The 72,089-nt window shown below is 35.6% G+C and overlaps 1 protein-coding gene across 1 annotated transcript; it reads right to left on the bottom strand.

Moving 5' to 3' along the window:
- Positions 1–23,350: 23,350 nt before the first annotated feature.
- Positions 23,351–71,576, bottom strand: C12H14orf39 (chromosome 12 C14orf39 homolog). The gene is made up of 18 exons (XM_061158364.1): positions 71,528–71,576; positions 71,373–71,429; positions 70,218–70,344; positions 61,532–61,621; positions 53,756–53,943; positions 53,588–53,630; positions 51,738–51,858; positions 50,685–50,776; positions 50,156–50,289; positions 49,298–49,374; positions 43,072–43,157; positions 42,927–42,985; positions 39,814–39,875; positions 38,602–38,774; positions 37,216–37,221; positions 36,789–36,927; positions 32,828–32,885; positions 23,351–23,550 (listed from the first exon to the last, which is right to left on the bottom strand). Exons 1-18 carry the CDS (start codon positions 71,574–71,576, stop codon positions 23,351–23,353), a joined length of 1,761 nt encoding a protein of 586 aa, XP_061014347.1.
- Positions 71,577–72,089: the final 513 nt, after the last annotated feature.

Below are 72,089 nucleotides of genomic sequence, written 5' to 3'. Positions count from 1 at the left end.
TAACTCTATTTGAAACCCTGGAAAAAATTTCTAAGCCTTCAGCATTCTCTTGTCAAAGTAATCATCATGACTAACAAGAAGCAATAAATGACAAACTAAGAATACAAATAGTGGTTTTACATTATGTCAGTACTTAAAATTGATCTAGCCACTCTGCTTATTCTTTGATCTTAATTCTAAAGTATTTATCATGAAACATTAATATCATTTCCTTTAAGAACTAAAGCAAAATATATATAAAGTCCTATGAAATTCCAAATAGTTGGATTGGTCCTGGTTTTACAATTAGGAAGAAACTGATCATGAAGCATGTTCAGTTATGTAAATTAAAGAATTGTTTCTCTTGTACAGACTTTTTTTTTTTTTTTTTGGTATTCCTCCTTATTCTTTAAACCAAAGGATACTCAGCTATGTTTATGGACAGGTGAAAATTTTTAAGAAGTAAAGTAACACTAGTGTATATCAAGAGAACTAGCATATTGGGGGTAAAGTTTTCTAACCCTTGTTCTTTCAGGCCACCTGTGCCTTCCAGAAATATCTTTTCTCCTAATATAAAGAAAAGACTTGTTGCATAATCACAGTTTTTGTTTTTATCTGGGGTAGAAGAGGCTGCTTCATTAATCAATAAAAAATATAATGACAATGTCTGGGGTTTATTTCCCCAGGTTTTATGGACCAATAAATTTTGGTTGTTTTCAAAAATAATTTTAATCATTTAATCTAAACAAAAATGTATGGAGCATTATGTAAAAAGTCCTGTCCTGGAGATAGCAGGTAACAAGACAGACTTCATCCATCACTTTTTGGAACCTATAGTCTAGTGGCACATATTGACCAAATATTGAACATTATATAGTTATATAAAGTATATAATTCTTTATATAATTAAAATTGATGTTATATAAAGGATGTATGCAAGATATTATGAGAGGTATCCTAATAGTTTATAGAAAGGAGAGAAAGCATCATCGAGGAGGAGACATGAATCAATGAGAATACTAGTAAGAAAGTATGTTGTTCTAATCAGATGTGAAGCCAAACCTATGGTTTATTTTGTTTTTAAGTTAGTGTGACTTGGGTGTCTGTTGCTTACATCTGAGAATTCCAAGATGCTGTTTAAAAACCAAATAAGATGTAAAATCAGTTTTGTTCAAGATACTTAGAGAAAAGGCCATAGCTATTAGAGTTTAGGTTGCTATTCTAAGTTAATTTCAGATTGCAATTAATTTCTCTCAGGTAATTTGTTTCAAGTTCATTTCCTAAAGAAAATGTAATAATTCAATGGTGATATATGTCAGAGCTACACATTTTTTTTGCTTAAAAAACAAAACAGAAAAAGTGAAAAAGTATACTTAAGATATAGCTAATTATCCATTGACATAAATACTTCAATTTTAAGTATTTATAAATAGCTTTAAAGAACACCTAAGAATACTTTTCAAATTATCATCTTCATGTACAGTTATCAAATGTATATACTACATGCTACAAAGCAATTTAGTAAACATTTATAAATCATAATCAACCTTAAAGGAAATCAACCCTGAAAATTCACTGGAATGACTGATGGTGAAGCTCCAATACTTCGGCCACCTGATGTGAAGAGTCAACTCATTGTAAAAAACTCTGATGCTAGGAAAGACTGAGTGCAGGAGGAAAAGGGGGCAACAGAGGATGAGATGGTTGGATGGCATCACCAACTCAGTGAACGTGTGTGTGTGTGTGTTAAGTTGCTTCAGGCAAGTCCGACTCTTTGCAACCCTATAGACTGTAGCTTGCCAGGCTTCTATGTCCATGGGGTCCTCCCGGCAAGAATACAGAAGTGGATTGCCAGGCCCTCCTCTTGAGGATCTTCTCAACCCAAGGATCGAATCTGTGCCTCTTATGTCTCATGCATTGGCTGGTAGAGATGAGTTTGAGCAAACTCCAGAAGATAGTGAAGGACAGGGAAGTCTAGCATTCTGCAGTCCACGGGTTGCAAGGAGTCAAACACAACTTAGCAACTGAACAACAACAGATCATTTATTAAGAACCAGGCCTTAGGGCTATACAGATTAAAGACCAAGTCCTGCTCTCAAGGAGCTCATATCTAGGATTATGAAAAAAGTTCTCAGGAAAAATTAAATTCTATAAAACAGTAGTGCTAGACACTGGTGATTGACTGCATACTGGCAGAGTTAGCTTACGACATTCGCCTTTCTTCAACAAATATTTATTGAGCACCTACAAGGGATACAAACCATGCTAGATTATATCTGAGGTAGCAGTGGCAAGCAAATTAGATATAGTCAAGTGAGGGAAATAGGAAGCACTCAAGAATTACAAAAATAATTAAAGCATTACTGTGTTTAGGGATCCTTAGATACCTAGAGCATAATCCTTGTCCTTGTGGAACTCAAGTCCTAAATTTACAAATAGATAAGTGATAAGTGAATATTTTATTAGTTAATGTAATAGTATGAACAAAGTATTTTTGGAGCATACAAGCTTAGATATGCTTACTGAAATTAGAGAATGTTTTGCAGAGATGTCTTTGAGCTCAGCTGTAGAGAATAAGTAGGAGTAAATAGCACGCGTTCATGCTAAATTGCTTCACTCACGCCTGACTCTTTGCGACCCCATGGACTGTAGCCTGCCAGGCTCCTCTGTCCATGGGATTCTCCAGGCAACAATACTGGAGTGGTTGCCATGTCCTCCTCCAGGGGATCTTCCTGACCCTGGGATTGAACCCACATCTCCTGAGGCTCCTGCATTGCAGGTGGATGCTTTACTGCTGAGTCAGCGTGGAAGTCCAAGTAGCATACAGGTGCTATTTTAATCAATGGAACAAATAAAATTTCCCCCATAAATTTCTGATCACAAAGAAGATGATATACACTATTGTATTGATTTTGTTTTTGTAGGCATGGAATATTAATTACATTTCTGTTTTAAGCTATCTCTTAGTAAATGACTTGTGTAATGTTGAAATAAAAAAACATTTGTATTACAGTCTTAACTATGCTTTTAATATCATGTTGGTTTTGTATATGAATAAACTCAGGTTCTTAAAAGGTGCTACTATAGCTGTGGAGGATTATTTTTTGTTTCTACTCGGATAAAATACACTACTCTTTTCCCTCTCTTCTCTTCCTCTCATTCACCAAACTCTGGCCAGACTGAGTTCCACCTCCTAGAAATGCCAAGTTGCTACCTCAGGTCCTGTGCCCTATAAGCCATTACCTAGACCATTTAAAGTATATATGCAAGTTTGTGTACTGGCTATCACTCCCACTCAGTAGACCATAACAAACATTTCTTGAATTAAATATTATTAGGTTTGCCACATTTTCACTATTGAAACCCTTTTATTTTCAACCCAGCAAGTACAGAGATTAAGAAAGAGACAAGTTCAAAAGATGTAGGCTATTATTAATTATAAAAAGTCAACATACAATTCAAATATTTTAAAATTAGAATTATTTATGAAGGGCAAAAGAATAAATGAGATTAGGTAGTAAATATTTTAATGTCACCCTTTTATTATGTGTTAGAGGACAGAATTATCACTTCCTTGGCAGGAAAAGCATGCATGACTTTTGCAAGTTGTTATTTTTCACATCCACTTGGACCAGGTTATAACTGAACTAATATGAATACTTGCCTTACTATTAGACAGACTCTAAAAGTCAATTTAAAATATCTTTTGTCTCTATCATTTTATGTGTTTAGCATTTCTTAATACATGTTTTTAAAACCTGAACATCAAATTTTCTTATCACATTTTGCATGAAAATCTCTTTTCTTCTACATCTAAACAAATTAGACCACCATTCTTCAAGCACTTACCATGAGCTAAGCACCAAGCCAAATACTTTAATATTCCTAACTCTATTTGAGTAGGATCATCAGCCCCATTTTAAAAATGAGGAAACTGAAGCAAACATGACAAATGATTGCTCAGAGTCACACTTTGGCATGAATCTTTCAGTGTTTAAATCCAAAGAGGAACTCCAGGGTCCACAATCTCAGCCATAATTCAATACTCCATCCATAATTCCTCTACTATACTCTCTGTGATTCATCAATCTGGAGCTACAAATACATCGTGAGAAAACACTTTGTAAAACACACCCCCCAAAAAAATCTTAAAACATGAACTGATACTTTGGCAAAATAACCTTCTAAAAAGTAGTTTAAAGTTCTAAAAAGAGTATCATATTCATATTAAATCAAAAAGGTACACTATTAAATAATGTTTTAAGAGACAAATTCTCAGAAGGATATTAACATCAGTATACAAAGTGATGTATCTAGAAGAACTGCTGAGCTGCAAACAACCTGGGTGTGAGTCAGAGAATATTAGGACAGGCCTGTCCACCAGGGATATAGATTTGATTGCATGTGACTTGTGTCAGCTTTGGAGAAATCAAGAGTAAAATATAAAAGCAAGGCAATGGGAATGTTTCTAAATGAGCCATTCAGCCTCTAAGGCAAGTTGTATGGCAGCAGTTGAAATTCAAAGAGAAAACATCAAAATGCAAGCCAGGTTTATACATTGCTTGTTCATTCATTCCTTCAAATATCAGAAAAAATTTTAAAACAGTAATAATACCACTTGAAAATTATTAACAATCTCTTCTCAGCTAGCAGTTATTAAAGCTCTAGTCAGTGACCTATTTAGATTCCTAAAATTATAGTACCTATTCATTCACGATAAAATTTCCATTACCCCCAAAGGATTATATAATCCTGCAATCAGTAAGATAAGAGAAAGCTTAAAGTTGTGTCTGTGTGCACACACACATGTATATGTTGTTTAAATTTTCTATTGATTTTTTAAGACATTTTTAGAGCACTTTTAGGTTCATGGCAAAACTGAGCAGAAGGCAAAAAGATTTTCATACACTCCTTACCCCAACACATGCATGACCTTTCCCATTATCAACATCCACCACTACAGTGGTACATTTATTTTAATCAATGAACCTACATTGATACACCTTTATCACCCAAAGTCCATAGCTTAGATTAGGGTTCACTTTTTGTGTGCACATTCTACTTGTTTGAGCAAAGTCATAATGGCATGTACCCATCATTATACTATCATACAGAGTCTTTTCACTGTCCTAAAAATCCTGTGCTCTGCCTATTCATCCTTCCCTGCCTCCCGACCCACAGAACCACTAATATTACTATCTCCACAGTTTTGCCTTGCCCAGAATGTATTATAGTTGGAATTGTATAGTACCTAGTCTTTTCAGACTTACTTCTTTCACTTAGTAACATGCATTTAAGTTTCCTCCATATCTTTTCATAGCTTTTTAACACTGAGTGATCTTCCATTGTCCTGATACACCACAATTTACTTATCCATTCACCTACTCCTTAAAGGACATCTTGGTTGCTTCCAAGTTTTGGCAATTACAAATAACCCAAGAACAGGTTTTTGTGTGGACAGAATTTGTACCTTCTTGGGTAACTACCAAGAAACACTACTGCAGGATCATATGCGTATGCTCAGCTTTATAAGAAACTGCTAAACTATCTTCCAAAATGGCTATCTCAGTTGGCATTCCCACCACAGTGAATAAGAGCTCCTGTTGCTCCACATCTTGGTCAGTTGTCAGTGTTCTGGTTTTGGCAATTTTGATAGGTGTACTGTGACATCAGGTTGTTTTAACTTGCATTGCTCTGATGACATACATTGTGGAGCATCTTTTCAATGCTTATTTGCCAGCTGTACATCTTCTTGGTGAGGCGTCTGTTCAGATACGTGGCCCATTTTTCAACTGAGTGGTTTGTTCTCTTTTTGTGCAGTTTTAAGAGTTCTTTGTATGTTTTGGATAATAATATATCTTTCACAAATATTTTCTTGCAGTTTGTGGCTTGTCTTATTCTCTTGACAGTGTCTTTTGCAAAGAAGGAAGTTTTGACTTTAATGAAGTTCAGCATATTAATTATTTCTTTCATGGATTTCTTTCATGTCTTCAGTATTGCATCTAAAAGGTCATCATCAAGAAATGGAGAAGATGGCAGAACAGGAAAGCCCTGAATACACCTGCTTCCACAAGTACAGGAAAATTACAATTACTTACAGAGAAATTATCGATAAAACAACCTGACAACTAACAGAAAAGATTTTCCACAACTAAAGATAAAAGAAGGAACCACATGATAAATGAAACTAAGTTAGATCTTTGAAAAGATAAACAAAATTGATAAAACTTTAGCAAGATTCATCAAATAAAGAGAGAGCCCAAATAAAACAAAAAATTAAAGAGAGGTTACAAACAACACCACAGAAATTCAAAGAATCATAGGCGATTACTATAAATAATTAAAAGCCAATAAAATAGACAACCAAGATGAAATGGTTAAGTTCCTAGAAATGTACAATTTTCTAAGACTAAGTCAGGAAAAAATAGAAAATATAAACAGACAAATTACCAGCAATGAAACTGAATCAATAATCAAAAATTCCCACAAAAGATCCAGGACCAGACAGCTTCAAAGGTAAATTTTACCAAACAGTAAAAGGATAGTTACCACCTATCCTTCTCATGCAATTTAAAAAAACTGAAGAGGAAGGAACTTATTCTACAAGGCCAGCATCAAACTGACACCAAATCAGACAGAGACACCACAAAAAAAGAAAACTGCAGGCAAACATTACTTATGAACATGGATACAAAATTCCTCACAAAATATTAGCAAATTAAATTAAATAATACATTAAAAGATTATATGCCATGATGAAGGATTTATCCCCAAAATCATATAATCATCTCAGTACATACAGAAAAAAATTTTAATCAGAATTCAACATCTATTTACGATTTTAAAAAACTCTAACAAAGTGGGTATACAGGGAATCATATCTCAACATTAAAGCCATATATGACAAGCTTACAGCCAACATCACATTCAATGGTAAAAAGCTGAAAGCATTTCCTCTAAGATCAGAGACAAAACAAAGATGTCCCCTTTCACCACTTTTATTCAACATAACATTGGAAGTTCTAGCCACAGAATCAGACAAGAAAAATAGGGATGAAAATTGGAAAAGAAGAAGTAAAGCTGTTATTATGTGAGATGACATGATACCATACATAGAAAATCCTAAATACACCACCAAAAAACTAAAAGAACTCATCAAAGAAGTCAGTAAAGTTGAAGGATACAAAATTAATATGTAAAAATCTGTTGCTCAATAGCACCAAAATCATTTCTATACACTAACAACAAACTATCAGAAAGAGAAATTAAGAAAATAATTCTATTTGCAATTGCATGAGAAAGAACAAAAAGTCTAGGAACAGGTCTAACCAAAGTGGTAAAAGACCTATACTCAAAAATTATAAGATACCGATGAAGGAAACTAAAGATAAAGATAGAAAGATACACTGTGCTCATGGATTGGAAGAAACAATACTGTAATGACCATACTTTCCAAGGCAATCCACAAATTCAGTGCAACATCTATAAAAATTCCACTGGCGAGGGAGGAGCCAAGATGGCGGAGGAGTAGGACGGGGAGACCACTTTCTCTCCTACAAATTCATCAAAAGAATAACTGAACGCAGAACAAACTTCACAAAACAACTTCTGATCGCTAGCTGAGGTCATCAGGCGCCCAGAAAAGCAGCCCATTGTCTTCGAAAGGAGGTAGGACAAAATATAAAGATAAAAAGTGAGACAAAAGAGCTAAGGACAGAGATCCGTCCCGGGAAGTCTTAGGCGGCATTGCTTGGGGTAGGGTCCGGGCCTGAGTGCCCTGAGGACAATCGGAGGGAGCTTCTGTGAGTTGCCAACTTGAACTGTGGGAGACCAAAAGAGAGAGAGAAAATTAACCGGCCGGAACACACTGCCGGCCGTTCGCAGAACAAAGGGACCGAGAAAGTCCAGAGAAGAGCTCGCAGGCTACCGGACCGACCCAGCCCCGCCGGAGGCAGGAGGCAGGGGGGAGGGGAAGGTCGCGGCGAGACACAGGGCGCAGGCACCAGACCGGCGCGGGCGGGGACTGGGGCTGGGGACGCGGAGGGCAGAAGGCGCGCGCACCCGACTGGCGCCAGCGGAAACTGAGACTGGGTCCGCGGAAGGAAGTGGGCGCGCCACACCTGGGGAGAGTGCGCCCACCGAGCCCCTGGCTGCCTGGACCGCTCTGACGGGGAAGGCACTGAGAGCAGGCGCAGCTTTTCCCTCCGTGCTTTTGTGGAACACCCGAGGGCTGGAACCTCTCGCAGCTCGGGGCGCGCTCCATATAGAACAGCCGGGAGCCTGAGCAGCGTAGACGGAGAAAACAGCGTCAGCCCCTCCCGGCAGCGCCAGCCCCGCACCGCAGCGCCAGCCCCGCCCCGCAGAGCGACGGAACTAGCTACCTAAATAAGAGTCCACCTCCGCCCGCCTGTGTCAGGGCGGAAATGAGGCTCTGAAGAGACCGGCAAACAGAAGCCAAATAAACAAAGGGAACCCCTTCAGAAGGGACTGGCGCAACAGATTAAAATCCCCGTAGAAAACACGGACTACACCGGAAGGGCCCTATAGATATCGAGAAGTGTAAGCTGGAACGAGGAGCTATCTGAAACTGAGCCGAACCCACACTGACCGCAACAGCTCCAGAGAAATTCCTAGATATATTTTTACTTTTTTTTTTCCTAAGTAAGGAAGGAGAAAAAAAAAAATTTTTTTTTCTTTTTTTATTTTTTATTTTTTCTCTTTTATTTTCCTTTAAAATTCCCTATTACTCCCCCATTATTCCTTCACTTTCATTTTCATAGATTTTTATGATTTTTTTTAATTAGGGAAAAAAAAATTTTTTTTCTTACTTTTTTTTTCTTTTTTTCTTCTTTTTTTTTTCTTTCCTTTTTCTCTTCTTTTTTCTATTTTTCTTTTTCTCTTATTTTAAAGTCCTCTAGTACTCCTCTACTACTCCTTAATTTTCATTTTCAATACACTATAACCTTACAAAAAAAAAAAAAAAAGGAAGAGAAGCCCTATCTTTAAACCAAAGATTATTCTCTCCCAATCTTGACTCTCTGTTTTCTACCTCAGGACACCTCTATTTCCTCCTTTCCCCTTCTCTTCCCAATCCAATTCTGTGAATCTTTGTAGGTGTCTGAGATACGGAGAACACTCTGGGAACAGACAGCTGCGTAGATCTGTCTCTCTCCTCTTGAGTCCCCCTTTTTCTCCTCCTGCTCATCTCTATCTCCCTCCTCCCTTTTCTCCTCTTCATGTAACTCTGTGAACCTCTCTGGGTGTCCCTAACGGGGGAGAATCTTTTTGCCATTAACCTAGAAGTTTTATTATCAGTGCTGTATAGTTGGAGAAGTCCTGAGACTACAGGAAGAATAAAACTGAAATCCAGAGGCAAGAAACTTAAGCCCAAACCCTAAGAACACCAGAAAACTCCTGACTACATGGAACTTTAAGTAATAAGTGACCGTCCAAAAGGCTCCATACCTACACTGAAACCAACCACCACCCAAGAGCCAATAAGTTTTAGAACAAGACATACCACACAAATTCTCCAGCAACGCAGGAACATAGCCCTGAATGTCAACATACAGGCTGCCCAAGGTCACACCTAACACACAGACCCATCTCAAAACTCATTACTGGGGACTCCATTGCTCTCCAAAGAGAAGAAGTCAAGTTCCACGCACCAGAACACTGGTGCTTTCCCTAACCAGGAAACCTTGACAAGCCAATCGTCTAACCCCACCCACTGGATAAATCCTCCACAATAAAAAGGAACCACAGACCTCCAGAATACAGAAAGCCCACTCCAGACACAGCAATCTAAACAAGATGAAAAGGCAGAGAAATACCCTACAGGTAAAGGAACATGAAAAATGCCCACCAAGTCAAACAAAAGAGGAGGAGATAGGGAATCTACCTGAAAAAGAATTTAGAATAATGATAATAAAAATGATCCAAAATCTTGAAAACAAAATGGAGTTACAGATAAATAGCCTGGAGACAAAGATTGAAAAGATCCAAGAAATGTTTAATAAAGACCTAGAAGAAATAAAAAAGAGTCAATTAAAAATGAACAATGCAATGAATGAGATCAAAAACACTTTGGAGGGAACCAAGAGTAGAATAACGGAGGCAGAAGATAGGATAAGTGAGGTAGAAGATAAAATAGTGGAAATAAATGAAGCAGAGAGGAAAAAAGAAAAAAGGATCAAAAGAAATGAGGACAACCTCAGGGACCTCTGGGACAATGTGAAACGCCCCAACATTCGAATCATAGGAGTCCCAGAAGAAGAAGACCAAAAGAAAGGCCATGAGAAAATACTCGAGGAGATAATAGCTGAAAACTTCCCTAAAATGGGGAAGGAAATAGCCACCCAAGTCCAAGAAACCCAGAGAGTCCCAAACAGGATAAACCCAAGGCGAAACACCCCAAGACACATATTAATCAAATTAACAAAGATCAAACACAAAGAACAAATCTTAAAAGCAGCAAGGGAGAAACAACAAATAACACACAAAGGGATTCCCATAAGGATAACAGCTGATCTATCAATAGAAACCCTCCAGGCCAGAAGGGAATGGCAGGACGTTCTGAAAGTAATGAAAGAGAATAACCCACAACCTAGATTACTGTATCCAGCAAGGATCTCATTCAGATATGAAGGAGAATTCAAAAACTTTACAGATAAGCAAAAGCTGAGAGAATTCAGCACCACCAAACCAGCTCTTCAACAAATGCTAAAGGATCTTCTCTAGACAGGAAATGCAGAAAGGTTGTATAAACGTGAACCCAAAACAACAAAGTAAATGGCAACGGGACCACACCTATCAATAATTACCTTAAATGTAAATGGGTTGAATGCCCCAACCAAAAGACAAAGATTGGCTGAATGGATACAAAAACAAGACCCCTATATATGCTGTCTACAAGAGACCCACCTCAAAACAAGAAACACATACAGACTAAAAGTGAAGGGCTGGAAAAAAATATTTCATGCAAATGGAGACCAAAAGAAAGCAGGAGTCGCAATACTCATATCAGATAAAATAGACTTTCAAATGAAGGCTGTGAAAAGAGACAAAGAAGGACACTACATAATGATCAAAGGATCAATCCAAGAAGAAGATATAACAATTATAAATATATATGCACCCAACATAGGAGCACCACAATATATACGGCAAACACTAACGAGTATGAAAGAGGAAATTAATAGCAACACAATAATAGTGGGAGACTTTAATACCCCACTCACAACTATGGATAGATCAACTAAACAGAAAATTAACAAGGAAATACAAACCTTAAATGACACAATGGACCAGCTAGACCTAATTGATATCTATAGGACATTTCACCCCAAAACAATCAACTTCACCTTTTTCTCAAGTGCACACGGAACCTTCTCCAGAATAGATCACATCCTGGGCCATAAATCTAGTCTTGGAAAATTCAAAAAAATTGAAATCATTCCAGTCATCTTTTCTGACCACAGTGCAGTAAGATTAGATCTCAATTACAGGAAAAAAATGGTTAAAAGTTCAAACACATGGAGGCTAAATAACACGCTTCTGAATAACCAACAAATCATAGAAGAAATAAAAAAAGAAATCAAAATATGTATAGAAACGAATGAAAATGAAAACACAACAACCCAAAACCTATGGGACACTGTAAAAGCAGTGCTAAGGGGAAGGTTCATAGCATTACAGGCTTACATCAAGAAACAAGAAAAAAACCAAATAAATAACCTAACTCTACACCTAAAGCAATTAGAGAAGGAAGAAATGAAGAACCCCAGGGTTAGCAGAAGGAAAGAAATCTTAAAAATTAAGGCAGAAATAAATGCAATAGAAACTAAAGAGACCATAGCAAAAATCAACAAAGCTAAAAGCTGGTTTTTTGAAAAAATAAACAAAATTGACAAACCATTAGCAAGACTCATTAAGAAACAAAGAGAGAAGAACCAAATTAGCAAAATTAGAAATGAAAATGGAGAGATCACAACAGACAACACTGAAATACAAAGGATCATAAGAGACTACTACCAGCAGCTCTATGCCAATAAAATGGACAACTTCGATGAAATGGACAAATTCTTAGAAAAGTATAACTTTCCAAAACTGAACCAGGAAGAAATAGAAGATCTTAACAGACCCATCACAGGCAAGGAAATCGAAACTGTAATCAAAAATCTTCCAGCAAACAAAAGCCCAGGACCAGATGGCTTCACAGCTGAATTCTACCAAAAATTTAGAGAAGAGCTAACACCTACCTTACTCAAACTCTTCCAGAAAATTGCAGAAGAAGGTAAACTTCCAAACTCATTCTATGAGGCCACCATCACCCTAATTCCAAAACCAGACAAAGATGCCACAAAAAAAGAAAACTACAGGCCAATATCACTGATGAACATAGATGCAAAAATCCTTAACAAAATTCTAGCAAACAGAATCCAACAACATATTAAAAAAATCATACACCACGACCAAGTGGGCTTTATCCCAGGAATGCAAGGATTCTTCAATATCCGCAAATCAATCAATGTAATACACCACATTAACAAATTGAAAGATAAAAACCATATGATTATCTCAGTAGATGCAGAGAAAGCCTTTGACAAAATTCAACACTCATTTATGATTAAAACTCTCCAGAAAGCAGGAATAGAAGGAACATACCTCAACATAATAAAAGCTATATATGACAAACCCACAGCAAGCATCACCCTCAATGGTGAAAAATTGAAAGCATTTCCCCTGAAATCAGGAACAAGACAAGGATGCCCACTCTCACCACTGCTATTCAACATAGTGTTGGAAGTTTTGGCCACAGCAATCAGAGCAGAAAAAGAAGTAAAAGGAATCCAGATAGGAAAAGAAGAAGTGAAACTCACTGTTTGCAGATGACATGATCCTCTACATAGAAAACCCTAAAGACTCTTCCAGAAAATTACTAGAGCTAATCAATGAATATAGTAAAGTTGCAGGATATAAAATTAACACACAGAAATCCCTTGCATTCCTATATACTAACAATGAAAAAACAGAAAGAGAAATTAAGGAAACAATACCATTCACCATTGCAACAAAAAGAATAAGATACTTAGGAGTATATCTACCTAAAGAAACAAAAGACCTATACATAGAAAACTATAAAACACTGATGAAAGAAATCAAAGAGGACACAAACAGATGGAGAAACATACCGTGTTCATGGATTGGAAGAATCAATATTGTCAAAATGGCTATTCTACCCAAAGCAGTCTATAGATTCAATGCAATCCCTATCAAGCTACCAATGGTATTTTTCACAGAACTAGAACAAATAATTTCACAATTTGTATGGAAATACAAAAAACCTCGAATAGCCAAAGTAATCTTGAGAAAGAAGAATGGAACTGGAGGAATCAACCTGCCTGACTTCAGACTATACTACAAAGCCACAGTCATCAAGACAGTATGCTACTGGCACAAAGACAGAAATATAGATCAATGGAACAGAATAGAAAGCCCAGAGATAAATCCACGAACCTATGGACACCTTATCTTCGACAAAGGAGGCAAGGATATACAATGGAAAAAAGACAACCTCTTTAACAAGTGGTGCTGGGAAAACTGGTCAACCACTTGTAAAAGAATGAAACTAGAACACTTTCTAACACCATACACAAAAATAAACTCAAAATGGATTAAAGATCTAAATGTAAGACCAGAAACTATAAAACTCCTAGAGGAGAACATAGGCAAAACACTCTCCGACATTAATCACAGCAAGATCCTCTATGACACACCTCCCAGAATATTGGAAATAAAAGCAAAACTAAACAAATGGGACCTAATGAAACTTAAAATCTTTTGCACAACAAAGGAAACTATAAGTAAGGTGAAAAGACAGCCCTCAGATTGGGAGAAAATAATAGCAAATGAAGAAACAGACAAAGGATTAATCTCAAAAATATACAAGCAACTCCTGAAGCTCAATTCCAGAAAAATAAATGACCCAATCAAAAAATGGGCCAAAGAACTAAACAGACATTTCTCCAAAGAAGACATACAGATGGCTAACAAACACATGAAAAGATGCTCAACATCACTCATTATTAGAGAAATGCAAATCAAAACCACAATGAGGTACCATTACACGCCAGTCAGGATGGCTGCTATCCAAAAGTCTACAAGCAATAAATGCTGGAGAGGGTGTGGAGAAAAGGGAACCCTCTTACACTGTTGGTGGGAATGCAAACTAGTACAGCCGCTATGGAAAACAGTGTGGAGGTTTCTTAAAAAACTGGAAATAGAACTGCCATATGACCCAGCAATCCCACTTCTGGGCATACACACTGAGGAAACCAGATCTGAAAGAGACACGTGCACCCCAATGTTCATCGCAGCACTGTTTATAATAGCCAGGACATGGAAGCAACCTAGATGCCCATCAGCAGATGAATGGATAAGGAAGCTGTGGTACATATACACCATGGAATATTACTCAGCCATTAAAAAGAATTCATTTGAACCAGTCCTAATGAGATGGATGAAGCTGGAGCCCCTTATACAGAGTGAAGTAAGCCAGAAAGATAAAGAACATTACAGCATACTAACACATATATATGGAATTTAGAAAGATGGTAACGATAACCCTATATGCAAAACAGAAAAAGAGACACAGAAATACAGAACAGACTTTTGAACTCTCTGGGAGAAGGCGAGGGTGGGATGTTTTGAGAGGAATCGGGTGGAGAGGGAGGTGGGAGCGGGGATTGGGATGGGGAAGACGTGTAAATCCATGGCTGATTCATATCAATGTATGACAAAACCCACTGAAATGTTGTGAAGTAGTTAGCCTCCAACTAATAAAAAAATTAAAAAAAAAAAAAATTCCACTGGCATTTTTCACAGAACTAGAATAAATAATTTCAAAATTTGCATGGAAACACAAAAGACTCCAAATAGCCAAAATAATCTTGAGAAGGAACAAAGGTATAGGTGTCATGTTCCCTGTTTCAAACTATACTACACAGTTGCAGTAATAATGACAATTCAATACTGGAACAAAAATGGTCACATAAATCAATGGAACTTAATAGAGAGGCCAGGAATAAACCGATACTGGTCAAATTAATCTACAACAAAGGAGGCAAGAAGATACAATAGGAGAAAATATAGCCTCTTCAACAAATGGTGTTGGGAAGACAGGACAGCTACATGTAAAAGAATCAGCTTAGACGTTACATCATACACAAAAATAAACTTATAATGAATTAAAGACTTAAATTTGAGACCTGAAACCATAAAACTTCCAGAAAAAAAAAACACTGGCAGTACTCTCTTTGATACTAGACTTAGAAATACTTAGGATCTCTCAGGCAAGAGAAACAAAAGCAAAAATAAACAAATGGAACTACTAAAAAACTTTGCACAATGAAGAAAACCGTCAACAAAGCAAAAAGGCAACCTACAAAATTGATATTTGCAATGATACATCAGGAAGCTTCCACAAGCTTCTTATCCTCATCCATTGGAGGATAGACAGAATGAAAATCACAATCACAGAAAACTAACCAAACTGATCACATGGGTCACAGCCTTGTCTAACTCAGTGAAACTATGAGCCATGCCATGTAGAGCCACTGAAGATGGACTGGTCATGGTAGAGAGTTCTGACAAAACGGGGCCCACTGGAGAAGGGAAAGGCAAACCACTTTAGCATTCTTGCCTTGAGAACACCATGAACACTATAAGAAGGCAAAAAGATATGACACTGAAAGTGAATTCCCCAGGTTGGTAGGTGCCCAATATGCTACTGGAGAAGAATGGGGATATAGCTCCAGAAAGAAGAGGCTGCGACAAAGCAAAAACAATGCCCAGTTGTGGATGTGACTGGTGATGGAAGAAAAGTTGAAAGCTGTAAAGAACAACATTGCAAAGGAACCTGGATGTTAGGTCCATGAATCAAGGTAAATTGGGAGTAGTCAAACAGGAGAAAGCAAGAGTGAACATCGACATTTTAGAAATCAGTGAATTAAAATGGACCGGAATGGGAAAATTTAATTCAGATGACCATTACATCTACTACTATGGGCAAGAATCCAATAGAATAAATGGAGTAGCCCTCATGGTCAACAGAAGAGTCCAAAGTGCTGTACTTGGGTGCAGTCTCAAAAATGACAGAATGATCTCTGTTCATTTCCAAGGCAAACCATTCAGTATCACAGTAATCCAAGTCTATGCCCCAACCACTAATGCCGAAGAACTGAAGTTGAACAGTTCTATGATGACTTACAAGACCTTCTAGAACTAACATTTAAAAAAGATGTCCTTTTCATCATACAGGACTGGAATGCAAAAGTAGGAAGTCAAGAGATACCTGCAGTAACAGGCAAGTTTGGCCTTGGAGTACAAAATAAAGCAGAGCAAAGGCTAATAGAGTTTTGCCGAGAGAACACACTGGTCATAGCAAACACCCTCTTCGAACAACATAAGAAACGACTCCATACATGAACATCACCAGACGGTCAATACTAAAATCAGATTGATTATATTCCTTGTGGCTGAAGACGGAGAAGCTCTATACAGTTAGCAAAAACAAGATGGGGAGCTGACTGTGGCTCAGATGATGAACTTCTTATTGCCAAATTCAGACTTGATTTGAAGAAAATAGGGAAAATCACTAGACCATTTAGGTATGACCTAAATTGAATCTGTTATGATTATACAGTGGAAGTGACAAATAGATTCAAGGAATTAGATCTGATAGATAGAGTGCCTGAAAAACTATGGACAGAGGTTCATAATATTGTACAGGAGGCCATGATCAAAATCATCCCCAAGAAAAAGAAATGCAAAAAGGCAAAATAGTTGTCCAAGGAGGCTTTACAAATAGCTGAGAAAAGAAGAGAAGTGAAAGGCAAATGAGAAAGGAAAAGATATATCCATCTGAATGCAGAGTTCCAGAGAATAGCAAGGAGACATAAGAAAGCTTTCCTAAGTGATCAATGCAAAGAAATAGAGGAAAACGATAGAATGGGAAAGACCAGAGATCTCTTCAAGAAAATTATGATACCAAGGGAACATTTCAAGCAAAGATGGGCACAATAAAGAACAGAAACAGTATGGACCTAACAGAAGCAGAAAATATTAAGAAGAGGTGGCAAGAATACACAGAACTATACAAAAAAGATCTTCGTGACCCAGATAACCACGATGGTGTGATCACTCACCTAGAGTCAGACATCTTGGAGTGTGAAGTCAAATGGGCCTTAGAAAGCATCACTACAAATGAAGCTAGTGGAGGTAATGGAATTCCAGCTGGGTTATTCCAAGTCCTAAAAGATAATGCTGTGAATGTGCTGCACTTAATATGCCAGCAAATTTGGAAAAGTCAGCAGTGCCCATAAGACTGGACAAGATGTTTTCATTTCAATCCCAAAGTAAGGCAATGCCAAAGAATGTTCAAACTACTGCATAATTGCGCCATTTGGATGCTAACAAAGTAACGTAGAAATTCTCCAAGTTAGGCTTCAACAGTATGTGAACCGAGAACTTCCAGATGTTCAAGTGAGATTTAGGAAAGACAGAGGAGCCAGAGATCAACTGACAACATTCTTTGGAAAATGGAAAAAATAAGAGAATTCCAGAAAAACATCTATTTCTGCTTCATTGACTATGTTAAAGCCTTTGACTGTGTGGTTCACAACAAACTGTGGAAAATTCTTCAAGAAATGGGAATACCAAACCACCTTACCTGCCTCTTGAGAAATTTGTATGCAGGTCAAGAAGCAACATTTAAAACTGGCCATGGAACGACAGACTGGTTCCAAATTGGGAAACGAAAACTGTATACTGTCACTCTGCTTATATAACTTTTAAGCAGATTACATCATGCGAAATGCTAGGCTGAATGAAGCACAAGCTGGAATCAAGATTGCCAGGGGAGATATCAATAACCTCATATATGCAGATGACACCACCCATTATGGCAGAAAACAAAGAGGAACTACAGAACCTCTTGATGAAAGTGAAAGAGGAGAGTGAAAAAAATTGGCTTAAAATGCAACATTCATAAAACTAAGACCATGGCATCTGGTCCCATCACTTCATGGCAAATAGATGGGGAAACAATGGAAACAGTGACAGATTTTATTTTCTTGGGCTCCAAAATCACTGCAGGTGGTGCCTGCAGCCATGAAATTAAAAGACACTTGCTCCTTTTAAGAAAAGCTATGAGCAACCTGAGTTGAGTTAGTCTCACAGTCATGTCCAACTCTTTGCAATCCCATGGACTGTAGTTCCCTGTCCATGGGATTCCCCAGGCGAGAATACTGGAGTGGGTTGCCATTTCCTTTTCTAGGAGATCTTCCTGTTTCAGGAACTGAACTTGGGTCTCCTGCATTACAGGCAGATTCTTTACCTGAGCTACCAGGGAAGCCCAACCTAGACAGCATATTAAAAGACAGAGACATTATTCTATGGACAAAGGTCTGTCTGGTCAAAGCTATGGCTTTTCCAGTAGTCATGTATGGATGTGAGAGTTGGACCATAAAGAAAGTTGAGTGCCGAAGAATTGATGCTTTTAAACTGCGGTGTTGGAGAAGACTCTTGAGAGTCCCTTGGGCTGTAAGGAGATTAAACCAGTCAGTTCTAAAGGAAATCAACACTGAATATTCATTGGAAGGACTGATGCTGAAGCTCCAATACTTTAGCCACCTGATGCAATGAAGTGACTTATTGGAAAAGACCCTGATGCTGGGAAAGATTGAAGGCTGGAGGATAATGGGATGACAGAGGATGAGATGGTTGGATGGCATCACCAACTTGATGGACAAGATTTGAGCAAGCTCCAGGAATTGGTGATGGACAGGGAAGCCTGGCGTGCTGCAGTCCATGGGATCACAAAGAGTCAGACACAACGGAGCAATTGAACTGAACTGAACAGAATGATACATCTGATCTGGGGTTAGTATCAAATATATATAAAGAACTCATACATCTCAATATTAAAAAAATCCAATTTAAAAATGGACAGAGGATATTTTTCCCCCAAGGAAGATATAAAGATCATCAAGAAACACATGAAAATATGCTCAGTATCATTAAAGTCATCACAGAAAGGCAAATCAAAACCACAAATAGACATCATGTTACACACTTTGCAATGGGTATTATCAGAAAGACAAGAAATAACAAGTGTTGGCAAGGCTGTGGAGAGAAAGGAACTCTTGTGTATTTTTGGTGAAACTGCACATTGGTATAGCCTCCATGGAGAACAATAAGGAGGTTACTGAAAAGATTGAAATAGAACTACCATATGATCCAGCAATTCCACCTTTAGGTATACATCCAAAGGTAATGAAAACACCCTAATACTCACTGCAGCACTGTTTGTAATAGATAAGATATGGAAGCAACCTAAAGTATCACTGATAAACAGATAAGATGTGGAACACACAATGTTCCCTTGTGTGTGTGTGTGTGTGTGTGTGTGTGTGTGTATATATATATATGCATATATATATACAATGGAACATAACTCCAGAGAATTAAATCTTGCCCTTTGCAACAACATGAGTGAACCTAGGGGGCAATATGTTAAGTGAAAGAAGTCAGACATAGAATGACAATACTGTATGATTTCACTTGTATATGCAATCTAAAAAACAAAATACAGAAACAGATACAGATAAAGAAAACAAACTGATGATTGCCAGAAAGGAGAATGAGTGGGCAAAATGGGTGAAGGGGATCAAAGGGTACAAATTTACAGTTATAAAATAAATCACAGAGATGAGATATAATGAACAACATAGGAATATAGTTAATAATACTGTAATAACTTTGTATGATGAGTAGCAGTTACTAGACTTATGGTGATCAATTCATAATGTACATAGACACCAAAACTATGTTGTATACCTGAAATGCATATAATATTGTAGGTCAATTATACTTCAATTTTTTAAAAAAAGAAATTTGAGTTTTAAAAATTAATAAAAGAGAAAAATAAAGATGTTCCTAGACATAAAAGACCTCAGAAGGTTTACTATTCAAGAATCATCTTGGGAAACACTCTTGGAAGACATACCTGAGCATAAAAATAAATGTACCCAGGAATATACTATGAAATATGGTGAGTAAAGGAGAATACATGTCATCAAGTCCTAAAATTTGCTATTATATAAACAAAGAAGCAAAACAAAAACCACATAATATGGGACTAATTACTTCTCAGTATCTAGTTTCCTCTTCTTTCTTAGTAATAAAACCCCAGGTAATGTGCTCACCTAAAAGCACACATTTCTCAACTTCATTCTGACCAAAGAGAAAAAAGCCACAATATCATATGGGACTATTAGAGGGAGTATGTGCAGAGACTGAATTTGTTACAACACTGCTTCTGTTTTATGTTTTGGATTTTTATGGCCACCAGGCATGTGAGATCTTCGTTTCTGACCAGGGACTGAACTCTCACCCCTTGCACTGGAAGACAAAGTCTTAACAACTGGACTGCCAGGGAAGATCCAGTCATAGTTTTTACTAGCCTTTTCTTAGCAATTAAGAGCAAAGATAACGATGATCTGAACAACACCAAAACACCCTGACCTAACTAATAAGACTACTACCTTACACCCAACAACTGCCAAATATACACTTTTTTCAAATACACAATTTGTTTACAAAGAAACTATATGATGGCTCAGATGATAAAGAATCCACCTGCAATGCAGGAGACATGAGTTTGATCCCTGGGTTGGGGAGATCCCCTGGAGGAGAGCATGGCAACACACTCCATTATTCTTGCCTGGAGAATCCCCATGGATAGAGGAGCCTGGCAGGCTACAGTCCATGGGGTTGCAAAGAGTTGGACAGTCTGAGCGACTAAGCACATATACATGGGGCTACAGAAGACTCATATTTAAAAGAATAGAAATCAAATGTTAAATAATCCCAATGCAATCATATTGTCAGTAAAATATTTACATAACTTTAAATATTTTGAAATTAAACAATGCACTTCTAAATAATTCATAGGTCAAAGAAATTGAAAGATATATTTAACAAATAGTTTGTGAAAATGATTATATTACCCACAGCAATCTACAGATTCGATGCAATCCCTATCAAATTACCAATGGCATTTTTCACAAAACCAAAAAAAAATTTTACAATTTGTATATACTTACTCTTTAATTTCCTCCACACAATTTGTGATTGCATTTTTGTTTTGCTCATGTTGTTTCCCTTACATAGAAAGTCCTCACTGCCTCCTTAACAAATTCATATCAATCCTATAAGCCCAACAAGCATTTAATGAAATCGTACTAAACACTAGCAACTAAAATTAGGCAATAAAAAATGTAAAACTAAAAATAGGTAACCTTCTAAGAAATAATTTTATAATCTACATACCTTTAAAATCCTAATTCACATCCTCTTCAATGAATTCTTCCCAGGCTTTCCAGTCCATGATGACAGAATTACAAAAGAAAGGTTTCTTGAGCCCTTAATCTCTTCCCTTGCAGAGACCAAGTTATAAGCTATAGAATGTGATTATTAACTATTTTATTTTAATATGCTATACTGATTCCTATACTTTGTCTCCTCAACTAAATTTTAAGTTCCTTAAGTATAAAGACTTGGGAACTTCCCTGGCAGTCCAGTGGTTAAGAATCTGCTTTCCAATGCAGGGACACAGTTCAATCCCTGGTCAGGGAACTACGATCCCACATACAGCCGGGAGACAGCCTGTGCACTCTGGAGCCCGAGCAGCACAACTGGAGTGAAATACAAGAGCTGCAACAAAGATCCCACATGCTCAACTAAGCCAAATAAATAAATATTTTAAAAAATTTAAATACTATATCTTCAGAAATTTTATGTTCTCAAAATGTCACACACAGTGTGGATTCTTTAAAAACATTTCTTTTACCTTTATATGGTAAATCTAACCATACTTGCTTGCTAGACATTTCTCTATTTAAGAGTAAAAATAAACCATGCCATCAGTGTGTTGCTCAAAGCTAAAACCAGTTTTGAACCTCTTACTAAGTAACAAGCCAGTTATATTTTTATCCTTTCTCATATATAGTTAGTGTCTTTATTATGTCAAAACCACCAATTAATTAAATCATACACAATAAAATTAATAGTTGATATAAAAAGAAAAATTCTAGCTTTTTAACTGAAATTTTCACCATTCAACCAGCTGTTGAAGATTTTTAAAGCAGTCCAAAGTTTCCTTAAATTCTTTCTACCCTTAGTAATACCATCCTTTTGACTTCTAAAAAGTTTGGGAAGGTTTAGTTACTACAATTGTGATATACATCGACATCCTGAAAAAGCAAGATTGATTTTCACCCAAAATTTGGTTTGGATATTGAGACTGATGACACCACACACTCCAAAAAGGTATGACAAGGCTTATCACTTACAGAATAACATTTTCTGAGGAGAACAGACTCAATCTGAAAACCTAGTCTGAAAATGGCAGAGAAAGGAGATACTAGCTTTGGGTTTTTACAGCAGTTAGGGATAGGCCATGACAAAAGTTCCTATACATGGTTTTGAATATTCCATTGATACCAAAGGAGGAAACTCCTGGGCTTTCTTACCAGCTTGACCAGATGTGGGGCAGGAGGGGAAGAAAACAGGTGAGGCTCATAATCTTTCAGCAGTCACAGATCAAATTATGAAGTCAGACTCTTTATTACTTCAATTAATTTTTAAAAGCATAGGTACAAAGATATTGAGTAATTTTATTTATACAATTTCATCAAAATTCAATTATCTTCACTTAAGCTATATAAATGATTGATAAGCAAATACTATGAATACATAAAAACATAAAGGTGAATTTTTTGTTGAAGACAGCCATCAAAGTTTTAAATGTTCTTCAAAAAGGTTTAAGCAAAAATAAATGTTAACAGTATCACCATTAATGCAGCCATCCAAATTTCATAAATTACTCCATTCACATTTAATTTTCTTCTATTAAAGATACTGTCTTAGAATAATAAGTAGTATTTAAATTTTTGTTGTATTATAAAAAATAACATTTTATTCAATATCAATAGTATAAATTATTCAAGATCTTTATAAAGTATCACTCTCTTTACTGTAGCAGTGAAGCATAGGTTCTCAAGGAACATAGCTTGCAAAATCGAAACCAAAATAAATAATGATAGCTAATGCTGCAAATAAAAATAAATGTAGATGACACAGGCTTAATTTCCTTCAATGTTAAATCAATATAATCAAATAATGTTACTATGGTAACCCATTATTTCTTTAATCAACAAAAAAAAGTGGTCTTCATAGTTTAATAACATAAATTTATGCCCTAGATAATTGCAGAGCAGTAAAATAATTCAATAAATCAGTAACTAGTTCAAAAAAAAGTAAATTGTGTGGTATTTTGTGAGGAAGATGAAAACCCTTTTACAGAAGAAAGTGCTGAGTTTTGATCCTGTTCAAATGAAAACGGAAAACTAAAATCATCTCTTCCAGCTCCAAATGTATGAGTTGAAGAGTCTGATGGAAAAGAAAAAGTAAAAGCATCTTCTCTTTCTGGTTTCCCAAATAAGTTTCCTGAGGAAGATAAATATTACAATGTCATGCAATTTATGTTACATAACTTGTACAACCTACCAAATTACAGGATACAGCATACAATAAATAGGGTAACATTAAATCAGATATTATAGTTTTCCTCTTATGTGCAAAGCTTAGTCTTTTGTACTATGGAAGGTTAAACAGTTTCAAACTTAAACCCTACTTTGATGTAATTTAAATTCAAGTATATAAAGAGTGTTGTGTTAGTCACTCAGTTGTGTCCAACTCTTTGTGACACCATGTACTGTAGCCCGCCAGGTTCCTCTGTCCCTGGGATTCTCCAGGCAAGAATACTGGAGTGGGTTGCCATTTCCTTCTCTAGAGGAATCTTCCCAATCCAAGGATTGAACTTGGGTCTCCTGCATTGAATTCTTTCCCATCTAAGCCACCATGAAAGCTAGTGTATAAGGTAGAAAAAGGAATAAAAAAATCTCAGATGGAGAGAATAGCACAGAGGAACAGAAACAGATGTGCATAAGAAATATGAGGGAAGCAAATTAATTCAACTTATCAGAAGCATTGAGAAATAACAGAGAGTTATTAAAATGGAATTAACAAAGATGAGCTTGGAAATCAATGAATTCATTGATTCATTGGAAATGAATTCATTTCCAACTAAAGAATCTGTACTTTATTTGGTAGATAAGATGAACTCATTAAAAGTCTTCAAGCAAAGATATGACAAGATTTGAACTGCTTTGTAAGAATTTCTCAAGAGATAATAAGAAAGACTGGAATAGGAAAATGTTTAGAAATGGCGCTACTCAGGGAAGAGATGATAAATGATACCTAAAATCATAGAAAAAGAATGGAGAAAGATCTAGTGATCTGAAACATACTATATAAGTTAGGTTTATTCAGCTATTATTTATTGAGTAACTACAATATACTTTTCATGGCATTGTTCAAGGAAATTGACAGAACAATGAAAAGAGTTTTATAGTTTAAAAAGGAACTTTTGAAATCAACTTCATATTCAATCACATTCATAAAGAATTATTTGGTTAATGATTACAAGAACTGCCATTAAAGAAAAATATTGTTTTTCATTCATTATATTAAGACTATAATTGTAAAATAAATTTTCAATATCTTAATTATAATTTTAATTCAGTTCAGTTCAGTCGCTCAGTCATGTCCGACTCTTGGCGACCCCATGAATCGCAGCATGCCAGGCTTCCCTGTCCATCACCAACTCCCGGAGTTTACTCAAACTCGTGTCCATCGAGTCAGTGATGCCACCTAGCCATCTCATCCTGAAGCTGAAGCTGAAACTCCACTACTTTGGCCACCTCATGCGACGAGTTGACTCATTGGAAAAGACCCTGATGCTGGGAGGGATTGGGGCCAGGAGGAGAAGGGGATGACAGAGGATGAGATGGCTGGATGGCATCACCGACTCGATGGACATGAGTTTGAGTAAACTCCGGGAGTTGGTGATGGACAGGGAAGCCTGGTGTGCTGCGATTCATGGGGTCGCCAAGAGTCGGACACGACTGAGCGACTGAACTGAACTGAACTGAATGGAAAGTCAATTCCAACTGCTGCCCATCTTGTCGATCTGGGAAGTTTTCATAAACTAAGTAACTCAGTCTTCAGATAATATCTTCTTTACTTACTGTTAGACAACCAGGGCCCCAAGTTTTATAGTTTAGAGAATATTCTTCATCTCGTTCCTTTTAGGAAGACATTTTTTTTGGAATGGAATGTCAAAGGGGAAAATAAAAGGTTTTATGGAAGAGTCTTGGTCTTGAAAAGATTGTTAGAAAGAGATGGAAGTTGAGGATTTCAGGAAGAAAAAGCAGGTAAGAAAGTGTGGGCAAACTAGGGATGCAGTGAGTTCTTCAGTATAGCCAAAGCACAAATTATTTTAATAGGAGAAAAGGCTTAGGAGCTAGGTTAGAAAAATGGGAGCACAATTTGCTACTCTAGGGGATACATTAAAGGTATTTAACCAGGGCAATGAGATGGTCAATACTGTGCGTAAGGAAGAGTAACTGGGGTATGATCTCTAAGTAAGTTAAAAGGATAAAAAGACCAATTACAATGTTACTGAAATAGCCCAAGTGAATGATAATAAGACTCTTAAATTTAATTATTTCCATATAATGAAAATAGGAAAGAAAAGTATTTCAGAGAGAAAACTGACACAACTTGATGACTTGTTGAATGTAGTCACAGGCACAGAAAAAAGTTACAATTATGACTGATGTTCTGAGTCTTAGCAACTAGAAAATGGAGATACCATCAGGTACATCAGAAAGAGAACCAGTTTGATTTCAGATATGCTGTTTTAAATGTCAACAGATATCTTAGATATAAAGAGATATCAATTATATAATTACAAATAAAGTCCTATCAGATAACTTCACTTGTGAATTTTACCAAATACTTAAAGAAGAATTAATATCAATCTTTCTCAAGCTCTTCAAAAAAAAAAATCAAAGAAGATGGAACATTTCAAACACATTTTACGAGGCTAGCTTACCTTCATACTGAAGCCAGAAAAGGATACTACCATAAAAAAAACTACAGACTAATACCTCTGATGAATATAGATGCAAAGATTCTCACCAAAATACTTGCAAACCAAATTAAGCATCATGTTAAAAGGATCACTCATAATGCTCAAGAGGGATTTATTCCTAGGATGCAAGGATGGTTTGATGTATACAAATCAATCATTGTGATATATCACATTAATAGAATGAAAGAAAAAAATCAAATGATCATCTCAGTAGTTGCAGAGATAACATTTGACAAATTCAACCCTTTCATGGTAAAATTCTTAAAACAGGTATAGAAGAAATGCATCTTAACATAATAAACATAACAAAGGCCATTATACAATAAATCCACTGCTAACATCATACACAATAATAAAAGATTGAAAGCTTTTCCTCTACAATCAGGAACAAGACAAGGGTGTTTACTCTCAACACTCCCATTCAACACAGTATTGAGAGTCCTTGTCAGAGCATTCAGGCAAGAAAAAGAAATAAAGGCCTCGAAACTGGAAATGAAGAGGCAAAACTGTCTCTATTTGCAGATGACATGATTTTATATATATATAAAATTCTAGAGGCTCCACAAAAAACTGTTATATCTAATCAATAAATTCAATAAAGTTGCAATTTACATCAAAACAGTTAAATACTTAGGAATAAACTTAACCAAAGAGGTAAAAAACATCTACTCTGAAAACTGTAAGACACTGGTAAAAAAAAATTAAAGACAAAAATAAATGGAAAGGTATCCTGTGTTCATGGATTGGAAGAAGTAACATTGTTAATTGAAATGCCAATACACCAAAATCTATCTATAAATTTAGTGTGCTCTCTATCAAGATTCTAATTACTGTTTTTACAGAAGTAGAAAAAAAATTATAAATTTAACATGGAACCACAAAAGAAAAGCCAAAGTAATCCTGAGAAAGAATAAGGAGGGAGGAATCGCACTCCTGATTTCAAGCTATACTACAGAGCTATAGAAATCAAAACAGAATGGTACTGGCATATAAAAACAGATAAATAGATCAATGGAACAGAACTGAGAGCCCAGAAATAAACCCAAGCATATAAAACTAATATTTGATAAAGGAGCCAAGAATACTCAGTGGAGAAAAGATAGCCTCTTCAATAAACAGTGCTGGGAAAATAGGATATTCATATGAAAAGGAATGAAAGTACACCACTTATACTACTCACAAATATTAACTCAAAACAGAGTAAAGACTCAAAATTTAAAAATGGATACCATGAAACTCCTAGAAGAAAACAAGAAAAAAGGTCCCTGAATTTGAGTCTTGGCAATAATATTTTACACCTAAAAGCACAAGCAAAAGAAAAAACTTCTGCACAACAAAAGAAATAATCAACAATGTCAAGAGACAACTTACAAAATGGTAAAATATATTTGTAAATTATATAGCCAATAAAGGGTTAACATCCAAAATATATAAAGAATTCATACAACTCAACAGCAAACAAACAAATAATTCAATTAAAAATGGACAAACAGTCTGAATGGGTATTTTTCCAAAGAAGATATACAAATGGCCAGCAAGAACATCAAAAGATGTTCAATGTCACTAGTTACTAGGGAAATGTAAGTTAAAAATGCAATGAAATATCATCTCATACCTGTTAGAATGGCCAAGAAATAACAAATGTTGGTGAGGATGTACAGAAAAGGGAACCCTTGTGCACTGTTGTTGGGTTTATATACTGCTAAAGCTACTATGGAAAATAGTATGGAAGTTCCTAAAAAAAAAATTAAAACTAGAACTACTATATGATCCAGCAATTCTACTTCTGGGAATATATCCAAAAGAAACAAAGCACTAACTTGGAAAAATTTCTGCACCCCCATGTTCATAGCAGCATTATTTACAATAGCCAGGACATGGAAATAACCTAAATGTACACTGATGAATGAATGGATAAAGAAATCGTCAGATATCTAAAAATGCATATAGACATGTGAATATTATTCAGCCATAAAAAAGGAAAAAATCCTGTCATTTACAACAACATGGATGGACCTTGAGGGCATTATGCTAAGTGAAATAAGTCAGACACTATATAGTTTCATTTATAAGTGGAATCTAAAAAATTGGAAAAGAAAACCAGACTCACAGAAAAAGAGATCAGATTAATGGTTACCAGAGGTGAAGATGTCAAAAAGTACAAACTTCCAGTTATAAGATAAATAAGTACTAGGGATAGAATGACATGATGCCATAGTTAACATTGTTGTGCTATATATATGAAAATTTTTAAGGTATTAAATCCTAAAAGTTCTCATGGTGAAGAAAAAAATTTTATTTTTATTGTATCTAATTTGATGATGGATGCTAACTAAACTTACTGTGGGATACCATTTCACAATATACATACATCAAATCATTATGTCACACATCTTAAATTTTTATTTAAGTGGTGTATGACAATTTTATCTCAATAAAACTTGGGAGGCTAAAAAAGTAAGATATGGGAGTTTAAGAGAATTGGGAGAAGTCAGGAGGGAAGATATGAATTTGGTCATCACCTGTATTAAAATATTTGAAAATGCTAAAGTGAATGAGTGTCAAATGAATGAAAGAGTCAAAGGGGAGAATGTAAACAGATTTAATATTTTAGATAGTAGGCATTTAAAGCATGTCTACAATTGGTAGATTCATTCTGGTCTTTTGGTATTTAATAACCATTTATGACAATTCCAAAACATATGTCTCACCCCACTGAATTTCAGATTCAAATATAAAATTTCCCATTTACTTTCACTTAATATCTACTATAGACTTTTCAATGACAACACTTCTAAAATTAAACTCCTGTCAATCTCAAGGGCTTCCCTAGTGGCTCAGACAGTAAAGAGTCTGCCTGCAATGCGGGAGACCCAGGTTTGATCCCTAGGTTGGGAAGATACCCTGGAGAAGGAAATGGCAACCCACTCCAGTATTCTTACCTGGAGAATTCCATGGATGGAGGAGCCTGGCGGGCTATAGGGTCACCATGGGGTCGCAAAGAGTTGGACATGACTGAGTGGCTAACACTGTATAAGACACTGGCAATCTCAAATTAACTTTTATAGCCTTCCATATTTCAATAGATGTTAATTCTATTCTTACAATTACTCATATCAAAATCTTGACATCATCCATCTTCCTCTTAATCTTTACATCCAGTCCATAAGCAAATCCTTAACAACTCTTATCTTCAGAAAACTATATAACTAAAATCTCTTTAACTATGTAACTAAACTAAAACTAAAAACTAAATAACTATAAAATTTTAATAACTAAAATCTGTCCTCTTCTCTCCACTTCCACTGACTTCAACCTCACCATTATCAGTTCTCACCTGTATTATTTCAATAGCTTCCTAATAAATCTCCCTGATTTCCCTCACACTTCCATAAGGTCTGTTTCTCCATAAAGTAGCCAAGCAATACTTTAAGACCTAATTAAACTTAAAAGCTTTTGCACAATGAAGGAAACTATAAGCAAGGTGAAAAGACAGCCTTCAGAATGGGAGAAAATAATAGCAAATGAAGCAACTGACCAAGAATTAATCTCAAAAATATACAAGCAACTCCTGCAGCTCTATTCCAGAAAAATAAGCGACCCAATTAAAAAATGGGACAAAGAACTAAACAGACATTTCTCCAAAGAAGATACAGGTGGCTAACAAACACATGAAAAGATGCTCAACATCACTCAATATCAGAGAAATGCAAATCAAAACCACAATGAGGTACCATCTCACGCCAGTCAGAATGGTTGCTATCAAAAAGTCTACAAACAATAAATGCTGGAGAAAGCACGGAGAAAAAGGAACCCTCTTACACTGTTGGTGGGAATGCAAACTAGTATAGCCACTATGGAGAAGAGTGTGGAGATTCCTTAAAAAACTGGAAATAGAACTGCCATATGGCCCAGCAATCCCACTGCTGGGCTTACACACCGAAGAAACCAGAACTGAAAGCAACACGTGTACCCCACTGTTCATTGCAGCACTGTTTACAATAACCAGGACATGGAAGCAACCTAGATGTCCATCAGTAGACAAATGGATAAGAAAGCTGTGGTACATATACCCAATGGAATATCACTCAGCTATTAAAAAGAATCATTTGAATCAGCTCTAATGAGGTGGATGAAACTGGAGCCTATTATACAGAGCGAAGTAAGTCAGAAAGAAAAACACCAATACAGTATATTAACGCATATATATGGAATTTAGAAAGATGGTAACGATGACCCTATATGCGAGACAGCAAAAGAGACACAGATGTAAAGAACAGTCTTTTGGACTCTGAGGGAGAAGGCGAGGGTGGGATGACTTGAGAGAACAGTATTGAAACATGTATATTATCATATGTGAAATAGATCACCAGTCCAGGTTCAATGCATGAGACAGGGTGCTCAGGGCTGGTACACTGGGATGACCCTGAGGGATGGGATGGGGAAGAAGGTGGGAGGAGGGTCAGGATGAGGAACACATGTACATCCATGGCTGATTCATGTGAATGTATGGCAAAAACCACCACAATATTGTAATTAGCCTCCAATTTAAAAAAAAAACCTGTCAGATCATTTCAGTCCTTGCTGAAAACTCTTTAATAGCTTCCCATCTCAAACAGAAACCCTGCCCCTGAAAGTCCTTAAATGGTTTAAGGGTCTAGTATGGTGTGTTCTCCCTCCAACTTCTCTGATTCAATTTCCTACTGGTTTTTCCTTCTTTATTTTATCCTAATCATATCAATTTAGCTGCTGTTCAATGAATATGCTGAGCACAGTCCTATCTCAAGGTCTCTGCACCCTGTGCCTAGAACCTGCACCTCTTTCAGGTCTCTGCTCAAATGCTACCTTTTAGTGATGCCCTCTCTGATTCTCTCATAACACAGCAACTATTTTCCCAATCCAAATTCTCCCTATTTCCCTTACTCTGCTTAACTTTTCTTCGAAATACTTATCGCTACAAGTGATTAGATTTAACATCAAGCCCATGCTTATCCAGGCCCACCTGGAAGAATGACTTTGGAGTCTGACTCCTCATAGCACTGTTTTGTTAGAAAATACAGAATTATGGTAAATGTAGAATGATATGTCTGCCTAGTCTACTGGGTGGGACGATACCTTAATTAGAGGAACTGTGAGCTGATACAAAGTCTTTGGGCCTCATGACTAGAATGGTATTAAAAGACTGGTGGGAAACTGAGCCTGCTGCTTTTGTGTGTCAAGATGACTTACCCGTGCCATTCCTCTTATTCATAGTGGCTTTACATGTCCCTTGTGGATATGGTAGCAAAAGAAAGTTTATTATTATTTTGGTAGCTAGTGAGTCTCTCAATGAGACAAAGGTGCTGTACATGCTGTTATCACCTATACCATATCTTTCTATAAAACTAATTAAACCTAAGACTAAAATTTGTGACACATGAGTCTGGCTGCCAATTCAAACCCAAATCAACTCTTTTTAGGGCATTACCTGGCATATAATGGTTGTCTATTTTCAACTTCTCCCACTAGAACATAAATAAACCCTGTGAGAACTTTGCATTTTTGTCCACTATTCTAACATTACAACCAGAAGTAGTATCTGACATCAAGTATGCTGCTGTGCTGTGCTTAGTCACTCAGTCATGTCCAGCTCCTTGTGACCCCATGGACTGTAGCCCTCCAGGCTCCTTTGTCCATGGGAATTCTCCAGGCAAGAATACTGGAATGGGTTGCCATGCCCTCTTCCAGGGATATCAACTATACTATATATGTAATATACATATATATTTATATGTTGAATAAATGAATTAATAAAGAGATAAAAGAAGAAAAAAATTCAATAAAAAGTAAGCCCCAGCAAGATAAGAAGAAATCCAAGGACTTCCCTGGCAATCCAGTGGTTAAGACTCTGTCTTCTAATGCAGGGAACTCAGGTTTGATCTCTGCTGGGGGAACTAAGGTCCCACATGCCTCAGGCTATTGCCAAAAATGTTTTTAAAAAGAAGAAATACAGAAACTCCAGAAGGAAGACAAGAATATTCAACTATATTAAATTTTGTGAAGAGACTGAATATGATAATAAATATAAAATACTCATAATGTTTGATAATTGGTAGGTCATTAACACCAAATAATGTAAGTTGGACCATAAAGAAAGCTGAGGACCAAAGAATTGATGCTTTTGTATGTCGTGTTGGAGAAGACACTTGAGAGGCCCCTGGACTGCAAGGAGATCAACCCAGTCACTCCTAAAGGAAATCAACGCTGAATATTCATTGAAAGGACTGATGCTGAAGCTGAAGCTCCAATACTTTGGCCACCTGATTCGAAGAACTGACTCACTGGAGAAGACCCTGGTGCTGGGAGATTGAAGGCAGGAGAAGAAGGGGACGACAGAGGATGAGATGGTTGGATGGCAACACCAACTCGATGGACATGAGTTTGAGCAAGCTCTGGGAGTTGATGGACAGGGAAGCCTGGCGTGCTGCAGTCCATGGGGTCGCAAAGAGTCGGACACAACTGAGCGACTGAGCTAACTGAACTGATGTCATTAATAATATTGGAAAAAGCAAGTTTTGGTAGAGTGAGAGAAGTGAGAGAAGATAAATGGCTAAAAATAATAATTAGTGAGTGGTGCAGAAGTACCAGTAATTTTTAAAGAATATTAACTAAGTGCCTAAGAAAATCAGAGACAAGCTAAACACAAATGGTGAAAGTTTTATACACAGCCAACTTCAAATCACTTACCAATTTCTTGTTGTGATGAGAGAGGATTTAAATTTCCTGAAGAATAACGTTCACTAACCTGAAAAATAATTTCCATTAAATATTACTCATGAAATCAGTAGAACAGTAAGTATAGCATTTACATTAGACTCCAAAGCCTAGTTCTTCTAATAAGCACAATTAGAGTAGACAAAATGGCAACATTCTATATAGAATATGATTACAATTAAAAAGAGATCTATCTTTAAAACTATCATTGAGGTATTAAAATAAGGCTTATTGATTTGACTCTGGAAATATATAAAATATTAATAGGCAATACATATTGTACCAATGATAGTTCCTACTTTGGAATATTAATATAACCTAAAATTCTAATTAACTTTGTTTTATTCTAAAGGCCTTTTACAAACCAGGTTCTATTGTATAACAAAATAATACAGTTTGATAGCTTCATGTCAGTTCAAATAAACTTTTGCTGCCAAAAGAATCTGTTTTCTTTATAAAATGGGCTTTTCAAAAGCTATGATCATTAAATATAGTTTTCTGTTCTCTTTTTCCCCCTCTTAACATTACATTATGAGCATTTTTCCATGTAACTATTCTTCTAAAACTTTATTCCTTTTAAGGCATTTTAATATTCCTCTATATGGACATAACATATAGTTTCAAACATTCTTCTGTTTAAACATTTAGATTGCTTCTATTTCTTTGTCTAATATAAATCACACTTGAATAAAAATTATTATGCACAGATTTATATACTTTGACAATTAATAAGGATAGTTGTTTTTCCCAGAGATTTTTTTAAGTCACTTGAACTTCTTTGTCAGTGAATTAGCTATTCACCAAATGGACTTTGTCCATATCTCTAATGAGGCAGTAATTTTCTTGCTGGTACATATAAGATGTTTACATAACAAAGATCTTAATTCTTTGTCATATTATCACAAATATTTTATATCACATTATTGCTTTGCCTTTAAAACTTTTTGACATATAAAAATTTTCTTATGTAACCAAACCAAAACCATTTTTATTTTCTTTTGCCTCTTCTTCCACTGTTTCATGCTTAGAGAATCCTTCTTCTTCCTAAGATCTGGTAAATACTCACCTATGTTTCTTCTGAAATATTTTATAGTTAACATTTTAAAATTTAATGTGTCTATAGCATCTTGGAGAAGGAAATGGCAACCCACTCCAGTCTTCTTGCCTGGAGAATCCCATGGACAGAGGAGCCTTGGGGGCTACAGTCCATGGGGTCGCCAAGAGTTGGACACGACTGAGCAACTAGAATCTACTTTTGCACATGTACAACAAATGCCCAATTTATCCCTCCTATTTTGTGGCCCTATTCATCCACAATCTAAATTCTTTTGTTTCAAGACACTGTCCATGCCAAGGATCAATCAATCAATCCTTGTACCATTATCACACTATTTTGATTGCTTGAAGGTTTATAGGATATTTTAATATGTAGAAACTGAATTTCCCCTTACCAGTCTTCTATTTCAGAATACTGTCTTATCATTAAAATAAGTAGGAGCTATAATAATATCCTCTCTTTCATTCCTTATATAGGTAAATTGTCTAATCTTTTTCTTTATCAATCTAGTAAGTTTATAAATATAGTTTGTTTCAAAGAACCAACTTTAGCTTTGCTAATATTCTCTATTGTTTGTTTTCTATTTCAGTGACTTATCTTTCTTATTTTTAATTGTACTTACTTTGAGTCTACCTTCTTTTTTTAGCTTTTCAAGGTAGAACTTTAGGTCACTGATGACAAACCTTTCTTCTTTTCTATTAATTATTTAGTTATTTTGTTCTGGTTTTGGAAGGAACCCACAGATTTTTATATGCTGAATGTTCATAATTCATTTAAAAATCTTTTCTAATTTATTCTTTGATCCATGGCATAAATATTCAGGAATTTCCTAATATCTTATTGATTTCCAATTTAATTTCACTGAGATCAGAGAAAATATTCTACATGATTTCTATCCTTTTCAATTTATTAAGAACCATTTAATAGCCCAGAATATGATCTATCTATCTTGGTGAATGTACCATCACCACTTGAAAAGAATAAATATGTTGCAGTTGTTGGATGTGGAGTTTTACAACTGTCAATGAGGTCAAGGGGGTTGATGGGGTTGTTTGGATTTTATGTAAGATATTTCTTGGTTGTGTTGTCTATTTCTATCAATTGCTGAGAAGGGGGTGTTAAAAATCTCTAAACTTGTTTTCGTCTGTTTCTTTAATTCTGTCAGTTTTTGTTTCTACATACACATGGAGAGGAAAAGACCAACTAATTACCTGAAAATTTTTTCACACTGAGAATATGTGAAGCTTGTTTAGAACTATAAAGCCAAACTAATATTTAAACTGCCTTTAACTGCACTTCAAATCACTGCATACTGAGATTCTGTTTTTACAAATAGAATCAATGTGAGACACTTGAAGTTAAAAGCATAAAGACAATGGGGGAACTTTTTTAAACTATTAATACTCAGAATCTTTTAAAAACCACCTCTGCAAGTGGTGGTGGAAAAGTTGGACAGCTGCATAAATCAACAAACTTAGAACACACCTTCACATCATATACAAAAATAAACTCAAAATGACTTAAAGACTTAAATATAAAACAAAACATCATAAAATTCCCAGAAGAGGACACAGGCAAAACAGTCTCTGACATAAATTGCACCTATGTTTTCTTGTCTCCCAAGGCAAAGGAAATAAAAACAAAAATAAACAAATGGGAGCTAGTCAAACTTATAAGCTTTTGCACAGCAAAGAAAACCATAAACAAAATGAAAAGACAACCTACATACTGGAAGAAAATCCGTGCAAATGATAAAACCAACAAGGCTTAATTTCTAAAACATACAGCTCATATAGCTCAACAACAAAAAAACAAACAACCCAACCAAAAAAATGGGCAGAAGACCTAAACAGACATTTTTCCTAAGAAGACACACAGTTGGCCAACAGGCACATGCAAAAAGGTGCTTAATATTATTAATTATTAGGGAAATGCAAATCAAAACTATAATGAGAAATTATCTCCCACCAGTTAGAAGGGTCATCATTAAAAAAGTCTACAAATAACAAATGCTAGAGAGGCTGTGGAGAAAAGGGAACCTCTTATACTGTTGGTGGGACTGTAAACTGATGTAGCCACAATGGAAAACTGTACAAAGGTTTCACAAAAAAACTAAAAATAAAGTTGCCATACAAACTAGCAATCTCACTCCTGGGCATATACCCAGACAAAAGTGTAATTCAAAAAGATACATATACCCCTGTGTTCATAGTAACACAACCTACAATAGTCAAGACATGAAAATAGCCTAAATTTCCACTCACAGATGAATGGGTAAAGGTGTGTTATATATTATATATACAATGGAATATTACTCAGCCATTAAAAAGAATGAAATGATGCCATTTGCAGCAACGTGGATGGACTTAGAGATTATCATACTAAACGAAGTAAGTCAGAAAGAGAAATATAAATACCATATGATATCACTTACATGTGGGATCTAAAAATACAATATAAATCAATGTATCTACAAAATTATAGAGAACAGACTTGCAGTTGCCAAGGGTAGACTGGAAGGGGAGGGAAGGATTGGGAGTTTGGGATTAGCAGAGGCAAACTTTTATATATAGTATGGATAAACAACAAGGTCTGACTGTATAGCATAGGGAACTATATTCAATATCCTGAGACAAAACATAATGGAAAAGAATATGAAAAAGAATATATATGTATAACTGAATCACTTTGTATAGCAAAAATTAACAGCAGAAATTAACATAACATTGTAAATCAGTTATACTTCAATAAAATTTTTTAAAAAATAAATTGTCTCTGTTTTGCACACTGCTTCAAGAAAGTTTGATATTAACGAATTAAACTTTTTGAGGTCCAAGTGAACAATTTTTTAGAAATAAAACGAGCTTCTCATAGTACCTGATGTGATGAGATTTCCGAATCAAATACAGAAGAATCAAATAAATTCAATCCAGGGGATCGAGAAGTATAACTCATTAAAAAAGAAAATCCAGGGGAGTCCTTTTGGGTTTGACTCTCAGTAGCCATATCTCTATTTCTGATACAGAGAAATAAGAAATCATCAAATTGTTAAATACATATTATCAAATATTGCAGACTGGTAAGCACCATAGGCACTATGTCATAAAGGTAAGAATTAGCATAGCAGGAAAAAGGAGGAAGTAGTTATTGAAGTGTCAAACCTATGGAGAACAAAACCTACGGTTTGGGTGGAGAATAATATTAAACAAAGTATAATAATCAATTATGAAATGATAATAAAGAATTCTTTCTAAGCATATACTGTCAGGCTCTATTCTATGTATTTCCACCATCATTAATTTACTTATTCCTTAAATAACCCTCTGAGATAGCTACCATTATTACTATCACCTCCATTTCATAGAAGAGGATTTTGCAGCATAGAAAGATTAAATGATTTGCTTGAAAGAATATAAGTGCCAGACTTGGGATCTGAATGTAGCAACACAGACTCAAAGTCCAAGTTCTTAAACTTGATGCTAAACTGTCCCCAAGATCTTGAAAGCAGTCACAAAATTTTAGTCTTAATGAAAAGCCAGCCATGACAGATTGTTTCATAAGGGAGTTGTTATAAAATGATTTGGGAAAAATAGTTAGACAAGTCAGTGTATAACACAGTGGTTAAAACCATGAATTATGGAGGCAGAACTGCCTGGGTTTAAATCTCCACTCTATCACTGATGAGTTGCAGCACCTGTGATTCTGTTTCTTCATCTATAAAATAAGGATAATAATGTACTTACATCTCACAAAGCTGTTGTGAACATGAAAGGAGCAATACTTATAAAATGCTTACACTCAAATTCACTTAACAGTGTATTAAGTGTTAAATAATAGAAGTCTGAAGATACCTCCATAACTATCTCCATGACTGTTAATGAGTCACTTTACAGATTTGTTTTCTCATCCATAAAGAGAGGTTTTAGTATATGATTGCTACACCCTTTAACAGTTCCCAGATTTGAAGATAAATTCTATTTTGAACATCCTGTGTTTGAGTCAACAGCATGACGTTTATACATAAAAATCTTACTAGCAATTTAAAATACAGAGGAGAACACAGGAGAGAGATTCCTGATGAAGTGAAATCTATTTGACACATATTTTAGAAGAATCCCAGGATTCAGCATCAAAGAAAAGACTGAACTAAACAAAAAGCTTAAATATAGCATTAGTTTTTTGGCTGTAAACTACAAATCTGTGGTTTCCAAAGTTAAATAACGATGTTAGAGATATTTATGTCAACCAAAGTTACTTAAATAATGGCAGTTTTTGTTTAAGACACTACAACATTAAGGCAAAATGACTGCTGGAATATTATTCAATGATGTCCACAATCTACCAAATGTGATAGTAACTTTTTAGCTTGACATTTTAATATTTTCCATACATCTTTTATTCTTCTGAAAATCTTAAATCTTATAATATTGAACTTAATAGGTACTCAGGATCCATGTTACCTTCAACTAAACATTTCAGGGAAAATGGGGAAGAGGGTCTATGAAATGAGATGCCAGAGTGGTAGGTATATGAGCATTCATTATACTAACCTCTCTCCTTTGTATATTTGAAATAGTCTATAATAGAAAACTTTTTAAAGTTAGAGGTATTAAGCATTTTACTATTCCTATCAATTATTTACATAATTCAAAATATATAGATTCTTGGATTAAAGTAATTAAAATCTTACATTTCAAATGAGGGGGTTTTAGGTAATTTCTCCACAGAGTCAGGTGTTTTCACATCTTCAGGAGTCCTTAAAAATAAAGGAATTTCAGGAGTTCGTGGAAAAATCCCAGCCCTTTCTTCTACTTCATCACTATTACTTTCTATTGGCTTCCCAAAATGTTCTGCATATGTAATCTGCAAATTCAAAGTAACAGAAAACTATAAAAAGGAATATCATTGCATTAATAAACTCACATATGTAAAAATATGTGAGGTTAAAAACATCAATATTAACATATGATGTTATCAATTCATAAAAAAAATAAGTGAAATAAGAATAATTAGTGAAACTGATACCAAAATATACCTGTCAGCAAACAGGAGAATATTTTCAATTTTCTAATTTTTTTCTTCCCAGCTCTATCTCACCTATCAATACCTGAAAAATTAACTCATAACCAGGATATACTCTGATGAAGAAAAATGGTTAGAAATATTTTCCTTTCAAAATTTCCACATTGTGCTCTGGATCAAGATTTGTATACCCCTTTGAAAGAAAAGGGCAATCTTTTTCTCATTGGTTATGTTCTTAGCTCTTTTTGCCCTTATAAATTCATTATACTAGTTTCCGTACAAAACTGAGAACTCGAATACTAACTCCCCTTTATATCATTTGGTAAGCTGGGAATATGATTTCTCAAATATTTGTTACCAAATCCCATTTGGAAACAATTTATTTGGGACCCTCCAGCAAAAAAATTTAAGTGTGCTTTTTACCTGTGTTTCTTTATAGTAGAATCCTACTGCTGTTTCTCTTGTCTTATCCCTTAGCAGCTACAGTACATGTAGGCATACACCTATAATCACTAAAGCTATCTACTATTGAAAAATACTTTGAAGATATTTTTGTGGCAGCCTTGGCTAATAATTCAATCTTACCAAACAAAATTTCTTTCTTCAGTTATAATTTAGTTGTTGTGGTATCAATATATATAGTCAATTACTAATGACAATTTTTTAAATATTTCATGTAAACTTTTTGTGGTTTCACTTTTAAATCTATAACTCCTCCAAGGAATAGAATCTGTAACATCACAGCAACTTGATTACTAAGCTAATAACATCCAGACCTCACATAAATAAGCTTCATTATCCCAAATCTGAAATTAAAATGAAAACAATATTTAAATTAGAATATTCTGCTTAGAAATTAAAAACAAAACATTTGACTTACTTGTGAAGCACATTTTGATTCTGGCAATTGTCTTATCGTCTCTTTATCTCCACACTCAGCATCTGTTTGTTATATGAGAACAAATTACTTTTTCTTTTTGAAACTTAATTATAAATAAAACAAATTAAACCATATGAAACTGCCAATATTTAACTGTTCTTGGTCTATAAAAATGGAAATTTTAGATACTTCAATCGAATATATAAATATAAGAGAATAAAACCTACATGAACAGTTTAACAAACAAAATTATAAAGAGAACACCCCATGTAACTGCCACCTTGGTAAAGAAATAGAACATTATGAGTTCTCCAAAAGGCTCCATATTCCCCATAGCCTCCTTCTCAGTGGTAAACACTATCCTGACTTCTGTGATAATCATTACCCTGATTTGCTTTATCAGTTTATCACTTAAGCAATATGGTTTTTCCTGTTTTAAATGTTATATGATGAAATAATAATGTATGTGCTCTTTGTCATGCTTTTTTTGGTTTAATACACTCATGAGATTCATCTATATTGTTGCATATAGACATAGTTTGCTTACTTTTATAGGTGTAAAGTATTCCATTATACAAACACAACACAATGTGACACAATACTATCCATTCAACTACAGATGGACATTTGGGGTGTTTCTGTTTTGAGGCTATTACAAACAATGATTTTAACACTCTTCTACATATATACTTGTATGTATGTACTTGTATTTCTCTAGGTACATACCTAGGAGTGGAATTACAAAATATAGGGTATGTGTATCTTCCATTTTACCAGATGTTAAACTATTCTCTAATTTTAGTTTTGAAACTATTCACCAATTTTTGTTGTGGCAACTGGCCATCCTAGGGAATTATTCAATTTCACAGGACAAAATTATGAGCTCCAATTATAATTTAGTTATATGTCAATAAGTTATTTATAAATGACATATTAAAAGTTTCTACCAATAATTACGAGAGTTTTAATTGTCCTACATTCTCATCAACACTGAACATTGTCAGACGTTCCAAATTTTGCTAATCTGATGGGGGTATAATGATATCTCATTGTGGGTTTATTTTTCAGTTTCCTGATTTGCTGAACATTTTTTTAACATGTTTATCTGCTACAAAAGTTTTTCTATTTGAAATGCCTATTCATAATTATTTTGCACATGTTTCTAATTGGGTTGTCTGTGGTTTTCTTCTTGGTTTGCAGAAGTTTTTTACACATTTTTGGAAACTAGTGCTTTGACAGTTTTGTTTATTAAAAATATATTCTCTTGGCTCCCATTCTTTTTAAAGTGTTTTTTGATGAATAGAAATTCTTAGTTTTAATAACCAAATTTATCAATACTTCTTTTATGATTGTGCTTTTTCATTTTTTTAAAGAAATTCTTTCCTATCTTGAACGGAAGTTTTCCTATTTGGTCATCTGAAAGCTTTATAGGTTTGCCTCTTGCATTAATCACACTACTACTTTCACCATATATTAACTTCTTCAAAAGATAGGCTTGGAGATTGTTGAAGAGAATCTTTCTTCTTCTAAGATAATTATATACCTTCTTGAGTGTGGAGCCTCACCATATAGGCTCAATGGCAGCTGGGACTATGCCAGATACATACATTTTCCCATGTATCTGTATTAGGGGGTATATTGTTCATAGAGATTATCCATTCCTCCCTGTCTAACACTCTGTCAGCTTAGCATATACAGAGGATTATAAACAGGTGAAATATATCACCTGGATAGATAAGTCATAATCCTTTTTTCCAGAAGAAAGTTGGAGGAATATCCATCTAAGCATATTGTCTTGGTTGAATCCTATATTGAGAGTGAGAGGAATAGGCTTATAGTATATTATATGACCATGCAGAATATGCATATATTTACTACCAGAATGAGTCATTTTTTAAAATTTCAAAATAAGTCAAGAAGAGATACTTTTATATAGCCTAATTACTACTTTTTACTGGGCAACTATCAGTCAGTCAGTTCAGTCACTAAGTTGTGTCCAACTCTTTACAACTCCATGGACTGCAGCACGCCAGGCTTCCCTGTCCATCACCAACTCCCGGAGCTTGCTCAGACTCATGTCCATCAAGTTGGTGATGCCATCCAACCATCTCATCCTCTGTTGTCCCCTTCTCCTCCTGCCTTCAATCTTTCCCAGCATCAGGGTCTTTTCCAATGAGTTAGCTCTTCGCATCAGGGGCAACTATATATATATTATATATTTTTTATATATAATTTATATAATATATTTATATATTATTTTCATGTTATTATATATTATATAAATAATTTATATATTATATATAATATACTTATATATAAATAAAAATAATTATATAAATATAAATAAAAATATATATATATTTGTGTGTCTCTATGATATATATTTTATATATACATATATATGTGTGCATACAGTTTATATATATATACACACACACACACAGAGATAGAGAATGAGTCTCTGTCTCTCAAGGGTGCATCAAAGCTCTAAAAACTACTTGATTCTAGGATAACACAATCATACATATATATCCTGTGACCTTTCTATGATTTAATCAAAGAAAATAATCTAAGATAGCAAAATATTTATATAAAAGAATATAGTAGCATCATTTACAACAACAACAAAATCTAGAAATAACAAAATATTCAGTGTGAGAGACTGCTAAATAAATTAAAGCATACCCATGCAAAGATATATTATAAGTCATCACAAATAAAATCTGTTTAATGGCATGGAAAAATATCCTCAAGGGCATATCAAGTGGAAAGAAAAAGATCCAATGTAATATACATAATATGCTTCAAATTTGAAGGAACAAACAAAAAGAAAAAAAAACATATGCATAGAGAAAAAAATATACAATAGTATGTGTAGTATCAGTTATACCTGGGTGGTTGGTATTTTTGCTTCTTTTATATTTTTCTCCATTTTCCAAATTTTCTACAATAAGCGTATTTGTTTTATATTTAAGAAAAATGTATTTTAAAACCAGGCATGCACGGTGAGTTAGCCAGAGATGCAAACAACCCAAATAATTTATTTGACTAGTATAAAAATCTGATATAACTTGTTACTCCCATTTCTTAGGAATAATATAAATGGCAAATACCTGTATCTCTCTTTTCCAACCATTGATTGCAGTTTGATTGTTTCTGTGGGGTTACTAATCTAAAATACAATAAACAACATTTTTATATTATTTACTGAGTTGATCATTTCAGAAAATAAGTCAATTTATGATTTTTAAAGGTTACCTGAACTGCATAACATTTTGTGAATTTTTAAAAGCTGTAACATGTGTACATTTTGGATGGTTATTTACAGCAGAGTCATTCAATACCTGAACAAAAAAAATTAAGCATTAGAATTGACTATACAAAACAATAAAATGTTTTGCTTGCCATGGCTACTCAGGACTCTCATAGAACATTGTCACCCACCTCATCATCAGTATTATTATCAACACTGATGAGTACAAACATTAAATGAAACCACTGTATACAAAACATTAAGTCAAAGACTGGGAAACAGAAATGTAGAAGAGTCTCAAGGAATTTGATGTTTTTGAAAAGTATAATTACTATGCATGATAGTATATATACATTTAAGGTAAACTTAAAATTTTGTCTTCCTTATTCATGATTAATTAAGTGAATCTTAACTCTTAATTTAATTAATTTATGCTCAGTTCAGTTCAGTTCAGTCGCTCAGTTATGTCTGATTCCTTGCGACCCCATGGACTGCAGCACGCCAGGCATCAATGTCCATAACCAACTCCCGGAGTTTACTCAAACTTATGTCCATTGAGTCAGTGATGCCATCCATCCATCTCATTATCTGTCGTCCCCTTCTCCTCCCGCCTTCAATCTTTCCCAGTATCAGGGTCTTCTCAAATGAGTCAGCTCTTCCCATCAGGTGGCCAAAGTACTGGAGTTTCAGCTTCAGCATCAGTCCTTCCAATGAACACCCAGGACTGATCTCCTTTACGATAGACTGGTTGGATCTCCTTGCAGTCCAAGGGACTCTCAAGAGTCTTCTCCAACACCACACTTCAAAAGCATCAATTCTTCAGTGCTCAGCTTTCTTTATAGTCCAACTCTCACATCCATACATGACCACTGGAAAAAACATAGCTTTGACTAGATGGACCTTTGTTGGCAAAGTAATGTCTCTGCTTTTTAATATGCTATCTAGGTTGGTCATAAATTTTCTTCCAAGGAGCAAGCGTTCTTTAATTTCATGGCTGCAGTCATGAAATCATCTGCAGTGATTTTGGAGCCCCCCAAAATAAAGTCTGTCACTGTTTCCACTGTTTCCTCATCTATTTGCCATGAAGTGATGGGACCAGATGCCATGATATTAGTTTTCTGAATGTTGAGTTTTAAGCCAACTTGTTCACTCTCCACTTTCACTTTCATCATGAGGCTCTTTAGTTCTTCTTTGCTTTCTGTCATAAGGGTGGTGTCATATGCATATCTGAGGTTATTGATATTTCTCCCAGCAATCTTGATTCCAGCTTGTGCTTCATCCAGCCCAGCGTTTCTCGTGATATCCTCTGCATAGATGCTAAATAAGCAGGGTGACAATATACAGCCTTGATGTACTCCTTTCCCTATTTGGAACCAGTCTGTTGTTCCATGTCCAGTTCTAACTGTTGCTTCCTGACCTGCATACAGACGTCTCAAGAGGCAGGTCAGGTGGTCTAGTATTACCATCTCCTTAAGAATTTTCCACAGTTTGTGGTGATCCACACAGTCAAAGGCTTTGGCATAGTCAATAAAGCAGAAGTAGATGTTTTTCTGGAACTCTCTTGCTTTTTCAATAATCTAACGGATGTTGGCAATTTTATCTCTGGTTCCTCTGCCTTTTCTAAATCCAGCTTGAGCATCTGGAAGTTCACGGTTCACGTATTATTGAAGCCTGGCTTGGAGAATTTTGAGCTTTACTTTACTAGCGTGTGAGACGAGTGCAATTGTGCAGTAGTTTGAACATTCTTTGGCATTGCCTTTCTTTGGGATTGGAATGAAAACTGACCTTTTCCAGTCCTGTGGCCACTGCTGAGTTTTCCAAATTTGCTGGCATATTGAGTGCAGCACTTTCACAGCATGTTTTAGGATTTGAAATAGCTCAACTGGAATTTCATCACCTCCACTAGCTTTGTTTGTTTGTTTTAGGATTTGAAATAGCTCAACTGGAATTTCATCACCTCCACTAGCTTTGTTTGTTTGATTTCACATTTCAGGATGTCTGGCTCTAGGTGAGTGATCACACCGTTATTATCTGGGTCGTGAAGATCTTTTTTCTACAGTTCTTCTTTGTATTCTTGCCACCTCTTCTTAATATCTTCTGCTTCTGTTAGATCCATACCATTTCTGTCCTTTATTGTGCCCATCTTTACAAGAAATGTTCCCTTGGTATCTCTAATTTTCTTGAAGAGATCTCTAGTCTTTCCCATTCTATTGTCTTCCTCTATATCTTTGCACTGGTCACTGAGGAAGGCTTTCTTATCTCTCCTTGCTATTCTTTGGAACTCTGCATTCAAATGGGTATGTCTTTCCTTTCCTCCTTTGCTTTTCGCTTCTTTTCTTTTCACAGCTATTTGTAAGGCCTCCTCAGACAGCCATTTTGCTTTTTTGCATTTCTTTTTCTTGGGGATGGTCTTGATCCCTGTCTCCTATACAGTGTCATGAACCTCTGTCCATAGTTCATCAGGCACTCTGTCTATCAGATCTAATCCCTTGAATCTATTTCTCACTTCCACTGTGTAATTGTAAGGGATTTGATTTAGGTCATACCTAAATGGTGTAGTGGTTTTCCCTACTTTCTTCAATTTAAGTCCGAATTTGCCAATAAGGAGTTCATGATCTTAGCCACAGTCAGCTCCCGTTCTTGTTTTTGCTGACTGTATAGAGCTTGTCCATCTTTGGCTTCAAAGAATATAATCAATCTGATTTCGGTACTGACCATCTGGTGATGTCCATGTGTAGAATCTTCTCTTGTGTTGTTGGGAGAGGGTGTTTGCTATGACCAGTGCGTTCTCTTGGCAAAACTCTATTAGCCTTTGCCCTGCTTCATTCTGTACTCCAAGGCCAAGTTTGCCTGTTACTCCAGGTGTTTCTTGACTTCCTACTTTTGCATTCCAGTCCCCTATAATGAAAAGGACATCTTTTTTGGGTGTTGTTATTTCTAGAAGGTCTTGTAGGTCTTCACAGAACTGTTCAACCTCAGCTTTTCAGTGTTACTGGCTGTGGCATAGACTTGGACTACCTTGATATTGAATGGTTTGCCTTATAAATGAATAGAGATCATTCTGTCATTTTTTAATTTGCATCCAAGTACTGCAAGGGTACTTGGATGCAGTCTTTGGATGCAATTAACTTATGTCTGTGTCTCTAAATCCCCTAAGCCCTCTAAAGTTGAATACAGGAAAGGAAAACAAGTTAAAAGAGTAAATCCTGAAACCTTCTTTTTAAAACATGTATGACACACATGGCAGAACTAATATATTGTTTTTTACTTTAAATTTTATGTAATGCTTAAATCACTGCTTTACTAATGTTTATACTGTTTCAAGTCTTTCATTCTCCCCGAGTCACTCATTTTGAAGAGTTACTGATTTTTCTTATTTTACCTGTAATTAAAATATCTTTAATAGGAAAGTTTATCCAAATATTTTTGTTTTAACAGCCATTGGTCTTAATTCTGTCATTTTTATTTTGCTTTTGTTGTTGTTGTTCAGTTGCTCAGTCGTGTCCGACTCTTTGCAACTCCATGAACTGCAGCAGGCCAGGCTTCTCTGTCCTTCACCATCTCCCAGAGCTTGCTCAGACTCATGCCCATTGAGTCAGTGATGCCATCCAACCACCTCATCTTCTGTTATCCCCTTCTCCTTCCTTCAATCTTTCCCAGGATCAGGGTCTGATTTCCAATGAGTTGGCTCTTCACATCAGGTGGTCAAAGTAGTGGAGCTTCAGCTTCAGCATCAGTCCTTCTGATGAATATTCAGAATTGATACCCTGTAGGACTGACTGGTTTGATTTCCTTACTGTCCAGGGGACTCTCAAAGAGTCTTCTCCAACACCACAGTTCAAAGGCACCAATTCTTTGGCGTTCAGCCTTCTTTATGCTCCAACTCTCACATCCATAATGACTACTGGAAAAACCATAGCTTTGACTACATGGACCTCTGTAGGCAAAGTAACGTCTCTGTTTTTTAATACACTGTCTAGGTTTGTCATAGCTTTTATTCTAAGAAGAAACTATCTTTTAATTTTGTGGATACAGTCACCATCTGCAATGATTCTGGGCCCAAGAAAATAAAGTCTCTCACTGTTTCCACTGTTTCCCCATATATTTGCCATGAAGTGATGGGACCAGATGCCATGATCTTTGTTTGCCTCTCAGAAGACATTTGACAGTATCTGGAGATATTTTTGATTGTCATAAATTGCAGATGAGGTGCTACTGGACTCTAGTAGATCACTAGAGTAATTAATTTTTTCTGTGGACATCCCCACAATAAATAATTATCTGATCCAAAATGTCAATAGTGTCACTATTGAGAAACTCTGATCTAAGGTTTGACAGAATTCACCTGAAAAATTGAGTCTGAAGTGTTCTGAAGGGCATGTGTGGTAGAGGGAGAAGGGAGGGAAATAAGGGAGAAAAGAGGGAAATAGGCATTTATTCACATTTCAGTTTCATTTACATTTCTATTTCTTCTAAGTTATTGATCTATTCATGTTTTTCTTTTTCAGTCTAACAATTTATATTGTCCAAAAAGTTTTCCATCTCACCTAAATTTTCAAGTTTGTTGGTATATAATTTTACATAGTATCATCTTAGGACTTTGAAAAGATTTCTTTCATAGGTGTAGTGATACACACTTTTCCCTCACTTTATAGTTTTCTTTTTTGAGGGGGGACTTCTCTTTTTTTCTGTACACTTGCTGAAACTTATTAGTGTTTGGCTATATTAATTGACCCAATTTTTAAACTTCATAAATTTCTGCTTTTCTCTATTAATTCCTACTTTTTTGCATTTATTATTTTATTTTTGTATTTTAAGTTAAGCTTTTCATACTTTAAGTTCAACTTTTCAGATTAATACTTAATGTTTGGCTGATTTTAATCTTCCTTATTTTCTAATATGTTTGTCTTCAAACATAAACTTCTCTCTGAAGACTAATTTGGCTACATTTCACAGGTTTGGGTTTATAGTATCCTTTTAAATAGTTTTTAAATTCTATTTTTATTCCTTCTATAACCCCAAAGTAATGTGAAAGCATGTGAATTATGGCAGAAAATGAAGAGGAACTAAAGAGTCTCTTGATGAAAGTGAAAGAGGAGAGTGAAAAAGTTGGCTTAAAGCTCAACATTCAGAAAACTAAGATCATGGCATCCAGTCCCATCATTTCATGGCAAATAGATGGGGAAACAGTGTCAGACTTATTTTTCTGGGCTCCAAAATCACTGCAGATAGTGACTGCATCCATGAAATTAAAAGACGCTTACTCCTTGGAAGGAAAGTTATAACCAACCTAGACAGCATATTAAAAAGCAGAAAAATTACTTTGTCAACAAAGGTCCATCTAGTCAAGGCTATGGTTTTTCCAGTGGTCATGTATGGATGTGAGAGTTGGACTATAAAGAAAACTGAGCGCCGAAGAATTGATGCTTTTGAACTGTGGTGTTGGAGAAGACTCTTGACAGTCCCTTGGATTGCAAGGAGATCCAGCCAGTTCATCCTAAAGGAGATCAGTCTTGGGTGTTCATTGGAAGGACTGATGTTGAAGCTGAAACTCCAATACTTTGGCCACCTGATGCAAAGAGCTGACTCATTTGAAAAGATCCTGATGCTGGGAAAGATTGAGGGCAGGAGGAGAAGGGGACGACAGAGGATGAGATGGTTGGATGGTATCACCGACTCAATGGACATGGGTTTGGGTGGACTCTGGGAGTTGGAGATGGACAGGAAGACCTGGCCTGCTGCAGTTCATGGAGTCGCAAAGAGTTGGACACGACTGAGTGACTGAACTGAACTGAAGAAGAACTAGAAGGAAGATATGATAACAAGTTGTAATGGTTATTCTGACCATGAAATAACCTTGAGGTAAAAGCTTAGCATAAGGATAGCAGGAAAAGAAAACACCAATGGAACTCAAGAAATGATGACATTATGGAGATGGTGCCACAATTTCCCTCTTCAATTTAATTCCTTTAGAAATGTCTTTTAGATTTTGTTCCATTGGGTACAGGGATTGATATTTTCAAATATCTTTTATTTTTAGAAGTAAAGGAGAAGGCTACAGTATATGTTCAGGCTACCATACAAAACTCCTAAGTTTTTCAGATCCTGAGATTGTACTAATGGCTAGTTTAATATATTTATAACACATACACACACATCCTAAATGCAGTGCATTCACTATATCATTTAATGCAAGCATTTAATTTGTACTAGTAAAAAAGAAATACCTACACATGCATCATTTTCTTTTTGCTTGAAGTCAACATTGGCAGGCTTTGACTGCCTCACAGAACTTTCTTCTTTTTTATCTAGATTATTAAATTGTACAACTTCAAATCAATTCCAGAAATAGAATCAAATGTCATGTCCAACATTTAACCTAACCTTGTAATTTAAAAAATCAAGTTATAAAATATTTAAAGAATTATGAAATTATTACATAATGTTAATTTTTCAATATATAATAGCTACTAAAATAACCATGTATGTAAAATGAAAAACAGCTGATTAAAGAGAAATAAGTAAATTTTTTAAATTAAATTTTAAAAAGTAGCTGACAAAACTCATCTTTATAATGGGGACCCAAAGAACAAAGAGTGGTGATGTAAATGGGGAATGAAACAGCTAGTGTCGTTAACCTAGCACAATGTAGTTAATCTATCCACTGAATAAAACATGATCCCAATGTCTCAGTAACTAAGTCACAATATCACTACAAGTCTCACCACCATGGGGTTGCAAAGAGTCGTACACAACTGAGAGACTTTAATCATACATACTGACAATACAACCTCTCAAATGAAAAACATACAGTTATTCATCCTCTTCTGATAGCTGGAAACCAGACTAAAACTCTTTTTTTAAAAAATCATGAGAGATTTCTCTCTCAAAAAGAAAAATGTTATGTATAGAAGGCATATCTTGGTTGCTCTCAGAAAGAACCAAAGTGGCACTTTATGAGTCTATAAGTCTCCAGTATTGTTAGCTCTTGCTTACACCAAATGATAACTAAAATTGCTCCTTTTTATTTCTTCTTTTTATATGTTCTCAAATAAAATTAAGTTTTTGAATAATAAACAGATACTGTACCTATAACTCTTGGTTCTGAAGAATGCATCTTTATTGGTTTGACTAATTTCTGAGATTCATATGGAAGAAATAATTGACTGTTTTGAGGGGTTTTGTTCAACATAAGTACAGGTTGTGGATCTTTTTCAAAAGTTCTAAAGAGAAGAGTGAATAATATTAAATATTAGCTAAGTAAAAATTAGCACATTTTAAAATTAGAAGAGATATTTAGATATTATAAAGCTAAAACTCCTCAAATTGTATAGAATATGTAATCAATTTTAAATGTAGAATATCTGTTCACATAAAGAAAGTCCCATTTTAAAGTTTACCTATACCTTTCTCTCGGGGCTTCCCTGGTGGCTAAAATGGTAAAGACTCTGCCTGTAATGCAGGAGACCCTGGTTGGGAAGATCCCCTGGAGAAGGGAATGGCTACTCTCTCCAGTATTCTTACTTAGAGAGTCCCATAGACAAAGGAGCCTGGCGGGCTCCAGTCCATGGGGTTACAAAGAGTCCAACATAACTTAGCAGCTAAACCACCACCACACCTTTCTTTCAATTCCTTTCTCTTTTCTACATTTTTATTTTTTTCTTCTAGAGTTTCTGGAAGATTCTTCATTTCATAATGTCTTGCAATCTGCTAAAAAGAAAAATGACAAAGCAAAACAAAATAAATACCTGCAAAGCATTAAGAAACATTTGGTTATCTTAACTAATGAATATGATTTTTTTCTACATAATCACAAGATTTATATTTTTGGTAGTACTAACAATCTTTTAGTGAAAGTTACTAAAACAGTCAAAATTAACAATAAATCATACTCCTTTTATTTTTCCTTACAACTCCATTAGAAAGCCTAGATTTCCATTAACTTTCCATTCTTTTTAAAAAGGACAATCAGAAGCAATGTAGACATTGATTCCCTACATAGGGATGTCCAACAGTTACTATATATTTTAAAGAAAGTGACACCCACTTTCTTCTTACTAAAATGATATTACTGTTATGTGGAACCTCATGCCTATGGATGATAAGTATACCATCTTTAAAACGATTTTCATAAAATTTAGAAAATTAGCCATTCAACTTTTTAAGTGACTTTGGTGGCTCTCATACTCATCAATTAAAGCCACATTTCAATAGATGACACTAAAAATATATTCAAGAAAATATCATGTATCATCAATCTTTTTTTTTTCATGTATCATCAGTCTTAAAGGCTAAAAACTAGATATGGCCTAGCTTTATAAAGATTGCAGTCATAAATTTTCTAGATTAAGTTTTTTAAGTCATTTAATAACTTGTTTTCCTTTTTGACAGCACTGCTGTAAGCTCTGTTAATGACTTTAAATACCTATTATTAAGCTCCAACTTGCTTTTTCTTTATCTTCTTTCCTTAGCATTCAAAGAAAGTTAAACTATTTCCCAAAACTCAGAGTTGAATATACTCAATACCTAAAAACATTTTGACTCCAAAGGTAATCTGAGGCAAATAAATTATTGAGTTGCTTTAGAAATAGCTCTTCTTAGACTGTCATCTAACATATCATTACACTTATACATTAACACACATATTAGAAACATATAACAAAATTAATACCTGGTTTAAATAATTAATTTCTATTTCCATGTCATCTATTTCTTTCTTCAAGTCACATGATCTTTTGGAAAACTGGTTAGCATGTTTAAGAATATCTTGTGTTTTATATCTCAAATTAACCCTTTTATGTTAAGGAACTATGTTATATAAATAACTTTCACATTTATAATATAAGTACTGTATCAAAAATAATTAGTATTATGTAAAATTAATTATATATGTACCATATATGCAATATGAATAACAGTATCTGAAAACAGCAGAAAGACTAGTACAAACATCTGGCAAACTGTCAATTTACTGTTTGTCTACATTATATACTTAGCTTAAAAATAACATTTCATCAAAATACATGTTAGGATTTTTTCTTTCAGTTAAATTTTTTCACAGGGCAGTTTTTTACTTTTATTTTTTACCCAAGTTTATCATGTCATTTGGCATGATGAACATAATCAAGTCCAAACTTAACTGCTTCAGTTTCTATAATTTATTTGTTCCAAGATCAACATTATGAATCCACTCAATCTTCCTTTTCTTGCTCTTTATGGTCTATCTGTGCACCAGAACTCAAAAGAGAGCTATATCTTCTGTTTGAACTTTCTGCTTGAACTAGATTTACACTCAATTTGAAGTAGAGAATCTCTCAGCTGCTAACAAACATTCTGCATGATTACTAGTTTCTACAATTTCCTAAGTTACTCTGAAATCCATTAGGAAAATTTTTAAATGTATAGAACAGTGCTAATGAACAAGAACTCCAGAGAAAATCTTTGCCAGACCTTTCCTATTTCACTAAAATTTATGATTTATATGCTAGAATATAAAATTTCAAATGAACATTAATTATAACACTATGCTGTTATAATATCAATTTAAATTTTTTAGATATAGACATGTAACTCCTAGTCTTCAACTCTCCCCACCTTCATCACCTCTTCATGTCTGTCAGTCTTATGTCTCATCCGTTTCTACAATCCAAGTCCCTAAACCCCTGCTGTGCCTTCTGCATCTACCACCAACCTCTGCCTCTCCCCACTGAAAACTAAAACACTCCCAGTTTAGTAGAGGAAAGGGACATGCAAACAAGTAATTCTATTGTAGTGGCAATGTATTAGATCAGCAGCAAATGAACAACTAAGTACAGAACAAGCTAAAACCCAAACATGAAGAGAGCAAACAGCAAAGGAGTTAAAAGGATGATTTAGGATGAAGCAAGGTAGAATGCAGGGATAAAGAAGACTTAGCACAAACAGTGGAGTTATAATCTGATAGGAAAGCATATGAAGGATTGTAGAGGTTGGAAGAGGATTAAAGTTCCAAGTTCATCATGGGAGATCTCCTTGACAAACAGATGAGACTTAGACCAATTAAAAATTACTTAAGCATCTAATACAATGCCACTGCATTAGAATTACTCATTTATATGTTTGTTTCCTCTACCAAACTGTGAGCTCCTTATAAGAAAGCTCTGTATCTTCTTGAGTACTTCCCAGCACAATGTAGATACCCAATAAACTGTGACTCACCTCTTTAACATCTTCCATCCTAATAGGAAATAATCAACTGATTTAATTGAAACTCTTTGGTAAGACAAAGCAAAATAACTTTTTCATTGGTTTGGTTGCTAAGTTATGCCACTTAAAGACAAGTACATATACCACTTTATTTGCATTAAAACTTATTGCTTTTGATGACATGCACATATATGAAAACTAATTCCAGATGATCTTTAAAGTAATCTCTTAATTTTTTAATTAAACAAAAACCCAAATCAATGTAATAGTCACAGGGAAACACAGAAACAATACTTATCAAATAAAAATTCCAAGTAGAAATACTACTGTGGATACATATGTAGTGTCCAACTGGTAAGTGATGGAAAGGGAGCAGGCACTGAAAAACAAAACCATATTTTAGATTGATTTATTATATTCTATTCACTACAAGGATAATGTTAGTAAAACAGTATGTATCAAAAATATGTATGTATCAAACAGTATGTATAAAAAAATTAATACCTAAAAATTCCATAAAAATATTTTCATTCATCTTCAGTTGTTCAGTACATGCCAACACTCTGTTTTTAATTTCTTCATATTCTCTTTTCTTCTCATAATATTCATGTGAGAGGGGTGTTTCTGAGTATTTTAGTTGGTATTGCTTTAAAACATCTTTATACTGACATATATAACCATGGTATATTTTTCTGTTAAAATTAAAAGAAATTATGTCAATGTAACAAAAGTGTATCTAAAAACTTTCTAAAATCACTTGTTAAAAACTACTAAATTAAGCATAAAAGACAAGCTAAAAATCTACTTATTTTTGCTTCACTCAATACTGTCTGCCCTTTAAACTTTTCTTAACTCTATTAAACTTTTCAATTCTCTACTCTTATTCTTCATTACCTGAGTTACTCACTCCTTCAGTTCAGTTCAGCTGCTCAGTCCTGTCCAACTCTTTGCGACCCCATGAATCGCAGGCATGCCAGGCCTCCCTGTCCATCACCAACTCCCGGAGTTTACTCAAACTCATACCCATCGAGTCCGTGATGCCATCCAGCCATCTCATCCTCTGTCGTCCCCTTCTCCTCCTGCCCCCAATCCCTCCCAGCATCAGGGTCTTTTCCAATGAGTCAACTCTTTGTAAGAGGTGGCCAAAGTAGTGGAGTTTCAGCTTCAGCATCAGTCCTTCCAGTGAACACCCAGGACTGATCTCCTTTAGGATAGACTGGCTGGATCTCCTTGCAGTACAAGGGACTCTCAAGAGTCTTCTCCAACACCACACTTCAAAAGCATCAATTTTTTGGTGCTCAACTTTCTTCACAGTTCAACTCTCACATCCATACATGACCACTGGAAAAACCAAAGCCTTGGCTAGACAGACCTTTGTTGGCAAAGTAATGCCTCTGCTTTTTAATATGCTATCTAGGTTGGTCATAACTTTCCTTCCAAGGAGTAAGAGTCTTTTAATTTCATGGCTGCAGTCACCATCTGCAGTGATTTTGGAGCCCAAAAAAATAAAGTCTAACACTGTTTCCACTGTTTCCCCATCTATTTGCCGTGAAGTGATGGGACCAGATGCCATGATCTTAGTTTTCTGAATGTTGAGTTTTAAGCCAACTTGTTCACTCTCCTCTTTCACTTTCTTTTTTTTTTCACTCTCCTCTTTCACTTTCATCAAGAGGCTCTTTAGTTCCTCTTTACTTTCTGCCATAAGGGTGGTGTCATATGCATATCTGAGGTTATTGATATTTCTCCCAGAAATCTTAATTCCAGCTTGTGCTTCTTCCAGTCCAGCATTTCTCATGATGTACTCTGTATATAAGTTAAATAAGCAGGGTGACAATATACAGCCTTGATGTACTCCTTTCCCTATTTGGAACCAGTCTGTTGTTCCATGTCCAGTTCTAACTGTTGCTTCCTGACCTGCATACAGGTTTCTCAAGAGGCAGGTCAGGTGGTCTGGTATTCCCATCTCTTCCAGAATTTTCCACAGTTTATTGTGAACCACACAGTCAAAGACTTTGGCATAGTCAATAAAGCAGAAATAGATGTTTTTCTGGAACTCTCTTGCTTTTTTGACGATCCAGCGGATGTTGGCAATTTGATCTCTGGTTCCTCTGCCTTTTCTAAACCAGCTTGAACATCTCAAAGTTCACGGTTCATGTGCTATTAAAGCCTGGCTTGGAGAATTTTGAGCTTTACTTTACTAGCGTGTGAGATGAGTGCAATTGTGCAGTAGTTTGAACATTCTTTGGCATTGCCTTTCTTTGGGATTGGAATGAAAACTGACCTTTTCCAGTCCTGTGGCCACTGCTGAGTTTTCCAAATTTGCTGGTATATTGTGTACAGCACTTTCACATCATCATCATCTTTCAGGATTTGAAATAGCTCAAATGGAATTCCATCACCTCCACTAGCTTTGTTTGTAGTGATCTTCCTAAGGCCCATTTGACTTCACATTTCAGGATGTCTGGCTCTAGGTGAGTGATCACACCATCGTTATTATCTGGGTCGTGAAGATCTTTTTGTACAGTTCTTCTTAATCCTCTTCAATTAAAAATCTACTTCCACCATTCTAATGAATCTACCCTTCCGAAGGATACCAATGATCTAATTTGTCCAACTCAGTGATCTCTTTTCACTTCTCATTCTACATGACAATGCAGAACCTGGTTCTTTTGATGACTTCTTGAATCTCTATCCTCCCTGAGTTCTAAATCTCTATTCTTCCCAGTTCAGCTACCTTTATAACTATGCCTTTAAATCTCCTTCAGTTTTCTAAGCTATGATTATCACATTCTATGTGACAGAATTTTGGGTTCACAATCCTTCTTGCATACTCCACAACTGTTTTATAAGAAAATTTCAGCACAGTTTGGGGGAACTCCTCCAGTACAGCTCAGGTAGAGATGAATGGTCATCTCTTTAAGAACCAGTCTTGAGTGAGATGGTCATTCTTGCAAAAAAAGATATTAACTCTTCCTTCTTACTCAAACTTTGCTTGATCTACAAGACTAGTCAGTTACTATGATCTATGGTCCAAATCTAACCTGCTACCTGTTTTTGTACAGTCTATGAGCTAAGAACAATTTTTACATTTTTAAATTATTTTTAAAAATCAAAAGAATAATACTTCATGACAGATCAAAATTAATGAAATGTCCATAAATAAAGTTTTATTAGAACACAATACTTACATATTGCCTAAAGTTGCTCTTATACCAAAATACCAGACTGGAGTAACTGTGACAAACACTTTAACATTTAAAAAGCTTAGAACATTTACTATCGGGCTCTTTACCAAAAAAATTTTGCCAAGTCTCACCTACAACATTGAACATGTTCAATCCAGGTTCACTGCAAAAACCATATTCTTGAGAGAAGAAAAAGATGGCAGAGTAGGGGGACAGGGAGCTCATTTCTTTCCACAAACACAACAAAACTACATCTACAGGTAATATGATTCTTATAGAATGCCTACTTAAAGCCTGCAGAAGGTCTCAATTAAAGCTACAAGGAAGATTACCAAGTAACCACTGCTCCTGAAGGAGGACTGAAATCTGAGCCAATTATCTGCACTCCCACTTTAGCATGGGGGTGAGGCTTGGGCAGGTTCTCATGCACGTGAATTTGTGAGCACACTTATGTGCCTCATCCCTTCATAGATCATAGCTTTGTTGTGGGAAAGGGCTGGCATAACTCAGTGGAGCTATCAGCCATGCTGTGCAGGGCCACCCAAGATAGATGCATCACAGTGAAGAGTTCTGACAAAATGTGGACCACAGGAAATGGCAAACCACTCCAGTATTCCTCCTGTGAGAACCCAATGAACAGTATGAAGAGACAAAAAGATATGACATCGGAAGTTGACTCCCCCAGGTTGGAAGACGTCCAATATTCAACTGGGGAAGAGCAATGAACAATTACTAATGGCTCTAGAAAGAATGAAGTGGTTGGGGAAAGCAGAATTAGCACTCAGTTGTGGATGTGACTGATGGTGAAAATAAATCTCGATACTGTAAAGAACAATATTGCACAGAAACCTGGAATGTTAGCTCCACAAATTAAGGTAAATGGGATGTAGTCAAACAGGAGATGGCAAGAGTGAACATCAACATTTTAAGAGTCAGCAAACTAAAATGGACTGGAATGGGTGAATTTAATTCAGATGAAATGATCTCCTTTAGGATGGACTGGTTGGATCTCCTTGCAGTCCAAGGGACTCTCAAGAGTCTTCTCCAACACCACACTTCAAAAGCATCAATTCTTCAGTGCTCAGCTTTCTTTATAGTCCAACTCTCACATCCATACATGACCACTGGAAAAAACATAGCTTTGACTAGATGGACCTTTGTTGGCAAAGTAATGTCTCTGCTTTTTAATATGCTATCTAGGTTGGTCATAAATTTTCTTCCAAGGAGCAAGCGTTCTTTAATTTCATGGCTGCAGTCATGAAATCATCTGCAGTGATTTTGGAGCCCCCCAAAATAAAGTCTGTCACTGTTTCCACTGTTTCCTCATCTATTTGCCATGAAGTGATGGGACCAGATGCCATGATATTAGTTTTCTGAATGTTGAGTTTTAAGCCAACTTGTTCACTCTCCACTTTCACTTTCATCATGAGGCTCTTTAGTTCTTCTTTGCTTTCTGTCATAAGGGTGGTGTCATATGCATATCTGAGGTTATTGATATTTCTCCCAGCAATCTTGATTCCAGCTTGTGCTTCATCCAGCCCAGCGTTTCTCGTGATATCCTCTGCATAGATGCTAAATAAGCAGGGTGACAATATACAGCCTTGATGTACTCCTTTCCCTATTTGGAACCAGTCTGTTGTTCCATGTCCAGTTCTAACTGTTGCTTCCTGACCTGCATACAGACGTCTCAAGAGGCAGGTCAGGTGGTCTAGTATTACCATCTCCTTAAGAATTTTCCACAGTTTGTGGTGATCCACACAGTCAAAGGCTTTGGCATAGTCAATAAAGCAGAAGTAGATGTTTTTCTGGAACTCTCTTGCTTTTTCAATAATCTAACGGATGTTGGCAATTTTATCTCTGGTTCCTCTGCCTTTTCTAAATCCAGCTTGAGCATCTGGAAGTTCACGGTTCACGTATTATTGAAGCCTGGCTTGGAGAATTTTGAGCTTTACTTTACTAGCGTGTGAGATGAGTGCAATTGTGCAGTAGTTTGAACATTCTTTGGCATTGCCTTTCTTTGGGATTGGAATGAAAACTGACCTTTTCCAGTCCTGTGGCCACTGCTGAGTTTTCCAAATTTGCTGGCATATTGAGTGCAGCACTTTCACAGCATGTTTTAGGATTTGAAATAGCTCAACTGGAATTTCATCACCTCCACTAGCTTTGTTTGTAGTGATCTTCCTAAGGCCCATTTGACTTCACATTTCAGGATGTCTGGCCCTAGGTGAGTGATCATACCATCATGATTACCTGGGTCATGAAGATCTTTCTTGAATAGTTCTTCTTTGTATTCTTGCCACCTCTTCTTAATATCTTCTGCTTCTGTTAGATCCATACCATTTCTGTCCTTTATTGTGCCCATCTTTGCATTAAATGTTCCCTTCAGTTGAGTCGCTCAGTCATGTCCAACTCTTTGCGACCCCATGTATCACAGCACGCCAGGCCTCCCTGTCCATCACCAACTCCCGGAGTTTACTCAAACTCATGTCCACTGAGTCGGTGATGCCATCCAGCCATCTCATCCTCTGTCGTCCCTTTCTCCTCCTGCCCCCAATCCCTCCCAGCATCAGGGTCTTTTCCAATGAGTCAACTCTTTGTAAGAGGTGGCCAAAGTATTGGAGTTTCAGCTCAGCATCGGTTCTTCCAATGAACACCCAGGACTGATCTCCTTTAGGATGGACTGGTTGGATCTGCTTGCAGTCCAAGGGACTCTCAAGAGTCTTCTCCAACACCACACTTCAAAAGCATCAATTCTTCGGCGCTCAGCTTTCTTCACAGTCCAACTCTCACATCCATACACGACCACTGAAAAAACCAAAGCCTTGACTAGACGGACCTTTGTTGGCAAAGTAATGTCTCTGCTTTTTAATATGCTATCTAGGCTGGTCATAACTTTCCTTCCAAGGAGTAAGAGTCTTTTAATTTCATGGCTGCAATCACCATCTGCTGTGATTTTGGAGCCCCCAAAAATAGTCTGACACTGTTTCCACTGTTTCCCCATCTATTTCCCATGAAGCAATGGGACCGGATGACATGATCTTAGATTTCTGAATGTTGAGTTTTAAACCAACTTTTTCACTCTCCTGTTTCATTTTCATCAAGAGGCTTTTTAGTTCCTCTTCACTTTCTGTCATAAGGGTGGTGTCATCTGCATATCTGAGGTTATTGTTCCCTTGGTAGCTCTAATTTTCTCGAAGAGATCTCTAGTCTTTCCCATTCTATTGTCTTCCTCTATATCTTTGCACAGATCATTGAGGAAGGCTTTCTTATCTCTCCTTGCTATTCTTTGGAACTCTGCATTCAAATGGGTGTATCTTTCCTTTTCTCCTTTGGTTTTCACTTCTCTTCTTTTCACAGCTATATGTAAGGCCTCCTCAGACAGCCATTTTGCTTTTTTGCATTTCTTTTTCTTGGAAATGGTCTTGATCCCTGTCTCCTATACAATGTTATGAACCTCCATCCATAGTTCTTCAGGCAGTCTGTCAGATCTAATCCCTTGAATCTATTTCTCACTTCCATTGTATAACTGCAAGGGATTTGATTTAGGTCATACCTGAATGGTCTAATGATTTTCCCTACTTTCTTCAATTTAAGTCTGAATTTGGCAATAAGGAGTTCATGATCTTAGCCACAGTCAGCTCCCGTTCTTGTTTTTGCTGACTGTATAGAGCTTGTCCATCTTTGGCTTCAAAGAATATAATCAATCTGATTTCGGTATTGACCATCTGGTGATGTCCATGTGTAACGTTTTCTCTTGTGTTGTTGGGAGAGGGTCTTTTCTATGACCAGTGCATTCTCTTGGCAAAACTGGAAGGTGTTGTATGTCTTCACAGAACCAGTCAACTTCAGCTTCTTCAGCCTTAGTGGTTGGGGCAGTACTTGGGCCAGTACTTGGGTACCAAAACGCAGTCCTTGGGTGCAATCTCAAAAACAACAGAATGATCTCCATTCATTTCCATGGCAAACCATTCAACATCACAGTAATCCAAGTCTACGCCCCAACCAGTAAGGCTGAAGAAGCTGAAGTTGACCGGTTCTGTAAAGACATACAACACCTTCTAGAACTAACACCAAAAATAGATGTCCTTTTCATCACAGAGGATTGGAATGCAAAAGTAGGAAGTTAAGAGATACTTGCAGTAACAGGCAAGCTTGGCCCTGGAATACAAAATGAAGTAGGGCAAAGGCTAACAGAGTTTTGTTAAGAGAACACACTAGTCATAGCAAACACTGTCTTCCAACAACACAACAGACAATTCTACACGTGAATATCACCAAATGGTCAATGCCAAAATTGATTCTATTCTTTGCAGTCGAAGATGGAGAAACTCTATACAGTCAGCAAAAATAAGACCTGGAGTTGACTGTGGCTCAGATCTTGAGCTCCTTACTGAAAAATTCAGACTTAAATTGAAGAAAATAAGGAAAACCACTAAGTCATACATCAATTATACCTCAATAAATCTGGGGGGAAAATAGTAAGAAAAAAATACAAATTAAAAATAAAATTTATACTGTTCTTATCCAATTATGTTAAAAATAAAAACATTTCAATTTTTTAAATTAAGTGAAATTATTATATAATGTGTTCCAAGGTCCTCACTTTGTTTCATTATATTCACTAACTACATTTAATCCCCCAAACCAAGTGATTTAATACACAATAAACCCACACAAATATTAATATTTCTCCATCAGAATATAATATCCCAGTAAACAACTGAAAAACACAAATTTTATATAAAAATACCCTTTAAAAGCCAATATTCCAATTTTCTCATCAGCTAACTTTATAACTAACTACTCCCTAAGGTGTTTGACTATAGCAACTTGGTCATAAAAAACATTAATTGAAGCACTCTCCTTTTTATTGCTACTGATAGCTACTATGTTAAGGACATGTTTAAATATATCCAAGGTTGGAAAGAGCTTTATAACAAATAGGTAGGCCAACAATGACGACCAAAGAGTTCAAAACACTGGATTTACTTTTAAAAAATTTTGTGTACATTTTTCAATTAATATTTTTACAAATAATGTCTTATTAAAACTAACTTATAGAATTGATAAGCTTAAATTAATATTTATACTGTACTTGTCTTTTTCAATAGTTTCTTGATAAATAATAAATTGCTCCTGCATGTAGTCTTCATGTTTATGAAATACATCACATGTTGGCTTCCAGCTATGGAAAAAAAATACTGTAATTAGCATCTCAGAATAATAAATTGAAGAAATAATAAAAATGAATGTAACCACTTAAACAATCTTTCCTTTCTTGGAGAAAATAAGCTTACATCAAGAAAAACATTCCCATCTCCCATCATCACCACTATGACCATACATGCAATTGTATACATGTTTGAATATCAACATCCACTAATTTTTACATAAAGTTTGTTTGGGAACCATGACTAGGGAAGGAACAAATGTGACATGCCTGGACTGTATATTGCTATGACATCTCTGTAATATACTCTGCCACACTCTATATTGTGTTGAGCGTTGGCATCAGGCTATCTTTCTCATCATACTTATAAGATCTTAGTTAAGAAATTCTACTGGAGTAAATATTTATAGAGTTGTTGCTGTTCAGTCGCTAAGTCATAACCAACTCTTTGCGACCCCATGAACTGCAGCATTCCAGGCTCCCCTTATTTTACTATCTCCCAGAGTTTGCTCAAATTCATGCCCACTGAGTCAGTGATGCTATCTAACCATCTCATCCTATGCCACTCCCTTCTCCTTTTGCCTTCAAGTTTCCCAGCATCAGAGTCTTTTCCAGTGAGTTGGCTCTTCACATCAGGTGGTCAAAGTATTGGAGCTTCAGCTCCAGCATCAGTCCCTCCGATGAATATTCAGGGTCAATTTCCTCTGGGATTGATGGGTTTGATCTCCTTGCAATCCATACAGCTTGCTTCAAGAGTCTTCTCCAGCACAATTTCAAAGCATCAATTCTTTGGTGCTCAGTCTTTTTTATGGACCAACTCTCACATCCGTACATGACTACTGAAAAACGGACTCTACAGATTTTTGTAGACAAAGTGATGTCTCCATTTTTTAATATACTGTTTATGTTTGTCATAGCTTTCAATGAGCAAGTGTCTTTTAATTTCATGGCAGCACCTGTCACTGTCTGCAGTGACTTTGGAGCCCAAGAAAAGAAAATCTGTCACTGCTTCCACTTTTACCCCTTGTATTTGCCATGAAGAGATGGGATCAGGTACCATGATCTTAGTTTTTTGAATGCTGAGTTTTAAGCCAGCTTTTTCACTCTCCTCTTTCACCCTCATCAAGAGACTTTTTAGTTCCTCTTCACTTTCTGCCATTAGAGTGGTATCATCTGCATATCTGAGGTTGTTGCTATTTCTCCTGGAAATCTTGATTCCAGCATGTGATTCATCCAACCCAGCATTTTGCATGATGTACTCTGCATATAAGTTAAATAAGCAGGGCTAGCATAAGGGATAAAGGGAGGCTTTTTTCTCCTTTGAAATTTAGAAACTTACACCCTTCTGAATTTGAAAGAAACTAGACCAAAATGAATTATAAAATCACACAGTAAGGATAAAATGAATATTCTGCTTACACATTTGTTTTTATTACATGACTGGAAAGATGTTGCCTATGTAAAAAATCTAAAATTAAGCATATGTCACTGCAGCTTACATTCTAAGTATTGTTCAAATATTTCCTCCAGATCTTTTCTAATCTTTTTTATTTTTCAGATTCAAAAAGTACTCATACCCACCTTGGAAGCACAAATGTATACATAAGAAAATAATTATCATCCATATTCTCAACACTGAATAATAACCACTAATATTTCAATAATTTACTTCCAGATTTTACTAGAAACAGGGCTTCCCAGGTGGTGCTAGTGGTAAAGAACCCACCTGCCTATGCAGGAGACATAAGAGATGAGGGTTTGATCCCTGGGTTGGAAAGATACCATGGAGAAGGGCATGGCAACCCCCTCTAGTATTCTTGCCTAGAGAATCCCCATGGACAGAGGAGTCTGGCGAACTACAGTCCATAGGGTCGCCTAGAGTCAGACATGAGTGAAGCGATTAGCATTCACAAGCAGACACATATAATTTAACATATTTGAGATCATATTCACATATACAACATATTCACCTTTATCACTTACTTTTAAACTATATACATTTTCTTTGTCACTAAGAATTCACTGTAAAGGTTTTAATAAATACAACATATTACTCATTCCAATATTGTTAGCCACTTTAGTTAGTCTAAGTTTCTCTTAAGAACTTGTACTTAAATGTTTGCCTGAGTTTTCAATCATTTCCTTAGACAATATTTTTCAAAATGGAATTATAAGATCAAGGGTTATATATACATACATTCTGAATATTTTTAAAATTCTGTTAGAACTGTATGTTCACTGAAAAGATACTCATTATAAGCATTTTGATGTACATATGTCTAGACTTGTTCTAATTACACATACATAAATACACAATTACTACACTGAGTTCATTCTATGAATGCTGTTTCAACACTTTGTTCAATTTGTAATATACTGTTAACACATTTCATGTCAATAAATATTGACATATAGCATAAATTAATAGACTGTTTACTGTTCATTCATATGGATGTACCAAAATTCATTTAAACTATTACCTAATATTGAACACTGAGTTGCTTCCAATGTTTTCCTATCATAAAAAGGTTGATATAAATATGTAGTTGTACATTATATCTTTGAGAAAATACCTATTTCCTTACAAAAAATGATCAGAAATGGTACCATTTAATCAAAAGTCATGCTTATTTTTAAAGTCTTTAAAGTATGCAGATATGTCATCCAAAAGGTATACACCAGTGTATATTCCTACATTGTATTTTTTTTAATATATTTTATACATTCCTACAGTGTATAGGGCCTACATATGGCCCTACCATAGTGTGGCCTCAGGCCAAACTACAGGGAGGGAACACAGCCCCATCCATCAGCAGAAAATTGGATTAAAAATCTACTGAGCATGGCCTTGCCCATCAGAGCAAGACCTGTTTGCCCCAGAGCCAGTAACTCTAATCAGGGAGCTTCCACAAGCCTTTTATCCTTATCCACCAGAGGGCAGATAGAATGAAAATCACAATCACAGAAAACTAATCAAACTGATCACATGGATCACAGCTGTGTCTAACCCAATGAAACTATGAGCCATGCCATGTAGGGCCACCCAAGACAGACTGGTCATGGTGGAGAGTTCAGTCCACTGGAGAAGGAAATGGCAAACCACTTCAGCATTCTTACCTTGACAACCCCATGACAGTAGGAAAAGGCAAAATGATATGACACTGAAAGATGAACTTCCCAGGTGGGTAGGTGCCCAATATGCTACTGGAGAAGAGGGAAGAAATAGCTCCAAAAGGAATGAAGAGACTGAGCCAAAGTGGAAACAATGCCCAGTTGTGGATATGTCTGGTGGTAAAGATAAAGTCTGAAGCTATAAAAAACAGTGCTGCATAGCAACCTGGAATGTTAGGACCATGAATCAAGTTAAATTGGAAGTGGTCAAGCAAGAGATGGCAAGAATGAACATCAACATTTTAGGAATCAGTAAACTAAAATGTACTGGAATGGGTGAATTTAATTCAGATGACCATTACATCTACTACTGTGGGCAAGAATCCCTTAGGAGAAATGGAGTAGCCCTCATAGTTAACAAGAGAGCCTGAAATGCAGTACTTGGGTGCAATCTCAAAAATGACAGAATGATCTCCATTCGTTTTCAAGGCAAACCATTGAATAGCACAGTAATCCAAGTCTATGCCCCAATCACTAATGCTGAAGAAGCTAAAGTTGAACAGTTCTATGATGACCTACAAGAACTTCTAGAACTAACACCAAAAAAAGATGTCCTTTTCATCATAGGGGACTGGAATGCAAAAGCAGGAAGTCAAGAAGTAACAGGCAAGTTTGGCCTTAGTGTACAAAATGAAGCAGAGCAAAGGCTAACAGAGTTTTGCCAAGAGAATGCACCGGTCATAGCAAACACCCTCTTCCAACAACACAAGAGACGACTACACATGGACATCACCAGATGATCGATACTGAAATCAGATTGATTATATTCTTTGCAGCCAAAGATGGACAAGCTCTATACAGTCAGCAAAAACAAGACCAGGAGTTGACTATGGCTCAGATCATGAACTCCTTAGTGCCAAATTGAGACTTAAATTGAAGAAAGTGGGAAAAACCACTAGGCACAATTCAGGTATGACCTAAATCAAATCCCTTACCATTATACAGTGGAAGTGAAAAATAGATTCAAGGGATTAGATTTGATAGACAGAATGCCTGAAAAACTATAGATGGAGGCTCATAACATTGTACAGGGGGCAGTGATCAAGACCATCTCCAAGAAAAAGAAATGCAAAAAGGCAAAATGGTTGTCTGAGGAGGCCCTCCAAATAGCTGAGAAAAGAAGAGAAGAGAAAGGCAAAGGAGAAAGGAAAAGATATATCCATCTGAATGCAGAGTTCCAAAGAATAGCAAGGAGAGATAAGAAAGCTTTCCTAAGAGATCAATGCAAAGAAATAGAGGAAAACAATAGAATGGGAAAGATTAGAGATATCTTCAAAAAAACTAGAGATATCAAGGGAATACTTCATGCAAAGATGGACACAATAAAGGACAAAAATGGTATGGACCTAACAGAAGCAGAAGATATTAAGAAGTGGCAAGAATACACAGAAGAATTATACAAAAAAGATCTTAATGACCCAGATAACCACAATGGTGTGATCACTAACCTAGAGCCAGACATCCTGGAATGTGAAGTCAAGTGGACCTTAGGAAGCATCCCTACAAACAAAGCTAGTGGAGGTGTTGGAAATTCCAGTTGAATTCCTCAAAGATGATTCTTAAAGATGATGCTGTGATCAATGCTACACTCAATATGCCAGAAAATTTGGAAAACTCAGCAGTGGCCACAGGACTGGAAAATGTCAGTTTTCATTCCAATCCCAAAGAAAGGCAATGACAAAGAATGCTCAAACTACTACACAATTGCACTCATCTCACACACCAGCAAAATAATGCTCAAAATTCAAGCAAGGCTTCAACAGTACATGAACCGGGAACTTCCTGATGTTCAAGCTGGATTTAGAAAAGGCAGAGGAACCAGAGGTCAAATTGCCAACGTCCGTTGGATTATTGAAAAAGCAAGAGAGTTCCAGAAAAACATCTACTTCTGGTTCATCGACTATGCTAAAAGCCTTTGACTGTGTAGATCACAACAAACTGTGAAAAAATCTTAAAAGATGGGAATACCAGATCACCTTACCTGCCTCCTGCAAAACCTGTATGCAAGTCAAGAGGCAACAGTTAGAACCACACATGGAATAATGGACTGGTTTAAAATTGGGAATGCAGAACATCAAGGCTGTATATTATCACCATGTTTATTTAACTTATATGCAGAGTACCTCACTGGGAATGACGAGCTGGATGAAACACAAGTTGGAATTAAGATTGCAGGAAGAAATATCAATAACCTCAGATATGCAGATGACACCAACCTTATGGCAGAAAGCAAAGAGGAACTAAAGAGCCTCTTGATGAAAGTGAAAGAGAAGGGTGAAAAAGCTGGCTTAAAACTCAACATCCAAAAAATGAAGATCACGGCATCTGGTCCCACTACTTCATGGCAAATAGATAGGGAAACAATGAAAACAGTGACAGACTTTATTTTCTTGGGCTCCAAAATCACTGCAGATGGTGACTGCAGCCATGAAATTAAAAGACACTTGCTCCTTGGAAGAAAAACTATGACCAACCTAGACAGCATATTAAAAAGCAGAGACATTACTTTGCCAACAAAGGTCTGTCTAGTCAAGGCTATGGTTTTTCTAGTAGACATGTATGGATGTGAGAGCTGGACCATAAAGAAGGCTGAGCATTGAAGAATTGATGCCTCAACCGTGGTGTTGGAGAAGACTCTTGAAAGTCCCTTGGACAGAAAGGAGATCAACCAGTCGATCCTAAAGCAAATCAATCCAGAGTATTCACTGGAAGAACTGAGGCTGAAGCTCCAATACCTTGGCCACCTGATGTGAAGAGATGACTCTTGGGATGCTGGGAAAGACTGAAGACAGGAGGTGAAAGGGATAACAAAGGACAAGATGGTTGACGGCATCACTAACTCAATGGACATAAGTTTAAGCAAGTTCCAGGAGATGGTGAAGGATAGGGAAGCCTGGCGCGCTGCAGTCTATGGGGTTGCAAAGAGTCGGACATGACTGAGTGACTGAACAACAACAACATATTCTTACACTGTGTAAGCAAGGTGATTTTCTTATTTCCTGGCCAATACCGGGTATTAACCTTCTTTAAATTTCTATAAAACTTAAAGGCAAAATAATGTATAAAATGTAATATTATTGTTTCAATTTGGATGTCTTTGATTATTAGTAATATTGAGCATTTGTTCACATGTTCATTAGACATACATTTCTCCATTTTGGTATTTACTTATTTACCATCTTTACTGATTTTTTCTAATGGGGCTTTGGCCCTTTATTACTAATTTCTACAAGCACTTTATATTTTGAAAATTAACCCTTCTTTGACATTTTTCTACTTTATCTTTTTGCTTTTTGTATCAATTTGAGGTGTTTTTCTTTTTAATTTCTATGTATCATATTTAACCATTGTTTCCAATGTGATTTCTACCTTTTTTGACACAGAAAGATCTTCTTCTCTCAAAGATTGTAGTCACCTATATTTTCTTCTAATACTTTCATGAATTCATATTTCACATTTAAATTGCTTAGCCACAAGCTGAAATCATGAACTAGAGGTATTTGTGCATTAAAATCAACTGTCCTCAGAACACAGCAGAGAATAATCTTGTATGAAGTACATCTTGAATACAGTAGGTTCTAAGGAGAAACTGCCAATAATTTTCTAGAACCCATTGCAGCTAATTGAGGGAAACCACTGGTAAAACCTACTGCAGTATACCTCAAAGAAAAAGTTGAATAGTACATAGTGTTTTGTTAATGATACTGCCAAAAAAAAAAATTTAAACATTGATAATTTCAGTGTTAGCAAGGTTGTGAGGAATAGAAACTCTCATATATTGTTGGTGAAAGTATAAATTAGTATAATTTTTTTGGAGAGAAGTTTAGCATTACTTATCAAATATTTAAACATGCATACTCTCTGATCTAGCAATGCCATTTCCAGGAGTTCATTCTATAGCAGCAGTTCTAGAAATATGGAAGGAGACCTGTATATAGTGCCTATAATAGGAAATAACTGTAAATAGCCAAAATGTGTATTAATAGGGGAATGGTTAAGTAACTTAGGATGCATCAATACTATAAAATACTATGGAGCTGTTAAAAGAAAAAGAATAAAATCTATACACAATCATCACATGTATTGTACCATTTACATTACATATTGTTAAATTTTAAAAACAAGTTGAAAAATAAATACTGTATGATTGCATTTTTGAGACAAGGGAAGTCAGAAATACAGGTAGATATATAAATAAGCATATGTAGTAATGGTGTTGAATGTATATTTTAAAAGGTTTGAAAGGGTACTCACTGTTAACAGTGATTACCTATAAGAAAGAGGACAGGGTGGGGGTGGGGACTACAGACAGAGAGACTTTTTACTCCATATATTTGTGTACTCTGAATTTTTATACTAGGCATGTGTCACTCTTGTTTAAAACAACTATAAAAAAAGTAATAAGGGAAACCAAAAAGCTTATGAAATTTTCAAATAACAAAACATTTTAAAACAGGTATGATTCTTCAGTTCAGTTCAGTTCAGTCGCTCAGTCATGTCCGACTCTGCGACCCCATGAAATGATTCTTGTATAATACTTAATACAAAGACGGTGGCCCACATAAAATTAAATATTACAGGAAGCTAACACACTTTATTTTTGTAAGTACCTGATCATATAATTAGGTTCCATTAACAAGTCTTTGTAAAAAAAAAAATCTTTGCTTCAAAATGTTTGTCTTAAATAATATTAATAGATATAACTATTAGAATAGGATGTGAGACTATACTGAAAGAATTAAGATACTAAATAGTTTTATTTTGAAAAGCTACTAATTTTAGGCTAGTTCCCTTAGACAAAAAGATCTTGAAAATTCAAAGATGAAAATTATTTTAGATCTATTTATCTAATAGGAATTTTCTATACTGAGCCTAGATTATATAAAATACTGTATTTAGACTAACTGATTTGAATTAGAGAGATCTTAGGGCTTCCCTGATAGCTCAGTTGGTAAAGAATCCGCCTGCAAAGCAGGAGACCTGGTTCAATTCCTGGGTGAGAAAGATCCCCTGGAAAAGGGATAGGCTACCCACTCCAGTATTCTTGGGCTTCCTTTGTGGCTCAGCTGGTAAAGAATCTGCCAGCAATGCAGGAGCCCTGGGTTCAATCTCTGGGCTGGGAAGATCCCCTGGAGAAGGGAATGGTTACCCACTCCAGTATTCTGGCCTGGAGAATTCCATGGACTGTATAGTCCATGAAGTCACAAAGAGTCAGACACAATTGAGCAACTTTCACTTCACTTACAACATTTACTTCCTTCTTTTGAACCTTCTGTTATCTGTTTTACAATGTCTTATAACAAGGAAATTGAAGACTTGATTCATCATTTTCCTAATACAAAATACTACTTTCCAGCAACAGTGTCTTCAACTATAAACTCAATATCCCTTAATAAGAGAATCTAATGACAATTATTGAAAGTTTCTTTAAAATACTCACCTACTACAGTTGTCTTTGATCTCTTTACTATGTTTACAGTAATGACCAATTTCCTCATCTGTTGTATTTATAGTTTCATGTATCTTACAAACAGTAGCTTTGCATTCTTTAATATCTTCAAAGCATTCTAGAAAACAGAAATATTTATTTTCTTAAGGAGAAATCATAAATTCAAAATAAACAATACAATAGGAAAAAAGGTATGGCAACTGACCTAAAAAAGGAGAACCAAAGAAAGGACAGGAAGTGAAGCTTGAGACAGGAAGGGCCCTAAAGAGTACAGGACCAGTCAGGCTTGGTCCTAGACCCAGAAGCTAAGAAGTCCTATTTGAGATTGAAGAGAGATGTCCCCTGTTCCATCTCTAATGTAAGAGGGCTAGATTAAGAATTGTCTAAGATCAATGGTATCTTATTATGCTATGAGTTCATGTAAACATTTATTCACATGATACTAATGTAAGAGTTTCGTTTCTGACAAATGTGAAATTTCTATTAATCAATTCCAAGTCATTACTTAATATACCTTCAATTCACTTATTTCTTTGTCACTAGTGAGTAAACACAAGATAAAAATAAAATGTAATTTCTTTAAAAAATTAAATCAAATTCTTAATACCCTATTCTCTTTTGTTGCAGAAAATAGATAAACAAATTTATTAAACCTTTCAGAACTATTAAGAAATTAATGATAGTAGCTTCTTTTGATAGTTTTTATGTAGGATCTTAAAACACTGTATTTATATAATTTGCTTTGTCATCCTACTCATAATATTAATTTTGATAATTAGCATTCCTGAAAATGTGGCATCCATTAATTCTGGCCACTGACTTTTGATGATTTCTAAAAATATTTAAATTTTTTTACTCAAATATTTTAAATAACTTGTATTGAGGAAAAAATATTTTCAATTTTATGTAATTATGAGTGATTTCTACTTAAAATTCCTAAACACAAAATAATTAAATGCTGAATACAGAATACAGACATGTATTACTGAAAAACTAGCTAGGGTAAATAGCTTATTATTAGTCACTAGATAGAAGGGGGAGCTCTAATGCCAACTATAAATTACCCTAAACAAAGCAACTGCATAATATCTTATATTCTATAAAACATTAAAAATTAAAACATCTTTGTCATGCAAAACTACTTACTATTAATTCGCTGAACTATATCTTCTTTAGTACTTATATCTTGTTCATACTGGAAAACTAAAATAAATAACTCTTTTGTAACTTCATTTCATTGTTAAAATGTCAAATGATAATACAAATAGTTACCTACTTCTTTATTTTCATTTTATACCTACCAAATTCTAGCAAAAGTCTGTCCAGACTGACAAATAGGCTGTCATTCATCTTGGACACTTTGCTAAAAATAATAATAATAATAATAAGGAAAGATTTTCTAAAAACCTTTGACACAGTATTATTACAGAAAAATGTGGATGGTGGGGGAGACACCTTCATCCCGGTACTGGGCAGGTATTTAAAAAATGAATGTCGTTATATATATTAAAATAAATATATACAATTATACATAGTAAACTGAATGTCGTTGCATTACTAAAACTTCACAATTGTTTATTCATGGTAGTGCCATAAGTCACTGAATATTCTGGAGTCCCCAGACACCTAGATTTCTCAAAAGGACATGCTCTTTACAATAAACAGTATCTCTGAATGTCCTTTCTCGGCGCGAGTACTACGTGTAGCAAAACTCTGAAATTCTTTCCCCAACAGCTAGGTAAAACCTACAGAAACCGTGCAATTTGACACTTGCGAATTTACCACCAAGAATCTAAAAGTGGAGGTATTTACTGGCCAACCAAGTGGCGTTAAAAAAAAAATACGCCTGAGGCGGGGTTTGGA

This window comes from Dama dama, chromosome 12 (assembly GCF_033118175.1).
Source record: "Dama dama isolate Ldn47 chromosome 12, ASM3311817v1, whole genome shotgun sequence".
Taxonomy (NCBI): Eukaryota; Metazoa; Chordata; class Mammalia; order Artiodactyla; family Cervidae; genus Dama; species Dama dama.
This window is presented reverse-complemented; position numbering and strand designations above follow the sequence as displayed.

Excerpts from the sequence above, each read along its gene's own strand:
- C12H14orf39 (XM_061158364.1), bottom strand. The coding sequence starts at position 71,576 with ATGAATGACAGCCTATTTGTCAGTCTGGACAGACTTTTGCTAGAATTT. Across the intron at positions 51,859-53,587 it reads ACCAGTTGGACACTACATAT|GGTTAATTTGAGATATAAAA; the intron begins GTATCCACAGTA and ends TTAACATAAAAG. Across the intron at positions 32,886-36,788 it reads CGGAAATCTCATCACATCAG|GTTAGTGAACGTTATTCTTC; the intron begins GTACTATGAGAA and ends ATTATTTTTCAG.